The following is a 72089-nucleotide window of genomic DNA, read 5'->3' as shown; positions in this document are numbered from 1 at the left end:
AAAAAGTGTATCCTTTGACCACTCTTACACATCTCTTACACACCCACCATTCTTGCACACATGGCATATACATATTCATCAAAATGTTAATCACCTCCATAAGCTCATGGCAAATAAAGAGGCCCTCCTACACCCCATCCTCTTCCTAATGAGAGCATTCCTTTTGGAGGAATTATAATCTCTTTTAGAAAATAAGGTTAGTTCCAAGTTTAGCACAAAAAGAATTACACTACTTAATTACCTTTGATAAATGGCATTTATCACCATTGAGTAATTCAGGTGAGAGAATAAGAGTAAATTAAAAATTGATCAAAAGAAATTATGGGAGATAAGGGGGTGATTATAGATATTAGTCACCTTTCATCATGCATACTATTTAGATAAGTATGATCTCCAGGCAACTATTGGATAAAGAGAGTGCTTTCTATTCTCTCTATGTCATATAAACTTGGTAATATAAAGAACTTGAAATAACATCATAGTTAGTGGTTAGCAACATTTTTAGTTAAAGATTAAGAACCAACCATAATTCAAAAGAAACAACAAAAATTAATAATTTGTTCTTCTTTTCAAGAAAGCAAGAGAAAAGCTTACTTATAGAAACATGAAAGCTTAAGCATGAATTAACTTAGAATGAAAAAAAACGAATTTCAATATGTGCAATAGCATGAAGATGACAAGAATAAATTACTTTAGTATATATAGTAGAGTCTTCTCCTTGCCTTGAGAATTTTTAAACAAGCTTGGTGTAACATTTAATGGCCTAGTAACTTGTGTGTAGAGGAAAATAGCATGAACATAGTGAGCATTTCATTAGAATAGACTCCTAATGAGATTAACAAGAGTGCTTGGGTGGAAGAGCAACAAAAAGCATAACACCTAGTTAGATAGCATGAACAATACTTTAAAAGAGAGAGAAATTAAGCAATTGACAACAGTTGAGGACCGGATTTGCATGGAGCCGGTCCCCCCTCCAAAAGGCTTTGTATTATGGTTTCTCCCATCAAGAGAGAAATTTTACAATACAATTCTTTGTGTTCCTTCAATACTAGCTAGTGCAATTAAGATGGAATCTTCATGCACTAAGCAAAACACTTATCAAACACAACATCAATTCCCTCACGGTCTCAGACCCAAGACCTCACACACCTTCGAAGATGGTGATAGCTAGCAGGGTATGAGAGTAGATTGAGAGGAAGGAGTATTCTTACGAGAAAGATGTACATCTCCTCACATAATCACTCATATTAGCATAGCTTAGCTTAGTAATTAGCATGGTAGAGGAGATGAGCATGCATTGAAGCTTGGCTCTTGGTTGGATTTGCATCACAAAGCCAAGAGTTGTTGGTGTAGGCCTCCCTTCTCACAAGCTTGGAGTAGGTGGTAAGCTTTCCATTAAATCTTGAGAAGGAGAGAGAGTCTTATTTGCTTCACACATGAGATTGTGAGTGTGTGTGTGTGTGTGTGTGTGATAATGCCTTGCAAAAATCAACCCCCTCTCTCTCTTGGTCAACCTCCCTTGCTAATTACTCATGTTACAACCCCATTGGACCTCCCCAGCCTCAGCCAATGGAAATTAAGCAGCATAAGTTATAGCCTTCTGACATGTGTCCCCCCTTCCCCTTTTGTGAGAGCTTTAGGTAATTAATAAATGCAATTGAACTCTCATTGGACCCCTTTGCCTCTTGGCCAATAGGAATCAGGCAAGCCATTGGGCTGATGAATGCTCATTGGTCCCCTTGGGAGACTGTCCAATAGTCTCTTAGAGAGCTTAATTCTTATTGGTTCTTTTATAAGTGTTTTTAAATTAACTAAACTAGATTATCATAAAGTTTATTCTCTCTTAGAACTTGAAATATTACCTGGAGGTGCTGCTTGTGTTCATCTAATGAATTAGAGTAGATGATGATATCATCAAACAAGACTCTAGTAAAGGTTCGGTGAGACCTGAATAGCTTCTCCATCAAGCGGTTGAATGTGGCTGGTGCATTGGTCAAACCAAAAGGCATGACAATGTATTCGTAAAGACCAAACGTAGTGCGAAATGTGGTCTTTATAATGTCTTGATCAACTATCCTTATTTGATGATAGCCACTTTTTAGATCAATCCTACTAAAGTAGGTGTACCCTTGTAGCTTATCAAATAGGTCTTCTACCCATGGAACGGGAAACCTATTCTTGATAGCGATCCTATTTAGTGCTCTATAGTCGACACACATACGATATGTGCCATCTTTCTTTTGCACTAGTAGCACAGGAGAACAAAATGGAGATGAGCTAGGCCTAGCCATGCCCTTCTCAACTAACTTATGCACTTGCCGCATAATCTCCTCTTGTTGAGCTTGAGAAACTCTATAAGGAGGTTTGTTGGGCGGTGAACTTCTTGGAAGAAGTTCAATTGCATGGTCATCATTGCCTCGTTTAGGAGGTAGCTCACAAGGGATGTCATCAATAAAGACATCTTGAAACCCCTTGAGAAAATTAGATCTCTAATTCCTTTTGATTGTGTGTATTTTCTTTTGTTAAAACATTAGGTTCATTTTGAGAATCTTTAACAAAAATCATGTACACGGAAATAGAGCTCTTTATTGACTTGTTGAAAGCTTGTGTATGTACAATGGGTATAGTGTTACCCATTTTTTAGCATCTATATACATATCTTTTTCCCTGAACTTAAAGGAGATTCTCCTTTCAGGGAATTTAACATTGGCAGCCATGCGATCAAACCATGGTGCCCCTAGGATTACATCCTCATGCTTGAGAGGAGAGATAAAGAAGTCCTCTTTGTCCACATAGATTTGAACATGGAGCCTCAATTTCCCAATTAAGGGAGTGACTGAAGCTTCTTGCCCCTTGAAAGAACCATCTGTGGGTAGGACATCTCCCATCTCATAGGCTTGTATGCCTAGCTCGGTGGTCAGCTCTATAGATATAAAATTGTGAGTAGAACGAGAGTCAAAGAGAATTAAAGCATCATGTTCTCTTACCTTTCCCCAAGCATGGCATACAAGAGATCCCTTGTGGTGACTTTCCTCCTCTTGGATTTCGACCAAGGTAGCTTTAGGAGGTTCATGGCGGGTGTTCTTTTGGGGACAAGTGCGGTACGCCTGCCCTCGCTCGCCGCACTTGAAACATCGGTTATCCTTGAGATAACGCTCAAGCTCTTCAGGAGAGAGTTTATTTTTTCCTTTATAAACTCCCTTCTTTGTAGCTTTGTTGGAGTTGCCCTTAGGAGACTTTTGGACATTGTCCTTTCCCTTAGGCTCATTGGAACCCTTGTTTTCTGTGGGCTTAGAATTTCTTTTAGCCCCCGTTTGGAAATTGATTCGAGAGGCCACCATAGTATGGTGTATAACCGCCGATATGGTGCATGGCTTTTGGGAGTTGACATACTCCGCCATTTCTTCAGTTAAGCCCGCATAAAATTGTTCCTTTTGCTCTCCAAAATCCAACCTTTTCAAGGCAGTGGCTTTGAATTGTAGGCCCCAAAACTTGTCTACATATTTGTGAATGGATTCATAGGGAGAGAGCTTCAAGCTTCGTCATTCGGTGGGTACTTTGTCTTTGGCATCGGTGGACAAAAACTGCTTCAAATGGAAGCTTTTAAATCTTACCATGTTCGTGGAGCTTCAACATTGGCCCGTAGGCTAGACCACCATTGTTTGGCGGACTTTTGAAAGTGAATAGCTACATGGCATAGTTTAGAGGACTCCATGAAGCCCTCATCTCCAAACGCCGCATCGAATTGTTGGATAAAGGCCAAGACTTTGTCCGTAGCACCAAAAGTGCCATCGTAGGTAAGGAAAGAGATGTTCTTCCCTCCCTCTTTGAACTTCTTGAGCTTGGATGACCTTTTCCACGCGGCATAGTATTTCCTATGGTCTCTTCTTTTTGATGGTTCAAAGGTTGCACCATCACTTTCTTCAGAAGATGAAGAATTTCAGGAAGATGGAGAAGAGGGTGACCTCTTTCTCGTCTTTTTCTTTCCTTGATCTTCTTTGTCTTCACCATCACTTTCATAAGAGGACGAGGATGAAGAAGATGGAGAAGAGGGTGTCCTCTTTCTCACCTTTATCCCGCCGTCTTTGTGGAGCCATCTCCGTCGAGGTGGCGGGAGACTCATTTCTTTCTCGTTCCTTCGATGGAGTCTCTTGATTTCTCCTTTGAGAAAGAGATGTGTCATCAAGGAGCAGATTTTGGAGTCCTTCATATGGATTCTCTTCTTCTTCCCGAATTGTAGAGAGACCTCTTTTGGAAGTCTCGCAAGGAGGCTTCCTAGGTGCTCTTTCGTCATGGTGGGGAGCTTGGAGAATCCCATGAGCACAAAGCTGCCGTTGCACTTCACTTTGGAGGGATGGATTGTCCATGGCTTGTTGAAGCCTAGAAACAAGATAGTTAACAAGCATTGGGGCATCATTAGTAGCTTTCTCATTAGCAAAATCAAAGTTATCAACATTAATTTCACTCTCTTTACTATTGTCAGCCATTCTAACACTTTTTAGGTTAGACTTGATAGGTGTACTTTGGCACTTCAAGCCCTAGTTGCCACTCCGCTTTACCCCTTTAGAAAAAGCACTCAAGCTGTTGTTCCCATGGCTCGAATACCATTAATTGCAAGGAATAGAAGAGAGGGTCGTTCAACACCAAAACAGCACCGGCTCCTGTCAAGGTTCTAATAGATCAATAGTAGTTAAGCCGAAGGCAACCCCCATTGGATTCCACTATTAAGAACATAGCTCTCGACGGTGATGCCCCGTTAACTGCACAAAGGCAGGCACACTGCAAGGCTGAAAAATCCCTATTCTAGTTACTCACATGCATTTAATAGTACCAACCATTTATACCTAACTTGAGGACATCCCGTCTTGAGCAAGAAAAGAGAAACCTTGTGCTCTGATACCAATGTAACATCTAATGGCCTAGTAACTTGTGTGTAGCAAAAAATAGTATGAACATAGTGAGCATTTCATTAGAATAGATTCCTAATGAGAATAACAAGAGTGCTTGGGTGGAGAGAGCAACAAAAAGCATAACACCTAGTTAGATAGCATGAACAATACTTCAAAAGAGAGAGAAATTAAGCAATGGACAACAGTTGAGGACCGGATTTGCATGGAGCCGGTCCCCCCTACAAAAGGCTTTGTATTATGGTTTCTCCCATCAAGAGAGAAATTTTACAATACAATTCTTTGTGTTCCTTCAATACTAGCTAGTGCAATGAAGATGGAAACTTCATGCACTAAGCAAAACACTTATTAAACACAACATCAATTCCCTCACGGTCTCACACCCAAGATCTCACACACCTTCGAAGATGGTGAGAGCTAGCAGGGTATGAGAGTAGATTGAGAGGAAGAAGGAGTATTCTTACGAGAAAGATGTACATCTCCTCACATAATCACTCATATTAGCATAGCTTAGCTTAGTAATTAGCATGGTAGAGGAGATGAGCATGCATTGAAGCTTGGCTCTTGGTTGGATTTGCATCACAAAGCCAAGAGTTGTTGGTGTAGGCCTCCCTTCTCACAAGCTTGGAGTAGGTGGTAAGCTTTCCATTAAAGCTTGAGAAGGAGAGAGAGTCTTCTTTGCTTCACACATGAGATTGTGTGAGTGTGTGTGTGATAATGCCTTGCAAAAATCAACCCCCTCTCTCTTTTGGTCGACCTCCCTTGCTAATTACTCATGCTACAACCCTATTGAACCTCCCCAGCCTCAGCCAATGGAAATTAAGCAGCATAAGTGGTAGCCTTCTAACATGTGTCCCCCTTTCCCCTTTTGTGAGAGCTTTAGGTAATTAATAAATGCAACTAAACTCTCATTGGACCCCTTTGCCTCCTGGCCAATAAGAATCAGGCAAGCCATTGGGCTGATGAATGCTCATTGGTCCCCTTGGGAGACTGTCCAAGAGTCTCTTAGAGAGCTTAATTCTTATTGGTTCTTTTATAAGTGTTTTTAAATTAACTAAACTAGATTTAATCTAGCCTAATTCTCATTGGTCCACCTCCATGGCCATCCAATAGGATTTGAGTACACCTTGTGGGCATCTGACCTAGGGAGCTCACATGTGTCCCTCTTTCCCCTTGTGTACAAATGAAGCTTGTGAGTGTGTGTGGTGTTTCTCTCTCATCCCCTAGTTCTTGGGCTTGCCCCCTCCTATGTAGGGCTTGACAAAGACTTTTTGGGACACACTCAAAGCATCCAATTCCCCTAATGTTTGACCTTTGGACACAACCTTTGAATTTTGGAACCTTAGCATTTTGGAAGTCTTAGTGGGCTGAACCTTAGGGTCTTTTGAGCCCATTGTTGCACATAGATCTTTTACAGATGGCCCCCCCTTTGGATCCCTATTTTCCCTCCTTTGGATCCCTACTGTGGCCGGTCTGCTAGCTTAACCAACATTCTAGCTTTTTCTCCCCTGGCACTTCACCATATCAAATGATCAGTTTAACATGAGAAAATCAATTAGGAGAATTAGATATTGATTATTATGACACTTGGTGATGTAGTCAACCCTCTTCTTCTTCATCTTCATTTGAAGACCACAAATTGTGCTACTTGGAATGGAAGAATCATATGAGACAAAGGAGATTCAAGCTATGGAAAGCTTGAGGGATAAGAGAGAGGAGAAGGATAATTTAATGAGAATAAGAGGATCAAGTTATGGCAAGCTTGGTTATGGTTTTGGTCATGGATTCTCTTGGAGAGCAGGTGTGTGTTTGCAAGAGCATTTTCTATGGCTTCCCCAACCTTACTCTCTAGTTTGCATCTTAAAGAAGTAGGAGAGAAATGTAAAATGAGAAGAGAATGTTGGGGTATAAAGCCCAATGTGGTCGCCCACGTAAGTGGACGGGCCGCCAGGTATGTACACATATTCTTTTGTAAAAACCTAATAAGAACTCACTATGCTCTACACATTACAGTAGAGCGAGTTCACCATATCGTCGTGCTCTTCTTCTCGCACTCTCTCTCGCGTCGCACTTCCGCTCGTACTCCTTCAACTGGTATCAGAGCTCAGATCGAGGCTCGGGGCAGCACTGCAGGAGGCTAGAGTCACCAACTCAGATTGGAGTGAAATTCGATAGGCGAAGACACGGCCCCAAATCTCGTGCGAATGCCTGAAGGGCTTGGTGTTGTCAGAATTTCATTCTGAGGTCATCTAGGCCACCGTTCGGCTTCGACAAAGGTCTGCGCAGGCCATTTTTGACTACGTGGTCTCAGCGGGTGCAGATCGGACTCTGTAAATTTGGGGTTTTCGGCCTAGGACTGCAGGTGCTGAGGATATCGACACTCCCAGAGTGCTGATTTGTGGTTGTCTACACATCGAAGGACGGCTCACAGTTCTTGGAGGCGTGTCACATACGACACGGGTGCATCTACACACAGACTGTAGGCGACATCCACTAGTTCATCAAGTAGCTTGTGTTTGCTGCTTGATATTCCAGATTTCATCCTGACATTGCAGGTACTTCCACATGGGATGTATTGTCAGAGATGATGTATGTCTGTTGATGGTTTGCTGGCTGTGAGTCACGCAGCAAACAACCGCCGCAGCGGTTACAGCATATAGTGGGAAATTTGTGGATGTATGACTTTGTGGGAAGTCTATGTACTGTCAGATTTACTGCAGCCTTTGTTGAGGGTCGAGTGAGGTTTTATTGAGCTGGGGGATTCTCGAATGTTGAGATCCTTTCGGTGATACAAGTCTTGGAGCGATCCCTCGAGCACCCTTAGATAGGCAGCTAGGATGTATTGACTGTGAGTTAGACAGTTGGGATTGCATCTTTGCTTTACTGCCGTTGAGGCATTGTCACAGTCTATGCTTATAGGACAGTGACAGGACAGTGAGAGACAGTACAGGTGCAGGACAGGTTTACCCGCAGCTTACAGTGTCAGAGAGATAGTATTTTTTGAGCTGTTTTTTGGTCTGTTTTTAGTACACCAGAGCCATTTTACAAAGGAGACTCTGCCAAAATTTCTACAGAATCTGAAGCTTTCTTGGTTCATTTGACAGGTTGATATTGGTTCAGAGGTCAGTTTACAGGGGAAACTCTGCCGAATTTTTCCCAGAAAAGTAAACTACTGTGAAGCGTAGCTATGGCTGGATCACAGGACACTGCTCTTTACAATATCAAGAAGCTGGATGGAACCAATTTCCCATTGTGGAAGAAGCAGATTTGGCACGTGTTGGTACAAAAGAAGCAGATAAAACCTATAAAGCTCAAGGGGATAAAACCAGAAGATATGGACGAAGATGAATGGAGCGAAATGGATGAATTGGCACTTTCTACCATTATGCTGACTTTGGCAGAAAGCGTTTACTTCAATGTAGCAGACGAGATGTCGGCTTATCAAGCATGGTTAAAGCTGAGTGATCTTTATGAGAAGCAGAGTGCAGCTTCACAGGTATACTGGCTTAAGAAGCTTGTTGACTTGAAGATGAAAGAAGGGACACCTATGTCCAATCATCTGAATGAATTCAACACAATCTACAGTCAGTTGTCAGCTCAAGGTGTCAAGTTTGATGAACCTGTTAGAGCTATGTTCCTGTTGATCACATTGTCGAAAAGTTGGGACACTTTTCGCACAGCTTTGAGTAATTCTGCACCTCCAGATGGTTTGAACATAGCAGGTGTAGAAGGAAGTCTGCTTACTGAAGAAACCAATAGAAAGACAATGGACAAAGGCAAAGGAACAACCTTAGTTGTCAGGGGAAATACCAAAGAAAAGTACAAAGGTGGAAAGAGGAATCAGTCTCGTAGCAAGTCCCGCAGTGCTAAAGGCAAGAGTGACATAGAATGCTACCATTGTGGCAAGAAGGGTCACATGAAAAGAGACTGCAGAGAATGGAAAGCAGAAAAAGGCAAAGAGAAAGCTGAAGACCATGGTGAGAAGAACAAGTCCTCAATGAAGATTCAAGAAATAAATGTGACAAACACTGTTGCAGAGGATGACAGTCTAGTGTCAGGAGACATCTACTTCTTGAAGAATACAATGGACTCAGCTCTTCTTACAGCATCTGATGGAAATGCACTGAGTGACTGGATTATAGACTCAGGGGCATCACTTCATGTGTCTCCAAACAAGGAGTGGTTTACCTCTTATGTGACCACTAAAGATCATGTTCGGCTAGGCAATGGGCAGACATGTGAGATCTTAGGTGTTGGAGATGTTCAACTGAAGTTTCAGAATGGCTCTTCTTTCATGCTGAAGAATGTGAGACATGTTCCCGCAATTACAAAGAGCTTGATCAGCACAGGTTTACTTGATGATGCTGGCTACGTCACCACTTTTGGACAGAACATGTGGAAGATATCCAAGGGTTCTATGACAGTAGCACATGGAGTAAATTCTGGAGGACTTTACATGATATATGTATCAAATGTCTCTAAAAATGTAATCAATGTAACCGAGCAGCCGAACGTTTCTTTGTGGCATAGCCGGTTAGGACATATGTCCAAGAAGGGTATGGAAATCTTGTCTCGTTCTGGTTATTTGCCTGGCTTTTCGTTTAATGATTTTGAATTCTGTGAACATTGTCTGTATGGTAAGCAAACATAGCAGCCACATAAGCATAGAAGCAGTAGAAGAGATACACAGTTGGCACTTGTTCATAGTGATTTGTGTGGACCTATGCCTAACCTATCTCTAGGGGGAGCTTCTTACTTTATGACATTTATAGATGATTACTCCAGGAAAGTATGCGTTTACTTTCTCAAGCACAAGGATGAAGCGTTTAGTGTTTTCAAAACGTTTGTGACACTTGTGGAGAATCAGAGTGGCAAGAAGCTTAAATGCTTACGCACTGACAATGGTGGAGAGTATGTTTCAAAGGCCTTTCATGACTTTTGTGAGTCAAAAGGTATAAAACGTGAACTTACTGCTCCTTACAATCCTCCTCAAAATGGTGTTGCTGAGAGGATGAATAGGACCATACAAGAGAAGTTCAGAAGTATGTTGTCTAATGCACAACTGCCAAATGGGTTTTGGGCTGAAGCTGTATCAACAGCTGTTCATCTTGTAAATAGATCTCCTAGCAAGGTTTTGCAGAAGGATTCAGTGCCAGAGATGGTATGTTCAGGCAAAATGCCCTCATACAAGCATCTCAGAGTCTTTGGCTGTGAGGAATATACTCACGTTCCAAAGGAATTTAGGAACAAACTTGAGCCAAAGAGTAGAAAGTGCATCTTTCTAGGCTATGGTAATTCTGGTGAGATGGGGTACAGACTTTGGGATCCCGAATCCAGAAAGGTTGTCCGCAGCAATGATGTCCACTTTAATGAATCCAAATATCATTCTAAACCAGAGAGGGTTGAGGAGATTAGAAGAGTTGTCTTCCGAGAAGATGGACCTGCACGTGCAAGACAAAATGTCAGGGCTCAAGAGAAGCAAGGACAGGATAGAGTGGAACCACAGGTTGTGGCTGAGCCTGAGCTACCTATTGTGCGTAGATCTGGACGTGTCACGCGACCTCCTGATAGGTTTGTTCCATCTATGAACTATGTCATGTTGACTGATTGCAATGAGCCTTCATGTTACAAGGAAGCAGTGCAAATGAAGGACTCCGGGAATTGGCAATTGTCCATGCAGTCAGAGATGACAGCTCTGCATAAAAACCAGACATGGAATCTAGTTAAATTACCACGGGGCAAAAAGGCTCTACCCTGTAAATGGGTTTACACGTAGAAGATCACCGCTCATGATAGTCAGCCAAAGTACAAAGCAAGGCTTGTTGCCAAGGGCTTTAAGCAAGAACAAGGCATTGACTTTGATGAAGTCTTCTCTCCGGTGGTCAAGATGACTACATTGAGATGCTTTCTTGCATTGGTTGCCATATTAGATTTGGTGTTGCACCAAATGGATGTCAAGACAGCGTTCTTGCATGGTGATTTAGATGTGGAAATTTACATGCAGCAGCCAGAAGGGTTTGTTGAGAAAGGCAAGGAAGATTGGGTATGCCAGTTGTTAAAGAGTCTTTATGGCTTAAAACAATCACCGAGGGCATGGTACCATAAATTCCACAAGTTTATGCTTTCTCAAGGCTACAAACGTAGTGAGTTCGATCACTGTCTATATACAAAGAAGGCTAAGGATGGCAGTTGGCTGATCCTTATTTTGTATGTGGATGACATGTTGATTGCTGGCAAGCACTTGGAAGAAATTTCAGCTTTGAAGTCAAAGATGGCAAAATCGTTTGACATGAAAGACATGGGTGAGGCAAGTCATATACTTGGTATGCGCATTGAGAGAGACATATCAAAGAAGTTGATTTGGTTATCTCAAACAGAGTATATTGACAAGGTTTTGCAACGTTTCAATATGGAGAAGGGAAAGGCATTGAGTGTTCCATTGCCACCATATGTGAAACTTAGCAAACAAGATTGTCTTGTGTCTGAGGAAGAACAGGCTGAAATGGATAAGATTCCATATGCGTCTGCAGTGGGTAGTTTGATGTATGCAATGATTGCTACTCACCCAGACATTGCATTTGCAGTGGGAGTAGTAAGTCGATACATGTCAAACCCAGGCAAAAAACATTGGGAGGCAGTGAAAGGAATATTGAGATACCTGAAAGCTACAAAGAGTATGCGTATATGCTATGGGAGTCAGGAGCTAAGTGTAAAGGGTTTTACACACTCAGATTATGCAGGTGACTTAGACAACCGAAGGTCTACGTCAGGGTATGTCTTTACATTGGCTGGTGGAGCAGTATCATGGCGTTCTAGATTACAAGATTGTGTTACTCAGTCTACTACAGAGACTGAATATGTTGCAGCATCAGAGGCATGCAAAGAATCAATTTGGCTTAATCGACTAGTAACAGATTTGGGAATCAAAGAAGAGATGCCTGTGTTATATTGTGATAGTCAAAGTGCTATACAATTGGCTCGCAATCCAGTTTATCACTCAAAGACAAAGCATGTGGATGTGAAGTATCATTTCATCAGGGAAATGCTCGAGGATAAGCAACTTCAGCTTGTCAAAGTTCACACCACAGAAAATCCTGCTGATCTACTTACAAAAGGACTTCCCTCAGAGAGCTTTGCGCATTTTCGCAAGTAGTTAGGTGTAGGGTAGTACATCACTTCTCTACATCTCTTGTATATTAGCTTGTATAGTAGCTTCTCTCACACTTAAAGTACCACATTGGACTTTAAGTGGGAGGTTGTTGGGGTATAAAGCCCAATGTGGTCGCCCAGGTAAGTGGGCGGGCCGCCAGGTATGTACACATATTCTTTTGTAAAAACCTAATAAGAACTCACTATGCTCTACACATTACAGTACAGTGAGTTCACCATATCGTCGTGCTCTTCTTCTCGCACTCTCTCTCGCGTCGCACTTCCGCTCGTACTCCTTCAGAGAAGCCCTCTTTTTATGCACATTTTAGATAAGTACCTTCACTTGTCTTGATAGCTTATTTTCCTTATGGATAATTTATTTTTTTACTTTTCTTGATAACTTATCTTTTTTATCAATAATTCTTTTTTACTTATCTTGATAAATTATCTTCCTTATTAAAACTTTTTCAACAAGTTACCTATCCCCCTTATCATATCTTTTTACCTTATCTTATCTTTCTTTTTTCTTATCTTATCTTTTAACCTTATCTTATTTTTCTTTTTACTTATCTTATCGTTTTAAACTCATCTTATCTTTTTACCTTTTCATGCTAATTTTCATGAGATCACGAGCTAATTTCACATGCATTGTGTATGCCCATGTTCCCATGGTGTAGACCTAAAGTGTCTTGTGAGTGAGCCTTGGTGCATATTTAGCCCGAATTCAGACTAAGTATCCTTGATTTTATTGTTTTTTAAAGTCGTTGTCTTAGATGCATTGGTCAAGAGTAAGGGCTAGGAGGAACCCTCACAACCTCCTAGAATTTAGCTTGTAGACTCCACTAAACTAATAAATAGTTATAGAAAGAATGAGATGATGTATACATTAAAGCTTAACCTAGTAGAGAAGAAGTTGGAAACACTTGAACCTGTGTAGCTAACAAAATTTGATGATGTGTTTTTTAAAGAATTTTTGTAGTTACCACCTAGACATGAAGTTGATTATGCAATATAGCTGACTCTAAGAGCTCAATCAATTGCTCGTCGTCCATACAAGATGTTTACCTGAGTTGAAAACACTTAAAGAGTAACTTACTCAACTCAACTTCTTGACCAAGGCTTCATTCGACCTAGTGTTTCTCTGTGGAACAATCCTACTATTTTTAAGTATGCAATACCAAGGATTGATGAATTACTTGATCGATTACATGAAGCTTCTATTTTTACCAAAAATTGATCCTAAGTCTAGATACTATTAAAGCCGGATCAAGGAGGAAGATATACCAAAGATAGGATTCACCACTTGATTTGGATTATGAGTTTACAGTTATGCCTTTTGGACTTACAAATGCTCCATCAACTTTCAACCACCTCATGACCGATGTGTTTAAAGAACATCTTGATGATTTTGTTCTTGTTTTCTTTGATGATATTTTGGCTTACTCAGAGAATAAGGAAGAACAAGAACAACATGTGCGGCAAGCACTTGGACATCTACCTCAGAACCAGATTTATGCTAAGTAGAGTAAATGCACCTTCTTCACTGACAAAGTGGAATACTTGGGATTTGTTGTATCCAAGGATGGCATCTCTACTGACCCAAATAAAATTGAAGTTATTGAAGCTTGGCCTATACCTAAATCTGTCAAAGAATTATGCATAACGGGATGATATGGTACTTTTATTGAAGGCTATGCTAAGATAGCTTCTCCATTGACCAATACCCTTAAGAAGACTAAATTGTTTACTTGGAATGATTGGGCTCAAGCTATTTTTAAGCAACTCAAAGAAGCTTTGGTGAATGCTCCAATTTTACGACTTTTGGAATTTACAAAGATGTTCAATGTCCTCACCAATGCAAGCAAACAAGCAATCGGTGGTATATCTCAAGAAGGAAGACCAATAGATTATAAATCTTGTAAGTTATGCATTCATGCTTTAAGTTATCCTACACATGATTTGGAATTTTTAGCCATTGTACATGATCTTAAAGTATGGTGGCATTATCTTCTTAGAAGGTGATTTGAATTACACACAAACCATAAGAGCCTCAAGTGGATTTACACTCAACCTGACCTTAGTATGCAACATTGGAGGTGGATGGATTATTATGCAGTTATGATTTTGGGGTTGAATATATACCAAGAAAGAAAAACTTAGTGGGATGTTTTAATTAGAAGAAGTACAATAGAGGCTATTACAACCTCTACTACCTCTTTGATTGACGTTGTTTGTGAGGAGATCTATTTTACAAGAAGATTAGTATTTATTGATCTTGGATAATCACACAAAGAAACAAGAGAGGAAAATTAAAGGCTTCCATGTTGAAGACAATAATCTCTACTTCAACAATCGTCTTTGTATTGCAAATGATGGTGGGATCAAACTTTAAATACTGTATGAAGCTCACGATACACCTATTGGAGGGCATCCAGGTTACATTAAAACCTATGCTAGTAGGGGGGGGGGGGGGGGGGGGGTTTGCTAGAATTAAAATGTGATGTGCTAAGCTATGTTACAAAATGATTCACATGTCAACGTATTAAAACTGAGTAAATTTGATACCCTGGTAAGCTTCATCCAATTGATGCATTGCAAATGAAATGGGAATGCATATCCATGGATTTCATCACATGACTTGCTTACATCGCAAATGAAATAGAATTGCATATCCATGGATTTCATCACATGACTTCCTACATCTCTAGGATATGATTCTATTTTTGTGGTCACTGATATGCGTACAAAAATGACTCATGTGTTCCCTGTCAAGATAAAATTTATAGGTAAATATACATCTCAAGTTTTCATGAAAGGTTTCTTAATGTATCATGATTTATCTCATAGTATAATTTTGAATTGTGATACAAAGTTCACTTCAAATTTTGGAAAGCTTTATTCTCAGCCACAGGAACCCAAACGACCTTTAGTACTACTTATTAATTGATGGGCAAATGGAGAGTACCAATCAAATCATTGAGGATATGTTACGAGCTTAAATTATGCATGAACATAATAAGTGGACTAGATATATATTTGGTTGAATTTGCATATAGCTTTGTATTCCAAAATACAATTGGGATGTCTCCATTTCAAGAATTGTATGGATAAGAGTATCTTACTCCATCAAAGTGGACAGATCCACTCATAAGAGTTGAAGCATCCAAAGATATGTTATATGAGATGCACAAACGGACCTCATACATTAGGATATAAAGACTACTCAGGATAGAAAAAAGAGGTATGCTAGCCCTACATGATCTACTTGACTCTTTGAAGAAGGGGATATGGTATTTTTGAGAGTGAAATCAATACATAGTTCTTTATCAATGGGTAAGTGCAAGAAGCTTAGTCCAAGGGCTGAAAGCAAGGGATGGTGGTACAAAATGTGGTTGTCCTTGATACCACATAGGCTTGGTCAATTTCCTAAATAGAACAAGATTAAAGTAAAAGAGGGCAATGGAAAATAAAGGAGAAAAATTAAAGTGAAAATTCTCAGAGGTTTAATACTTTAGTCTTTTTTTGAAACGTCACATAACAGGGTGGAGATGTGGATGGGACTTTTAGTGTGCAAGGAAGCAGATTCCATTGTGCTCTCTCTCTCTCTCTCTCTCTCTCTCTCTCTCTCTATGTGTGTGTGTGTGTGTGTGTGTGTGTGTGTGTGTGTGTGTGTGTGTGTGTGTGTGTGTGTGTGTGTGTGTGTGTGTGTGTGTGTGTGTGTGTGTGTGTGTGTGTGTGTGTGTGTGTACATTTATGGCATCTCAAGCCAGCACCGTATCTATAGAGATGATTTTGGAAGCTAGGCATGAACCCTTCACCAATCTTGAGTAAGGGATACCTGCATTTACAGAGGATACTATCATGGAAACCATGAGCATTGACAAACTTGTCAGTGACCAAGAATTTATGTGGGGCTATTGGAGCAAAATAAGTGTGAGGAATGATGCAAGGAGTGCAACTCTGTTAAGATAGTTGAACTTTCAAGAACCAGGTTAAGAAACAATATACGCAAAGCCATGGCTAGATGTCAGCATCAGAAGACCCAAGGACTAACAATACTAGAGCAGCTCATGCATCATCAGCCAGTTTCCAAGTTGAGTTTGGATGTGAAATTGAGTCTTCTTTTTGGCATTCTGTACACATTGACTCATCTCAAAGTACCCCACTTTACAAGTGAGCTTTTTGTGAAGAGAACCTATTTGATGATGATGCTACAACTGTAATCAGAGCACAACATCAGTAAACCAATCCATTTTTTTTCTTTCTTGGGTGTTCATCGATGGAATATTAGGCAGCAAGCAATCAATTGGAAATGAAAGATGAGAATGAAGAGTTTCAATTAGTGCTTGTCACAGACAATTGCCTCTGCATACAAGTATTGCAAGTAAAAGTAGAGATTTGGTGACCGATTTTTGGAAATTCAAGATGAGAGTTTCACCTAACAAAAAGGATATTTGTAATCATAGAATGGAGGTAAAATGTGTCATTAAACATCGCATACATCTTCTAGATGACTCTGAAGTAATATGTTTTTCCTACAATGCAATCCTTGTTGGCCTTGGTTTCTGTTGGAATAGTATAAAATTTGTAGTCTTTGGGTAGCACTCACGTTTGGTTGTACAGTACCAAATTGATAATTTTTTGCCAACAATCACTCTAGGCCATACAATACTAGTTTGGTACTTTTTGGGAAGCAATCATTGTAGGTACCCATTCCTAGATCCATAGTACCATGGTACCAATCTCCAACCCCAGAGTATCATTATAGGTTCCAATTCCTACCTCCATAGTTCCAAATTTGGTGCTTCTCTAAGGTGCATAGTATAGTTTTTTGGTTATAATGCCCAAGAGTATGGATGAACATTCCCAATTTGGTACTTTTGGACACCACTCACACTTGGTAGTGTAATACCTAATCGGGTTTTGGAAGCATCGGTGTATCTTGCAAAGTACCAAACTGGATGCATATTACCAATTTTGGCCCTTTTTTGTATCTAGAAAAGTTCCCAATTTGGCACTATGGATCCAGTTGGTACTATGCTGTATAAAAGAAAGTACTCAATTTGGTACTATGTATCCAATTTGGTACTATGTAGGATACTTTTAGTGTGTCTGTATAGTACCTGACGAGATCCACAATAACAATTTGATATTTTTGGACACTTATTGCACTTGGAAGTATAATACCAAATTGGATTTTGGAAACAGATTTGGTGCTTACAGTGTATCCTGCCAAGTACCAAACTAGATGCATAGTACCAATGTTGAAGCTATTTTGTATACTATAAAGTACCCCATTTTGTACTCTGGATCCAGTTTGGTACTATGCAGTATGCAATAAGTTTCCGGTTTGGTATTGTGGATCTAGTTTGGCACTATGCAGTGTATAGAAAAGTACTTGATTTTGTACTACGGATCTAGCTTGGTTCTATGCATGGTGTTTTTAGTGTGCTTGCGTAGTACCTTAGGGATCCACAGTCCCAATTTGGTCTTTTTGGGCACCACTCACACTTGTCAATGTAATAAAAAATTTGAGTTTTGGAAATAGATTTGGTGCTTTCAATGTATCCTACAAAGTCCTAAACTGGATGCATAGTACGTTTTGGCACTTTTTTGTATCAAAAAAAAAACCTAGTTTGGTACTATGGATCCAGTTTGGTACTATGCCGTTCAAAGAAAAGTGCCCAATTGGGTACTATGGATCAATTTTTGTACTATGTAGGATGATTTAGTGTGCTTGCATAGTACCTTAGGGATCCATAGTACCAATTTTGGTGCTTTTATGCAGCATAGTACCAAAGATCGTATGCATATTTGAGCAATTTAATTCTTTTGGACACTATTCACTCTAGGTAGTATATTACCAAATTGGGTTCTAAATGTAGAGTTTCTACTTTTAGGGTACTTGCATACGTTACATAGAACCAAATTTGGTCCTTTTCTACACTCAATTTGGTACTATAGTTTGATTTCTGGCAATACGGTGCCAAATTTGGTTTTTTAGAATGAATTGGTGATTTACAGTACCAAATTCAGTACTGTAAATTTCTTTGGTGCTTTAATCTTTTTTTGGTAATATTCTAAGCTCTAACGTGGATCACTTTTTGTTTATAGGTGATGCTCTATAGAAGAGTCAAGAGCACGTATCCTGCGGTGAAGTTGTCACTTAGGTCCTTTGCAACACGCAAGCCATTCTTTGTCCAAAAATTAAAAGAGCGCTATACTTGCTACTGTATTTACCATATCTAGATGGTATACTTCAAGGATGCTTTCAATTAAATGTGCTAGAACAAGTTTGAGCATCATGCAAAAGAACATCCATGTACATGCTTCGTTTGTTGTACACATAATGACACATGTCAATGTTCTGCAAACCAGGAAGTTTTTCAACACACATAAGTAGCTTGCTAGATTCCATATTGTGCTCTCACCCTAAGGATCATGAATATCATGCAAAGAGATGCTTGCTTGCAGAGTGCCCTAGATGTGGTGTAAAAAAAAATTCATTTTGCCCAGACGAGATTAAAAAGTTTTTATTTTGCCTAGATGATATTGCAATAGATAGTAGGGAGGTTACTATTAATATATTTAAGGATGTGGGTATTGGACTGGTTAATGTCAAAGGAAAAGAGAAGAAAACAAGAGACTTGATCGTGGAAAGGATGAAAACTGCAACTTTCATTCATCTTTTTGCAAATCATTTGAAAAGATTTGTCAATCATAACTTTGTGTTTAGGTGGCAAGCCCAGCAATTTAAAGACTGCTTACTTAAGTTTCCCAGAGATGTTTTGGTTTTTGTTGTTAATTTTGCAAAGAATTATAGCTTTAAAATGCAGAATGAGATCCAATCTATGCATTGGTGATCAACACAGGTAACAATACTGGTGCATATCTCTTATATCATAAATTTACTAGGAGTTGTTGAGAAACCTCTGCATTTTTACATATCATATGATAAGCTCCATGACACGCTCTTTGTTTAGCATTGTTTTATGCTTCATGGCAATTGGATGAGACAACAAGGATACCGTTTGCACTATTTTATAGATAGGTATTATCCGTTGACATAATTGCATGTGATGTACAAATTCTCCACTTCAAGGCATGGAAAAAGAGAGCATGATGGTGTAGGTGTTGCTATCAAGATAACCTAGATGCATAAGGAGCTAAAACCCAATGGATTGCCCATGAAGTGTGCAGCTGACGTGGTCAATTTTTTGAACGTGAGGTTTCAACCAACAAGGGAAGGTGGGAGTGTCAGCACAAAGAGGGTTTTTTTTTTGGTTTCACTGAATGATGTGTTGTGTTTTCCATTATGGGATTTTAAACCAATTGCAAGCTCTCACTCATTCCATTGCGTTGATGGCTACTCAATGCACAATTCATGTGATGTGCATTTTGGCTGTTGTCATACTTTTGTGATCCATGTGTGAATGGGTGATTGCGAGATGCAATAATAAACAATACCATTGAAGAATGGAAATATGTCTCCATGAGCCATTGACAGAGTCGGTACAAGGAGATAGTGGTGAGGACAAGGATGATGAGGAGAACTACAATTTAAGCATACGTATGTATGAAGGGGCCTAAAGGTGTTGAGCCACTTATTGTCCATTGGGGATAGCTTTGTAGTAAATGCATCTGAGGAGAAAGAGGACTTCTACCTTCTAAAGTGCACAAAAACCATGTACAAGGCACCAAGAGTATTGAAGGACCTTTGGAATAACAAGATCGTAAGAGGTGGACTTCTAGTGGAGGGCTTGTACTATGCCCAGGTTGAGGGAAAAGCTGATACCTATACCCTATCGAGTCAAAAACCATCGGTGATGATCTACTCCTATCTTCTAAGATCCATACGGTCCCCCATGGAGGCTATCCCTAGCCTGTATAACCACTTTAAACTATCCTTAGAGATATATGAAAATATATACGACATTATGCCATATGAAGAAGGTAGTGAACAGGAGGGGATCCATACAGTGTTACACCCGATTACAATTCTAACCACTCGTGGCAACAATGCAATCTTACTTGTGATCAGTATTGTCTAATGCTATTGCTACGTTATCAATCTGGTACTCTATAATACCAAACATTTGTACTCTAGAGTACCAAAGCTATCACTCTACAATACCAAACTTTGGTATTGTCATTTATAGTTTTTAGCTCACTGTTGTGTTGCTGTGGTACCAAATTTTGGTGCATTTTGTTTTTAGCTGACTATTGTAGTACCAAATTTCATACTCTATATTACTAAAATTTGGTACTATCTCCTTCCAAATTTGATATTCTATAGTATTGTAGTACTGAATTTGATACTCTATATATCCAACTTTAGTACCAGCTACTACTTGTACAATCATTAAGAAAGTACCAAAGCACTGAATTGGTACAAAATGTACACTAATGAGAATCAAAATCTTGTCACAAAAAGGTTATAAACAAATTCCAAAATAGTTTAAAATAGCACAAAATGAAGCAAAAGAACACCAAAAGTACCAAAGATAGTACCAACACAGCACCCAAGACATATTAAGCCAACCTTATAAGACCCAAAAACTTGTAACAAAATAGTATCAGTGTGGTACCAAAAGTACCAAAGGTAGTGCCAATATAGAACCCAAGACATACCCAACAATACATATAAGATTAAAAAAAACTTGTAGCTAGAAAGTACCAAAGCAGTTCCAAAATAGGTCAAAATAGTACTAAATGAACAAAGAAGAACCATAAGTACAATGGATCATGCCCACTTGGCACCCAAGTCAAAACCATTAGTACCCTATAAGAGTTAAAATTTAGTAACAGAAAAGCACCAAAATAGTTTAAGAGAGTATCAAATTAAATATAGAAGCACCACAAAGTACCAACGCAACACCTAGTAATTAGAAAAAGTACCAAATAGTTAAATAAAGTACCAAAATAGTTCAAGAAAGTACCAAAGCCCCTAAAGACATTAGGAAATAAACCAATCAAGAAGTGAAACACACCAATCACTAGACAACGTGCAAAACAAACCCTTTCAACTATCAAACACAATGCAATAAGCTAGAAATACAATGTCTCTTACTGTTGAACCTCATCTTGGAGCTTTTGGAAATTTTTGAAAACCCCATGTCATCATAATAAGTGCAAATTTGCTCCCAAATTGGCCTTTACCTCTTTGATTATTGGGGGTGCCATCGTAGCATAGCTCCAATGACCAACAAAATTATCAATCCCGAGAGATGAGTTACCCAACTAGGCCATGGAAACACTCACGCGATTAATGAGCTACTCATGGCAACATGAATGGTGACTCTATGAGATGAGCTTCTCGGCCTATGGAGGAGCTAAGCCACGATGATTGGCAATATCCACATCCACTTCCCTTCACCTCCAATCAACCCAATCACACACACTAATGATTGCAAGACGCACATAACATTAATCCTATCATGCAGCACACTAATCACATGCACACACACATAGATCTATCGATCACCACACTCAAATCAAACCTACATGCACACACAAGAAAAAGAGGGCAATCACACAAGATTAGAGAGAGATTAACCACTAATTAGTTACGATCTAGCTAATCAAAGAACATTAGCAATCACAAAAAGTATGAGAGGCATAGTGAAAGAGAATTAAGCATTGATTAGTGTTAATCAAGTCACATGAGCAAGGAGAAGCTCAAGGACTCCATAGCCACACACCTCAAAAGCTCTCACCAAAGAGTGGTCTCAACAAATGAGCTTGAGAACCCTAATTTCTTTTACACACTGTCTTATATACCTAGGATAAAATATGCAATGTCCTGGTGCCCAAGGCCTTTAGGGCTCCACCATTTACTGAATCTGCAACCTAGGCACACTAGCTGACCTCTTCTTTATAGTTTGGAACTCCCATTGAGCCCGTAACATATTAAACATATTACAATGGCTTGAAATAAATTGGGAATTTACAATACATGACCATTTTGGAAAAATGTGAAAAATGTGTAACTCCAATCTTTACCGCTTCTTCATGTTGACCTTTGATGTGCATCTGTAAGGCTCGGGCCTTTAGTAGCTTTTGTTAATTGACGTCAACTCAGTTAACATTTTCCCCCCTTCCAATTTTAGTGCCCCTCCTCGGGCACTGTTGAAAAGTGTCCATGGAGGCTGTGGAAGGCTTTTGATTGGTTTTTGATGGGCTGATCTTCTTCATTTGTCGTTGAATTTCTTGATGAGGTTCAATTTGCTGGAGCATCTTGATTGGTCCAAATATGTCTGATGTGAGAGATGATGCTGCATTTCTCCATTGTAATAGCATAATGATGAGGCTGTTGTTTAACTATGAAAAGTATATACAAGGGAAGTAGAAAGATGAGGTTCTAAATTAGGGTATAATACGTGGATGGCCAAAGGGAAAAAACCTAGTGGAAAAAAAGTGCCTTGGGATGCGTGCATTATTGGAGTACTTATTATCATGGGAAATATTAATAAAGTACTCAAGGGATTATTTGCTGATAGATATGGAATTAAAAAGGCAACAAATATGAGAGGGTAGCATGATGGAACATTGGTTTTTGCCTGTTGTAGTCCACTCAAGGTGCATACGGGGAAGCAAAAAAGAGTGTCTAATGCATATGTCCGATGGGGGAGATCTTATATGCATACAAAGAAATGCATGGGCAACAATATATGCTGTGCAAGAAAGATTTTGAGGGGTTCTTCAGAAAGATGGTGTAGCTATAAAAGCATATGACATGGCTTTGCAAGCTAGCACCCCTTTAAGAATGGTTTCAATGTCGAGGATATGTGCTCTCATCTTACTGTGCACTGTGCGTGAGTGTTGGACTCTATGACACTCCACCAATTATAAGTTAATAGACTTTGACTCTTATGCTCATCTCATCCAGCATGAGCGACATGACTGAGATATGCTCAACTCTTCTAGTTTGAGCGTAAGCCTAATAACTATGACTCTTAGCACAGAGTTTATTAAGACATAAAGCTTTGGTACTAATGCTTTGCTCATTTCATGGCTCAACAACCCGCCCGACTCTAACTATGCCAAAGAGTGTTTTTTACACCCTGGTGACTTGACTTTTACATTCTTGTGCTTACTGCAAACATTTCTCAGGTAAAAGTAAGCTTGAATCCTCAAAAAGAGGATTAGTGAAGGACCAAGTTGGCATTGAAGGTTTCTTTTGCCATACCTATTTTATCATCTTTGAATCAAAAGATTTGTTGGTTGGGTTGTCCTTCTTTGACTGGTAACACTCCATTGTTCGTGTGATTCTCCAATTGGGCATGTTGCAAGGAGTCTTTGATGTTGTTGTAGGCCTTTGTTGGCTATTTGCATCTGGCTTTTGACTCGAAGCATTGGAAGACTTAGGAATCCAAATCTCTTGATGACCTTTGTATCTCTTTTGTTGACTTTGTTGACCTCTAGGTCTTGTTGAGCTCTTGAGATCTTCATATTGGTTTGGTGTGGTTGAAGTTGGCTTGTGATTAATTGGTAGCCAAATCTTTGTATAGCCTGTATAGAATCCTTGTCCAAGAGGAACATTCTTTGAGATCCGTCTTTGTTCTGTATCCTCTTGTGTGTTGTGGTAAACTTTAGAATCTTTCGATTTTTTCTGTCGTATACCTCCTTCTTAGGTATCCTAGGATATTGTCGAGGTTGATACCTTGTGGGCCTTCTTTCTTGGGAGGGACTTGACGTTACTTCATATGCTCTAACCTACGATTTTGGTACCAATATTTGTCTATTACCTCCATGGTACTCCTGTTATTTTAAGATCCATTGTGATATACCTTTGATTTGTTGGTGGCTCCTTAGAGGTTTCAGTTCGGTCAGCAATTGACTTGAAGTTTTGAAAGCGTGACTTGCTTGAAGAAGCTGATCCATGAGGGTTCTTTGATGTAGAGGCATATGTGGTCACACCTTTTGTGCTAATTGGTGGAAGGTTCACTTTGGCTTTACCTTTGTTTGCAAAAATTTTCTTTGATTCTTGTGACTTTTGCAACTCTGAATCTAGCATTAATGGTATCTGTAATTGTTGCTTGCTACCAGTTGGAAAAGAAAGTATTAGAATTGTATCTTTTTTGTAGGCCTTGTGTTGGTCTAACCACCACTGATGTCCAAGGATGACATCTGCATGTATGTCTTTTGAAGACTTTACTTGAAACTTTACCTTCTCTTCATGATGTTGGATGCTAAGAGTAGCAACCATTTCTTCTTGACTTGTAGCCTTACCCATGATTTCTATGCTACCTGGCTCGTCCTGAGTAATCTCTAGAATGCTTTGGATGTTGTCTGCAACCATATTGCACTTTTCTTCTTTATCCAGTAGAGCATTGCATCTGACACTCGCTCCAATTTTATTACTGAGAACTATAGCTATTCTCATTGTTGGTTCTGTTGAAGGTCTATGTCCTGCTTTTGTTGTGGTTTCATCTTGATCTAGTTGTTTCTTTATGGAAGGTGGCTTGAGACTCTGTTTTCCAATCTGACTTTCATCAGCTGAATTAGCTGGCAATGTCTAGATCTTTAAACTTCATATTGCTTCCTGGGTGTCTGCAATTTTGATCTTCTTTACTTCTTGTCTTGGTGGCATTCTTTGCTCAATAGCTTTCGTGGTTGCTCTTTGCTCTGTTTGATCTGCACTTCTTGATGCCTGATCTGATTTAAGCTCTTCTGAGGTTATGTCTGATAGAGATGAATCATCTTTAATAATCTTTTCTTTGGCATCGGTCTCCATTTTAACTGTGCTTGAGGACTTTGTGTTGTCGTCCATGAGTGACCAGTCTTGGTCTTCATTCTTTGTTGTTTGTGATGACTCCGTCATGTTTGAACTCCGTATCTCTAACATCTTCTGGGCCATTGGCAGTCCCAATATGATGTTATCTGGTACATCTTTTGCTGTTACCTCATGGAATATGTTCTATAAACTTACTTCAATGGTGGTGGAGATGATTCCTCAGCATTCTGCTTGTTTGTTTCCTGATATGCTAACAAATTTAGGAGCATCTCTCAACTGTGGTTGGCCACATCTTTTCCAAGTGCAAAAAGTCATGAGGCTCTTGTCTAATTGAAAATGTAGCTTTAATTCACTTGAGAGTTTTTTATCATTCTCACCAATAATGTTGCACTTGATCTTCTCGAGATTTCTTTCTGTATTGATTGATTTTGTTGTTGCAATGTCCATGGATTGAACTTTTTTTGCATTTTCTTTGTTTTGACCACCTGCTTCAATTGATGTTAACTCCATTGGCTATAATATTGCACTTATTGCTTGCAATTGTAGAGAATTGTCCGCTTGCATTGGGGTAACTTTTGATCTTAGAAGATCCACTGTACTTTTTGGTAGAATCTGTCTCTGTGGAGGAGATTTGATGGTGACCTTTGTATATCCTTATGGACTTTAGCTTTCATTGATTTTGACTTTTTTGTCACCTGTTCTGGCAGCTTGAGGCTTTGCATCATCTTCAGATAATCTTTGACTTCAGTCGGGCAATTTGTATGGGTTTGTACAACGTCATGAACTTGTTGATATTCATTACCATGTGCATCTCAATATGCATATGTGAGCTTGGTAATATGTAACTGTTTGAACATTATTGGATTTGTCGGATTTTGGCTTTGACTTGTGGAGAGCAGCTGAAACTTTTGTCCCTGGTGATGATCTTCATATAAGCATTTGTCTGCAGATTTTGAGGGAACCTGGGTTAACTAGAAACTTCCAACTACCATATGATTTTTCATTGGTTTTTTCTTTGAAGGGGTCTGTTGGCTAGAGACTCTAGGGGTTCTAACTGACATTCTGGTTCCTGATACAAGAGCTGAGCTTGATGGATTTGCAGCTCCCCCCTTCCTAGGGCGATCACTATAACCTTCTCCATTGTGAGATTTCAAAATTGTTTGCCTCTGCTTTAGTCTCACCTTTTGGGGCTGTGAAGGCACACTTTAGGTAGCATTGTTGATGTTTGGCATCTGTAAACTTTTTGCACAGTTTCCTATGTATCTCCGTGAAACATGACAAATTATTCCCCAAGTCAAGCTGTAGATAGCACTTTCCTTGCTCTGATATTGGTCTATCCCATGGGTCTCCTATGATATGAGCTTATGTGGTTTCAAGACCCAATCCATCATAGATCTTAGACTCTCGTCTATATCTACAACTTTTTTGGTCAAAGTATATGCTCGTTTGGTCACAACGTCGAAGCTTGATTTTTTACGGAGGAGAGTTTGGCTTTGAACAGATTTTTGGGTTCACTCGGGTAATATCCTTGATCTATAGAGAGGATGGGCTATAATAGTTTCCATCCTCTGAAATGAACCATCCTTTATGATCTATCACTGGACGCACTTCTATGAGCTGGGATGTGGGTTGTTCAAACACTAGTTGATCCTTTTTGTACAATTGCCCTTTTTGGTCTACATAGTGTGCATATGAATTATGGGTGACATACAATGCTAACAACATTTTGTTTGATGTGTCCCTTAGACTCGTGAATGATTGCACGCTTGTGGAAGTGGATGCAGAATCATTTGCAAACCTAACAGTCTTTTCAACATTCGGTGATATCTGGACACCTTGACCAAATTCACGTAGGAGTTTGTTGTTCAAAGAATCAATTTTTAGCTTTTCAAGTGTCTATGCCTCTTTATGCTAATTTTGAACTTGTAGTGTTTTTACTGGTGCTTCTAACGGTAATGCAGAATTATATGCTTGCATTAAAAGTGATGAGTTAGATGCACTTACATCGAGATTTGCATTTCCAATTTTCTATGTATCATGATTGGCAGTTGATGTGTCTCTGTTGTTAGGATTTCTTGGACAATCTTCAAAAAAATGCCCACCTTTTTGTCCACAATCTGAGCAATACACCATGACTGGTGGTATTTCATCTAGTTCTATCATGTCAAGCTCTAGCTGAGAAGCTTCTTTTTTTGTGCTTGTCAAGTTGTCAGCATCTTCTTTTAAAACACTAAGCATCAAGTTCTAGATTGTTCCATCTTGACCTTTGTACTTTCTTTGACTCAGTTCTCCAATTAGATTTGATTCTATTGGCTTATCTATTGGATCTTCCATTACTAGCTCTTGACTATAGATCTGACCATTGTAATCCATGTACAATGACCCTGATTGCATATGCACTAACTGCATGTTTTGCTGGCTTGTGCAGATTTTTGGATAAACACTTGGGTTGACTTTCTGAACTTCTATCTACACTTCATCTTTGAGCTTGCAATACCTGGCTCCACTGAAATCTACGAACATCTTGGAGTTCTCTGAATCTGACTTTACTCTAATGAATAGGATCGTGGCTCCTATGCTGGTTTTGCTGCTCATAAGATACCTATGGCCTTTTGAATCTGCATATAATACTTTATCTCCATTGTAGCCACATAGTTTTAGAAACTGCTCTTTTGCACTTGTGCCAATGTTGCCACCTCTACTAGCTTGCTCTGTTGTACTTTAATTCTCGGCTCGAGTCCATGTTGTCTCAATCTATAAAAACTGTCTTTTACCAGATCCTGGTGTTGATTAGCAGAATTTCTCCTGCTCGGGTTTGACAAGTCTGCTTTCGCCAAAGTACTTTTGGCAATTGATTTCTCTTAAACTCACAAGAGTTGATTAACTCTAGCTCAACAGTGTTAGAATTGATTGCAGCCTTTGAAATGATGAAAATTTGGGCTCTGCGTAGCCTAATCTGCAATCCACCATGATTTGTGCCCCTGTTCATCCAATTAGAAGCTCAATTTACAACGCAGTTACTTGTACTTGCCCGTTTCTAGTCGGTATGATCAATTCTAGCTCCTTGATTGAATCGCGGCAACTCTTTCAAAAATTGGCTAGAACAATTATATTCTTGACCAAAATAATTCAGTCCCAGTTCCTAAGGATTTTCCCAAAATCTAGCTCAAAATTCTGAGCTTCGATGAGTTTTACAACTCTGATTTCTCGGTTTTTGCTCAAAACAATGTGAAAACTTGCCCGATTTGAAATTTTAACGCATGAAACTACCCTAATGCCATGATTTTACTGAAAATGCGTTTCGAACTGCGCTTTCATGTGCTCGATTCCATTTTGACGGGTTTTTGATCTTCTGGTTTCAAACTTCTAGATTTTTGCTTTTTCGATAAATTTTTGAATTTCAGGACCGGCTCACTGCTCGCTTAGCTCGGTTTTTTGCGTTTTCTGTTGTTTCGGGCTTTTTCGTTGTTTGCTCAGCCCGTGGCTCGTGAGTTTCTTCACGATTTCTTTTTGTCTGGTTTCCTCTTATCATCTAGTTCGATTTTTGACTTCTTGCTTGCAGCATGAATTTTTGGCGGGTTTTTTTTTGCCATTTTCCCTTTTCTCACTCCCCTTATTTCTTTTTTTTTTTTGTGAAGATTTGAATTTTCTAAAAACAATTAGTATTTTTATGAATATTTACAAATTTTTGGTGAATTTTTTCATCTGTTTGAGTGTTTTATGAACTATTTTTTGTGATTTATCTCATCAACTTTTTTTTTTTTACAGATTTTTTGTGAGTTTTTATGAATTTTCTACATTTTTTTAATTATTTGTGTAATATTTTATTTTTTCAAGAGTTCTCTATTAGGTTTTTATTTTCTATAAGTTTTTGGTGAGTTTTTCTTTTTTTGTAATTCTTAAATCCTTTTTTTAAATTGTGTGACTTATTTTATTTTTTATGAATTTTAAGACCCCTTTTTTTAACGGATTTTTTGGCTTTTTTATTGTTTTTTTAAAGGTTTTTGTCCTTTTTTGTGGATTTTTGAAGACTTTTTTTATTTTTATAATTTTTCATGGCCCTTGTTATTTTATTTGGGATTTTAAAGATTTTGGTTACTTTCTTTTTTTTGGTTTTATTAAATAAAAATTAACTAACACCTTACTTGATCAGTGTCGGCAGTGATGACGACGATGGTAGGGCCAGGCAAACTGGGGCAGAATGTGCAGGGCGAAGAGGAAAGAGAGAAAGAAAGTTAGAGAGAAAGTGAGTACGGGCAACGATTGCGACACGCCTCGCAAGGGGGGAGAGAGAGAGAGAGAGAGAGAGAGAGAGAGAGAGAGAGAGAGAGAGTGAGGGCTTTTGAAAGAGTCAATAGCGGGTTCGATGGGCTGTCAGTACGACTCGAGAGCGTGCGAGAGAGAGAGAGAGAGAGAGAGAGAGAGAGAGAGAGTGAACTTTACAATGGACCAAAGATGGGGTGGGTCCATGTGTGGTCGACATGCAAAACAAGCGGGGTATGAGCAATCAACGCAATCAGCTGAATTTAGGTGTGTGGCATTCGTTGATTGGAGACCATGGGGGGTCCAGGTGGGAGCGGCGAGTGTGGGGTAAGAGAAAAAGTGTGTATATGTTGGCCTACAGCACGAGACAGTGAGACAGTGAAGTTGTGGGGGGTGTGTGTGTGTCCACTATCAACCCTGAACTAGCCGTCGGAATCGAATTTCTTGCAAAAGCTCGAAATTTGACCGTTGAATCCACACGACCGTTGAAATTTGCCGAAGCGTATGCCCAAGCTAGAGATCAACCGCTGACGCTCGCGTCGAAGAAAAATTTTCAATTTTAAATTTTTCAAATGCTCGAAAAAGCTAAATTTAATTTAAAAATCACCCAAAATTCCAAAAAATTAGCAAAAATATCCAAAAATTTCTCGAGAAATTCTATAAATCTCAAAAAATAATCAACAATCACAATCAAACACTTTTGATTCGCATAAGCACACCAAAAATAACAGTTTTTGTCAAAAATATCAATTATAATAAAATCAACAACCCGGTCCCTGAATGTAGCGAAACCCTCAAACCTCGACCAAGGAGGGCACAAATGTGCTCAAAATGATGCTATAATTATGCACACAAAACAGCTCGTCAAGATCGCAAGATATCAATTTTTTACAAAATTAAGCAAAAATTAATGCAGAAATTAGCCAAAAATTATAAAAAATATCTTAAAAATACCCAAAGTTTTTTTAAAAATTCTCCACACATAGGGGATTAGTGCAGCCAAATCAAATCACAATAATCACATCAATTCAACTATCAAATAATTTCACCAATAAAAAAAAAAGGGCAATTAAATCAATAAAATTAGGTCAAAAATTGACGCATTTGGAGTGTGTAAATTCATGTATTGAGCTAAAAAATGTAGCAATTAAAATATGCAATCAAACATTGAATTAATCATGCACTTTAAGCACTTTTTAGGCACACACACACACTAATAATTGGCAGTTTTTATCAATTTTTAGGTGCACACATAAAAGGGTTAATCTTGTCGAAATTGCAATTTGAATTCACAAATCTCTAGTTGGGCATGACCACAACACAAATCAATCATCACAATTGAAAAATCATTAAGCACACACTGATTTTAGGTGCACAAACAATGGCAAAATAGTGCACACACACTTAAAATTAGGCATACGCACACTTGATTTTAGTGCGCACACACTTGCAATTGACCATTCAGGCATGCAATTAGATCAATTAGGCACACAATTAGCAATTGAACTTGTCAATTCCATACGCCTCCAAGTTTGGAAAATTTTGGCATTACGACGGCATGAAAATGAACATTTCAAAAAAAATCATAGCATAACACATAGCATCATCATGGCATTGACATGGTGTTAATTAGCGTATCATAGCATAACATAGCATTGACATGGTGTTAATGAACATAGCATATCATAGGATCATCATGGCATCTCTACTCATCCCTAGACATGTTTAGATTCTAGGGAGGTTGAGAATACCACCTTGTTCACCTTTCCAATGAAGATTGCTTGAACAGTTGAAAGCTCCAATCCTTAGTAGAAAATTAGTGTGTAGGTTAGCATAAATTGGTGAAATTAGCAAGGGGTTAGTGTGAAATTAGAGTGTGTAGGCACACAATTGGCAAGATATGGTGACAAATTAGGGAAAATGAACACATTGCTTCATGCACACATATCCAAAATCCACAAAACCATAAACACACAAGTGAAATTAGTGAAGAAATTAGTGAGTATCCCACATCCGATTATCCCATAATTACACTAGCGTAGGCCATCTTCCTCGACAACGACGCCAAATGTTGGGGGTACCATCATAGCATAGCTTCAATGACCAACAAAAGTATCAATCCGGAGAGATGAGCTACCCAGCTAGGGCATGGAAACACTCACACGATTAGTGAGCTAATCATGGCAACATGAATGGTGACTCTATGAGATGAGCTTCTAAGCCTATAGAGGAGCTAAGACACAATGATTGACAATCTCCACATCCACTTCCCTTCACCTCCAATCAACCCAATCACACACACTAACGATTGCAAGATGCACACAACACTAATCCTATCATGCAACACACTATACAAGCACACACACATAGATCTATCGAGCACCACACTCCAATCAAACTTACATGCACACACAAGCAAAAGAGGAAAATCACACAAGATTAGAGAGGTATTAACCATTAATTAGTTATGATCTAGCTAATCAAAGAATCATTAGCAATCACAAGAAGTATGAGAGAGGCATAGTGAAAGAGAAACTGTTCTTAATGACTTGCCAGATTCTTACAAAACTTTTGCTAGTGCTTGGAGCCTTATGACCCAAGGAAACCGTGAAGTTGTGCTTTTTTATGGTCCAAGTCAGTGTGGCTCTTAGATCATTTCTTTAGAAATAGTTGTGCTACCAAAAATTTTGCAGCCATGTTATATGCTAAAGTGGTTTTGCAGGATTAATGTGCATCACCTTGTATGGGTGGAGTGCTCACCCATGTGATGGGATTGGGTTATGATTGATTAATCGTCTTGGATTGAATTATGAAGTGGTTTTGATGGTTTATGGTAGACATGTAAGGGTAGAGACCCTATATAGGACTGCCTAGAAAGGACTGTTTGTACATATCAAGATGCTATTTTGATTGAACTTGTGTTATTTTTCTCATGACAGCGTCGCTACAAGATTAGGATCACCTAAATTTCTTAGCCTTAAATGAAAGGGTCAATGACTCGGGGCTTTACTGGATCAGAGTGTTGCCTAGATCTTCTTCTTTTCTGCTAGGCTCATCTACACAGTTAGTGCATTAGGGGTTGAACGACCTACACAGATAATGCATTGGGGATCCCACCTTGGCTTTGCCTAAATACCCAATGTTAAACATCGAAGAGGCATGGCCCTAAACTGGTATGGTTGGTGTTGATTTCATACCACCATTTGGTATTTATCCTTGCAGGGCACGGGTTCATGGAGGGAGGCGAAGGGGCCTCATCTTATGTTTGGCTCAGGTAAGATGAAGGTGTTCTGGCTCGCTCTCTACGAAGTTAAATTCTCTGTGTTTGTAGTAGGAGTGAAAGTGGATGGGTGGAACAATCAATCCTTACACAGGGTTTGGTGCTTCTACTAGTCATTTTGAGAGACAGCCCTCCCAAGGAGTCTATGCAAAAAATACACAATTTACAATTTTATATAATTTTCAATATGCAATTTCAATATACATCAAAGTTGCAGAAGCGTTTGCATACGAGAGGAGTTCTAAGCACTCGACCTAGCATGGAGTTTAGGCAATGAGCCGGATTGCATCCAAAGGCACTTAGCAATTAGTACTACCTCTGAATGGGCGGTATGAATAAAAGCGTAATAAAAAAAAATAAGATTGTGGAGGGTGAATATATGTGTACACCGCATTGTGGGACGAGAGAGAGTAGTGGAGGGTGAAACAGAGCGCATAGACCCATAAGACAATGACAAAAGAGAATATTTAAATGCCAAATAGGCAACCATGTATTAATTGTAAGGTCCAACCATGCAAAATAAATTTATCAGGCCATTTCGGTCATAAATAGAAAGTTTCTATTTTTAGCAATTTTTCCACTTTCAATGAGCTATTGGTGTATGTACTAACGTAAGCTTTACAAAAATAAAGTTTTAACTTTTTGGTCACTTTTGTCCAAAAATAGTAAGTTTCGAGGTGCTTGCACCTACCTAGATGCAATCGTCTCATCTAAATCTACCACATCCTAAATTTCCATAAAAATATCTATCTGTTCCAAAAATTTCTAAATATAGTAGGTATCTACATCTGATGCTTTAGCTCATCGTCCTCAAGCTCTCTTTAAAAAGAAATTTTCAAAATTGAATTTTGATAAGTTAGGCTCACCCTAGTTAGTTAGTCCTTATTCTAAAGCTAATAGATTTAATTCATGATTCTATGGTATGTGTGTGTATGCATGTGCATGTGCATGTGTATGGATGTCCATGGATGCCCATAGGATGACCCATATCCATGGACCCGTCTATTTTGGAAAGAATGACTCTCAAGGTGTAGCACCCAAAGTTGGCATGGAAGGCTTAGGGAATGGGCATTTTTTACCTTTCTTGACAAGCAAGTGAGTTTAGGACACCTCTACATATAAAAATATCAAGAGGGTGCTCCCTATGAAGCTAGGGACTAGCTTGGGAAGAAATGGGCTAGCTTAAACAGGGCCCAAGCTTGCTAGAATCTATATAAAGACCCCTTCTCTCACATATTGTATACACACTGATGACGAGGAAATGTTGATGTTGTGGCAATTCATTTGTGAAGAAAATCCAAAGCCTTGTGAGATCAATAGCTCCTAGGCACCTTACGATAATGTATTGTGTTGCATCAATTCACTTCTACATCTAGTTTATCTTCTCTTCTCGAGAAACTCCCAAAATACTACTATCATTTCTTATTCTTATTTATCTAAAGCCAATTGGGAACATTAGAAATTCTACTTATACTATGATTCCTCTATATGCATGCAAGATGGCATCAATTCAAAGCAAGAGTTTTACTTGTGCAATCAAGGTTGTGTTGCTCTATATGCACTCCTTTGTGTTGGTATACACACGTGTCTTGTTCATTTTCCATTGAAAATTGAGGAAAGGAATTTAAAACAAAATAATCAACTACTTATATAAAATGATAGTGTAATCAACCTAAACTTCGTGTATGCATCAATCTTGGTGAAGATATGCCATGGTCGTCCATGAATGTGAGGAAATGAGATTAATGTATGAATAAAAATGTATATTTATCATAAGTCTATGGCAAGATTAAGCACACTATATATTTTGATACATGTGTGACATGACCATATAATGTTGGTATTAAAACATTTGCATTCACTCACCTTACTTCCATTGGTTTCTTTACACATTAGCTTACAACTTCTCAAGTTAATTAAAAACTGTAAACATGATGGAGGGATTGACAGATGAGAAAGAACTTGAATTCTTGCAAGAAAATTAGGATTTGATGGCTATTTGTTCATGGATGTCTTGCATGGGTTATTTGGATATGAAAGGTCTTGATCCTAGATATTATCAGCATCACATCAATTTGAAGAAGGATGTGGTTCCTACCAAGCAAGCCAAGTATCGCATGAATCCAAATTATGCAAAGCAGGTTAAAGAGGAATTGGATAGGCTATTGAAGGTTGGATTCATTGTCCTAATTGATAATCCAGAATGGATCTCACCAATTGTGGTGGATTCAAAGAAAAAGAAGAAGATACAAATCTGTGTTAACTATTGGAAGTTGAATGCAGCTACAGTACCGAATCTAAACAAGAAATTACTCTTGTTTGGAGGGATTTCTTTATTATCAATAGAGGCTTTGTGTACCTAAGGACCCATCATTGAAGAAAGAAATCTTATTTGAGGCTCATCATAGCCTAGCATCAAGACACCCTGGGTATGCAAAGACCCTAAATGTTGAAGGTTAGGAGAAGCTACTTTGGCCAAATATGAAGGGGGATGTTCTTCTCTATGTGAAGCAATGTCTCTCATGCCAACGGATTAAAGTTGAGAAAATCAAACTACCCAAACAAATACAACCCCTTGATATACCCTTAATGAAATGGGAATGTATCAGTATGGACTAAGTCATTGGATTACCCACAATTGGAGGCTATGATTCAGTATTTGTGGTTATTGATATGTTCACTGAGGTAGCTCACTTGATTCCCGTAAAAACTACCTTCACTACTTTTGATATCATCATAATCTTCATTAAGTACATCTTTAGCCTTCATGGTCTACCAAAGAGAATTGTCACTTACATGGATGCAAAATTTACCTCAAATTTATGGACCTCTCTCTTTCAAGCTATTGAAACACAACTATGTTTTAGCACAGTATATCTCCTCAGACAGATGGTCAGACAGAAAGGTAAAACAGGTGACCGAGGAGCTTATTGTTCGCAAGAACCAAGAAAGTGGATTCAATATCTCCCTCTGGTAGAATATGCCTACAATTCCTTTGATCATAAAAGCATAGGAATGTCCCCATTCAAAGCTCTATACAATCAAGAATGTTCAACTTCGTTAAATTTCGTAGATCATACTATTAAGGTGGAGGCCTCAAAGCAAATGCTCTAGGATATGGAAGCCTAGACCAAAGCTATTTGTAAGTATATTCAAGCTGCTCAGGACAAACAAAAGCATTATGCGGATAAGAGGAGATCATACCAAAGAAGATAAGGTATTCCTTTGAGTCAGACCCAAGAAAAGCAACCTATCTTTGGGAAAATACAAGAATCTCAACCCAAGATATTGTGGACCCTATGAGATTGTCAAATTAGTAAGTGGTCAAGCTTACAACTTAAGGCTATCCTCCAACCTCAAAATTCATGATGTCTTCCATGTTAGTCTACTAAAACCTTATGTTCCTAACCCTGATCAACTTTTGGGATACCAAGCAAATAGTTGTTACAATCCACGGAATCCTTGAACTTCAACTTGGCTATCCTAGAAACTTGGGAAAGCTTGGGGGAGGGGTTGAGTGGGGGGAATCGAATTGCCACTCTCAAATTCCTCTCCTTTAGAGAGAGTGGCAAGCAAGGCATACTTGGTCACAGATTTATTGTGACCTCTAGCTATTGTTGCTTCTCTAAGAGTGAGAGGGATGGTGGGGGGTGGGATGCCTTAGGGGGTTGGGCAAGGGGGGGAGGGGGTTAAACATGATATTTTGGGGGAGAAACCAAGGGGTTTTTTACATGAGAGTACCTGTCAAAGTGTTGGTTTCTCTTTGGAATTATCAAAAAGGGGATTGGCATTCCTTGGAGCATCTAAAGGTCTATTGTAATCTTTCGCTCCAAGAAGAAGTCCTTATCAGAAGACTACTAGAAAAGATCTCTAACCTCACTCTTCCTCCTTGCTCCACACCGCTTGATTGGAAAGCTTGGAAATGGCATGGAGAAGGAGTGTTCTACTCGCCCAAGACTAAATTAATCTATGAAAGGCTCTACTCTATGGTTCAAACACCTCAACAAGATTTGGTCCATTCATTGGATTGCAAGCAAATGGGGGCAGGTTGTTGGTAACATCTTGAAGGCTATTGTCACCAACTCTTCCTTTGGAGAGTTCTTTTTTGTCTCATTCCCACTGGGGATAAAGCTAAAGCCAGAGTTTTAGCCAAGTCCTTAAGGTTTCACCTAGTAGACAAAAAGAGAAGGGTCAAACAAAATAATGAGGCCCTTATATTTTTGTGTATGGAGTAAACATCTTGTGTTTGCCATTTTTTAGGATCCATATCAACCGTAATTCATTCAACCCACAACTTCTTATGCTAGCTAGCTCTTGCGCATTGCCTATGGACTTTTATGCCTTGATTTTTTTCTTACATTGCAATGGTCTTCTTGCTCTTTCTTCTAAGCATGTTACAATATCTCTTTCTCAATTTATCACTCAACCCTATCTATTTGATTTAGGGACTTTCAGTATTATCCTCATAGTCATCATATTTTGCAAATGATGTGCTTTCCTCCCTTAATATACCTCAGGCAAGACATCAAAAATCACAAGAATGAAGCAAAGGTGACAAATTGTCTAAGAAGTGGTGATTTTGACATCGCCATCATGTTCAAAGCATCCAAAAACCCAAAGAACAACTCTACCTTGCTCTTGTGTGAATTTAGTGCTAGTGTAATTTCCTCTTTGGGTGGAAGGATTGTAAGGACAAGTTTAGCAAATACAGTAGGTCTTATGTGAAGCTTTGGGAACTTACGATAAAAGATATCAAAGATTTAATAGAGTCTTATAGTAAAAAACACATGCTAATTGATGAAAACAAATAACATATAGTAAACATGATCTTGCAACAAAGTCTATAAAGAGTTATACAGAATGATATAAAAGTTTTAGATAAACTTAATCATCAATAAAATTTTCTATAATAATACTAATTTTTTACATAAAAATAGACATCATAAGATATATTAGATAAGATTTCATAAGAGATGGAAAATTAGTCATATTAGCAACAAGAATGGAGCAACTACGAGGAAGAGTAGCTAGCAAGAAAACCACACATTCTCTATTTTCATTTTAAAAAGTATAATTTGTTTAAATCATCATTATTGTGTACACATGAACAATTTAATTATATAATAAATTCACATTTAATTATTACAAGTAATATCTATAATGATAAGTATAATATTGAATACACTAATTATGCAAATATATGAAACATGTAATATCAATGTCACTATCCCTTCTATTCCTCGAAAATATATTTCAGTGGTGGTTAGCTCAACCTTCAACATTCTACAATTGTATACTTTAAAAAAACACCTTTTCCAGTTTTTTATATTACAAACCCACAATTTTTTAAATATGGTATTATATACAAACTAACAAAATTGATCTAACAACAAACATATCCTAAATTTGTTGAATTTTTATATAAGTATGGAAGCCAATAGATTTAGGAAATAAACTAGTATATAAGTCATATTATAAATTAATGAGCAACAATCCAATTGAGTATACTAACAAATACACAACAATATATTGTACTCATTTAGTTGATACACAACGAAGTTATATACCATATAAATTGTTTTTTAATAGTGATATACATAGGCTACATGTTAATTTTACAACAATAAAAGGTAAGTAAATTTAAACATTCAAATTGAAGACCCAAAAATTTGTATAGTAACTGAAAGAGCGATTGATGTAAACTTATTGACTCCTCACAATATTGAGTTTATCATAACAGCCATAAATTATGCAATTGGAATAGTACTTTTAATTAAATTTTATTAATATAGACCACTTTTAAGTATTGAATATATACTCTTACACTTAATAAACAAAACTATATCCATTAAATACTCAAAACAATGAAAAGGACTTTTAATTAAATTCATAAATACATACCAATTTTAAGTACTTCATATATACTCTTACACACAACAAACAAAACTATATCCATTAAAAACTCAAAACAATAAAAAGGACTATTTGATAAAAAGTGATTTTATAAAATCTGATTTCTTTAACATTAGCATATGCTAATGGTCATAAATCTCAAGGAAAAACAATATTAAATAAAACCTTAATTGCAATGAAAAATATTTAGTCTTGGACTTGTTCACGTAATGTTATCCATAACACAACAAGAAATAATTTGACAATTCTTTATACATTCAATAAAATGATTTTGACCCTATTCTTGACCTTCTTGCAAATAATTAGATAAAATGAAACAAACAAACTCCATTTGCTGATATATTCAAATCTGTAAATTTGAATACAATACATTAAAAGAAACCAAACAATTCTACAGCTCGAACAAATTACAAATATTTTTATATGAAAAACAATCTTACCAAAAACTATGGAAATTTGATGTATTTGTTAATCTCAATCAATCAATCTATTCAGTTATAGCTTTCCGCATGAATTTTATTTTACTCTTTAGTAATTTTCTTGTATTAAACATGGATACATATATTCGTATACATACATAAGCACAAAAGCACATATCGAACACACACACACACACACACACACACACACACACACCAATTTTTTCTTTATGTATTTGAGAATATGGAAGGAAACCCTTTTTTTACCTTTCATTTACAAGGATTTTTGGAAAATCTATAGGGGTACAATATGACATGGGAAACTATCATACAATTAGAAAAGGGTGGTAATATGAATGTATTGCCTTACACGAGTCCACTATCCCACTATCTTGACTCAAGGTGCGGGAGCTATCAAAAAAATCCACTTGCAGGCCCGCTACCTCTCCCACCTTCCCAACTCCCTCACCACCCCACTTTGAGTACTAACTGCCATAATCTTGCCTACACTCTCTCTCATGGAGCACCTTCAAATTTTTATGAAGGTGGTGGTCTTTGATCCAAAGACCTTCAACTTACAAGACTCCCTCAATGGGCCATATTGCACTAACCACTTTTACATGGGCCCTTCCACTGAGGTTATGGGCAATAGGAGTGTCTTTTCTTTTATCTGAGCATATAGTGGACACCGATAACAAGTGCTGCACTTATAAGACACCTACAGTCTATGAGTCAAGTACTAACTTTTCCTTGTCTCATAATGGATGGAGGTAGCATTTGTGGAGATTTCTATATTCTACACACAAATTCTCTTAGAAGTACTCTGCTGTAATTATTGCCATCCTTAATGGAAGTATCTTTTGTTTGGAAAATTCATTTAATGTACTTTGTAATTATTGGATGTGCATGTTCTTGTTACCATATACATGTGGTAGTGATGTGTGTGAACACACACTTAGGACCACCGGGGCATTTTTTCCCTCACTAGGAGGTTTTTTTCCCCGTGCATTGTATATACACCCATCATTCTAGGGCTATTTATCTTTCCATTGCACACTGATTAATACACTCTCTGCTGTGTGCCTTGAGCTTCCTTCATCTTCTCCAAACTGTGTGTGTTTTCTTGCAACCTTGATTCCAACAACTAGTATCAGAGCAGGTTGCGTCCTCCCGGGCTTAGTCGTCGGCAGCTCTAGCACACGCTTGCTCGCTTTCTTCGATTTCTATGAGCTTTGGCAAGCGTTCATAGATCAATAAAAAATTTGGGTGAACTCGTAGAGCTCAGTTTGCTTAGATTTCTAATTCACGCTTATTTTAGCCTCCGTTTCCACTACATGTAGTACTGCACAGGCTATTTCGTCATTTTGTGCAAAATTTTTGTCAGTGCCGTTTTTTGCATAATAGGTCCCTTACAGTTTTGTACGGTTTGTGCTATATAGCACATGTTGTTTTCGCTTCATTTATCCTCTTTTTGGACAGTTTTCACATATGTGCAGCATTTACCATGGCTGACAACAGCACAGATGTGTTCAAGATGTTTACTGTTGAGGACAGATTAGATGTGGGACAATTACCCTATGTGGGCTTACATGATGCAACATGTTCTTGTGTCAAAAGGCATCTGGAATATTGTGTAGGGCATTGATGTGCATCCTCGTTCTGAGGATGTAGGCGATGTTGAGGATGTTGCAGGATTTGCTGGCAAGGATTGCTGCTGCTAGAATTGCTTTGCCTACAACAGAACAAGCTCATTGGGATGTAAAGGATGCGCAGGCTCTGCACTAATTGCGTTGTCTATGAAGTGCACCATTACTCCTCACATTCATTCAATGAAATTTGCAAAATAGGCTTGGGATATTCTAGCAGGTCTTTATGCAAGCCGCAATGAGGCTAAAATTGCTTTGTTGCGTAAAGAGCTGGAATCGAAGATTATGTATGAGGAAGATGATATGGACACTTTCCTTGCTGGTGTCAAGGATATCAATCAGAAACTTATTTTTGCAGGTGAAGTCATTTCAGACAGTTCCCTTCTGTAGAATGTTCTTGATTCCTTGCCAGACTCTTACCAGACTTTTGCTAGTACTTGGAGACTCATGATTCAAGGAAATCTTGAAGTTGACAAGTTTGATGCATTGTGCACATTGTTGTTACAAGAGTCACTTTCCAGAAAGAACAGGACTAGATAGCATCCAATTGAACAGGCTTTTATTGCTGCTCAAAGAAAGGGTGGTGACAACAATGCAGCCACTTCTTATGGTTCTTGTGCGAGTGGAAAATCACATGTTCCTAATGCTTCTTCTGGCAGCAATCCGTCTAAAAATTTTGGTGATAAGGGCAAAAAGAAGATGTGTTGCCATTCTTGTAAAGCTAACGATCACTTGATCAACCAGTGTTCTAACTTGAAGGCCAAAGAGGCTAAGAAGAAAGAGGGTGGTTCCCGTGCAAATGCAGCTATTGTTGAGTCTTCTGTGCAAGGAGACTATGATGTTGATGTTGATGCAGAATGGGCTTTTAGTGCAAAGTGTACCTATAATCCTATTATCCATGATGCATGCATGTCAGTTGCTGCAGATTCACATGTGTGGTACTTTGACAATGGTGCTACAAAGCACATTACCTCACATCGTGATTTGTTCACCTCTCTTGAGTTTGTACCTCATGGGAATTGAGTTACTTGTGCCAACAATGCCTCTTATCCGGTTCAAGGAGTTGGAAAGATTGTGCTTACTGCTGCAAATGGCAGTTCCTTCACACTTGTTGATGCACTTTATGTACCTGGGATCAAGAAGAATCTTTTTTCTGTACGTGCACTTGCTAGACTTGGTCTCGTAGTCAAATTTGTGGATGACGAATATACAGAACATGATCTCAGTTTTGGTGATGAAATTGTTGCATCTGGCATTTTATGCCGTGGGTTGTATAAACTCACTTTGTATGACAAGTGTGGGTAGAATTTTGCAAATGCAGTTTTGGATTCAAAGGCTATTTCATATGCAAAAATTTGGCATGCATGTTTTGGTGATCTAAATTTTGCTAGTTTGTTGCGTTTGCAAAAATCTGGTATGGTTACTTCTTTGCCGCCTCTTGAAGCACATGTCAAACATGTTTGTGAAGGTTGTATATTGGGTAAGATGCAACGTTCTCAGTTTCCAAAGGATGGTTCAATTAGGGCCACATGCAGGTTGTAGCTTGTGCATAGTGATGTTTGTGGGCCCATGCAAACTCCATCCTTGGGAAATTAACTTTACTTTGTGACTTTCATTGATAATTACTCCTGGCATCCATGGGTATTTTCGCTTAAAGCGAAGTCCAAGTTTTTATGTGCTTCAAACAATTTCTGGCTATGGCTGAAAATGTCTTGAAATGTACTATGGGCACCCTCTATTCCGATCGGGGGGGGAGTATATGTCTCACGAATTTAATGCATTTCTGGCTAGTCGTGGGATAAAACACCGATGTATAGTGCCTTAAACGCCTCAGCAAAATGGTGTTGCTGAGAGTAAAAAAGGTCACTTATGAAAATGGCACGATGTATGGTCAAAAGTCAAGCTTTGACGCATTCTTTTTGTCTTGAGGCCATCATGTGTGCCACTTATGTACTAAACAGGTGTCCCACAAAAGCTTTGCAGTCTATTACTCCGTATGAAGCATGGCATGATAGAAAGCCTTCTATTGAGCACATGCGTGTTTTTGTTGTTTTTGGCATATGCTTTGGTGCCACAAACATAGCACAGAAAATTGGATGATAAGGCTGTCAAATGTATTTTTGTTGGTTATAGTGCTGAAAGCAAAGATTACAGGTTGTATCATCCACAAACAAAGCGTATCTTGGTCTCATGGGATGTTGTGTTTGTGGAAGATTCTGTTTAGCCCTTGTTGTCATGTACTAGACACAGTTTTGTCAGCTCACAGGACATTTATAACACTTTCTTGCCTCTTTTCAATGGTGGAAGTTTGAATGTAAATTCCAATGAGGCAAATGTACAGCCTATGGGGATTTTTGAAAATGTTACATATCATCCTATTACTAATGTAGATGTACATGATGTACTTGATGAGGAAAGGACGTAAAATGAGCAGGCTAGAGGTATGCCAAAATCTCTAGTGAATACATTGTGTGACAATAAATTGGATGCACCTTTGTCTAGTCGTACTCGTTCAAGCTCTCACCATGCATCTTATGCATCAGATTGTTATGCTTTGGCTGTGTCTAGCTTACATGATGTTGAGGAACCTCTGTCTTTTGATGAAGCTCACAATTCACAAAATTGGATGGATGACATGCAATTAGAATATGGTGCACTTACAGAAAATGAAACCTGGACTTTATGTGATTTGCTTCATGGCAAAAACTCCATTGGTACGAAGTGGGTTTACAAGTTGAAATGTAAGCCGAATGGTGAGATTCATCACCATAAGGCTCGACTTGTTGCAAAGGGTTATGCACATCAAAAAGGCATAGATTATGGAGAGACTTTTGCTCCCACTTGTCATATGACTACTATGCGTTTTCTATGTGCATTGGCAGCTCATTTTGGTTGGGATGTACATCAATAGACATTGTTACTGCTTTCTTGAATGGTGACATATTTGAGGAAGTTTATGTAACGTCGCCTCGCGGTTTTGTCAAGAAAGGACAAGAGGATAAGGTGTGCAAATGTAACAAAGCTTTGTATGGGTTGAAGCAATCTCCTCATGCTTGGTATGAGAAGGCTGACACTCATTTGGTCAAACGAGGCTTTTGTAATCGTCCAACAGAAAAAACATTGTATGTAAAGCGTGAGGGTGATGTACTTCTCATTGTGGTTCTTTATGTAGATGATTTGCTGATCACTGGACCAAATGAGAGACATATTGCTGAATTTAAGGCTGATTTGAATGCTACTTTCAAGATGAAATATTTGGGGTTGTTGCATCATTACTTGGGTATACAATTTAAGCAGTGTGATGGTGGTATTGCCTTGTGTTAGAAAAGTTACATAGAGAAATTGCTATGTAAAATTGGACTTGAGGATTGCAAACTTATTGCCACTCCCATGGAAACAGTTTTGAAATTGAGTCATCATGATGGTGGTGATCTTTTTGATGTCACTCTTTACCGAACTGCTGTTGGCTGCCTCATTTATGTATGCAACACCAGGCTGGATATTCAGTTTGCAGTCTCACAAATCAGTAGATTTATGCAAAGCCCGGGTTCTAAGCATTGGTAGACAATCAAGAGGATTTTTCGCTACTTGAGTGACACTTTACATCTTGGCTTGTTTTATCCCAAGGGGGGATGATTGCCGCTAGACTTACATGCTTTTTTGGACTCAGATTGGGCAGGTTGTTTTGACACGTGGGTGTCCACAAGTGGTTTTTCTTTCATGCTTGGCAATTCATGTATATCATGGTTGAGCAAGAAGCAACCTACTGTGGCCACTTCTAGTTGTGAGGCTGAGTATAAGGCACTCGTCACAGCTACGGTTGAGTGTGTATGGCTCAGATGCCTTATGGCTAATTTGGGTGTTGAACAGGACACTGCCAACACTATCTACACCGATAGTCAAAGCGCATTGGCAGTTGCGAGGAACTTAGTTTTTCATGCTCGCACAAAGCACATTGAGGTGCATTACCACTATGTCAGGAAGAGGCTCTCAGTAGGAGAGATCAGCTTGTCTTATGTGCCAACACAGGACAACCTTGCAAATCTTTTCACAAAGGCATTGTCTCGTGAGAAGTTTGAAGCTTTCTACAAAGCTTGGGCTTACTCCCCTTTGTGGACTAATTGTGTCCTCAGGGCATGGCACTTCTCTTTACTCATGTGTGAGCTCTTGTTCACCGCATCACTTCATGGGTATTTGTTACCATATACATGTGGTAGTGATGTGTGTGAACACACTTATGACCATTGGGGCATTTTTTCCCTCACTAGGAGGTTTTTTTTCCCCTTTCATATTGCTCACATTGCTGGCAAGCACAATCAAGTAGTTGATGCACTATCATGATGGCCAAGAGCCAATGCGGTGTCCTAGCAACTCACAATGATCTATCTTCTATGATAGATGAGTATGCTACTGACCTCAATTTTAAAGATGTAATTTCAGCCCTTGCCTTAGGGAAGAAAGAAGAACCATTCACCTGGCAGGATGGTTATCTTCTCTATGGCAATAGGCTATGTGTTGCTCACTCTCTTTGTGAGAAAGTGATGTATGAATCCCATGCTCCTCCCTATGCGGGGCATCGAGGGATTCAACCTATCCTTTGCGGAGTAGAGACGTATTTCTATTGGCCTATCATGAAGACGGGCATACAAGACTATGTGTCAAAATGTGTGGTATGCCAAAAGGAAAAGTATGATAGGGAGAAGCAATCTGGATTTCTCGAGCCTTTGCCAATTCCTAATTCACCATGGGAGAGCATATCCATGGATTTTATCTTTGCATTGCCCAAGTCCATCCATGGGAATATGGGAATATGGACAATAGTAGACACATTTAGTAAACAAGCACATTTTATACCTGTCAAAAAGATAACCCTCTTCATATCCCAAATTTTTAAACACCATGGCTTGCCAACATCAATAGTGTTAGATAGAGATCCTCGAATGACTACTAATTTCTAGAAGGATCTCTTTAAGAATCTAGGTACTAGGCTTCATTTCTCTTTGGCCTATCACCCACAAACGGATGGCCAAAGTGAAATATCCAACCTTACGATTCTAGATCTACTTAAGACCTATGTTGCCAAAGTAGATCAACATTCCCAATGGGAAAAGTACCTACCTCTTGTAGAGTATGCGTACAATGACATTGTCCATACTACCAGGTGAAAGCACCTTTTGAAATCATTGAAGGAAGACCTAAAAGTCCCTTGCTACTTAAGGTACATGGGAAGATCTTTGCTAACGATGAGTATAGTTGAGACCTACAAGAATCTTTCCAAAAGATTAAGGAGGATATATCCAGTTCGCAACAAAGGCAAAAGGTTGCTTCTAACAAGCACAGAAGGGCCTTAGCTTTCAAGGAAAATGATTGGGTCCTACTCAAATTTCCCAAAGACTCGATTGAGGCAAACTACGGACAAAAATCCTACAGGCCACCAAAAGTATTATGCTAAACTAGCAAAAAGATACTATGGTCCTTTTAAAATCCTAAAATCAATCAATGAGATGGCCTATCAACTCAAGTTGCCCAACCATTGGCTCATTCACAATGCTTTTCATGTGAGCCTACTTAAGCCTTACAAAGGAGAGACACCACAATAGCCAATCATTGAGGACCCACCCGAGATTGAAGATCAAGAAGAGGTGCTTCAGCCCAAATCGATTCTTCGACATGAAGACAAGGTATTAAGAATTGGTAAGATTATCCGACAATAGCTTATTAAATTCAAAAATTATCCTTTTGAAGACGCTAGATGGATGCAAGGAACACAACTTAAGGATACTATGAACCTTGTCAATGCTTACAATGATACAATAGAGTAAGCAAATGTAAATACTTTCTTAAATAAAAAATGTTTTTGTCTTATAAGACTAGTTCTTTTTCTTTTAATTGTGCACAAATTTAAGTAGTATGCATGCTTAGAATCATGTTTGTGATGACGACGTCTCTCAAACACCAAGTAGAATTTGTCACTCTACTTTGGGAGAATAAAATGGACTCAAGAGAAGACATGCTTGTGGCAACTAGGGTAAAACCCCCAACTTAAGGACATCTAAAAAACAAGGTCTAGTAGAGGGAAATTCAAATTGGGGTGATTCAATCTTCCACTTCAAGTGATGATTTTGAGTGAAACTTATCTTTAAAAAAATCACTTGTCAAAATCTCCTCATAGCCCATATTAACCCCATCATGTTGCTTGACTATTAAAAAAATAGAGTAGAGCCAAACAAAAGGTGTCCTTGTATTGGGTATATCCTTTGATTGGGGGTGTTACCCTAAGTCTCCCAAGAACCAAATGGATTAGTCATCCATTCTGGAATGATGTCGTAGGGTAAAAAGGGTTCCTCCACCCACCAAGAAACATAGATTGATGACTAAGGCTTTATCTCCTCTACCTCATGGTCGAGGACGACTACGATTTCAAGAGAGAGGTAATGTCATAAAATCTAATATCTAACTAACCCAAATGATTTTCTCATATTAAATTGATCATTTAATGTGGGAGAATAAACGGGAACAAGAGTTAGAATATAGACATGTGCTTATGGATCTATCTCAGCACGAGACCAAAGTCAATGGGTCCAAATGAGAGATGGTCTGTCAAAGAGCAATGCTAGCTAATGGAGCTTGAAAGACCTTATGGTTAGCTTCATTAAAGGCCTCAAAAGGATATTGTTAAAAGTCCTTTGACCTAAGACCTTAGGCAAGCTAGGGCTAAGCTTGAGGTGGGAACCTGGCCCACGCTTGAGGTGCTTGTCGTGCTTGCTGAGTATGGTGCTTAAGGTGCTTGTCATGATTGATGATTAATGTGTTTGAGGTGCTTGTCATGTTTTATGACTAAGGTGCTTGAGGGGCTTCATGACTAAGGTTCTCAAGGGGTGAGATGTTCCCAAAGTCAACATGCATCCCTACACAAGGGGGGGTGAGCCCTACAAGTAGGGGCATGAGAGAGAACACACACACACACACACACACACTCAAGGCAAGCCAAGTCCAAAGAGACAACAAGGACACATGTCAAGCTCCTCCCTATGTTGCCCTCATAATGTGCCTAAAGCCTATTGGTTGACCTCTAAAGGGGTCCAATGAGAATTTAGTTTATTTAAATAATTATCTAGGCATTATCAAGCCCTCTCTCTCAAAGGGGTAAGGAGGGCACTTGTCCAAATGCTACCCTTGTTGCTTGATAGGCACTAAGCATGTGATTGGCTAGTCTTGCAGGGGTCCAATCAAATTCAAGGATGAGCTACAAGGAGGGGTCAACCAAAGCAAGCCAGGGGTGTGCTTGGGGGTATACTCTCTGTCACACACACTCACATGCTCTCATTCTCACTTTGTGAGAGTCCTTCTCCAAGCTTGAGAAGTTGAGAACCTACACCAACAACTCTTGGCTATGGAATGAAAATGCAACCAAGAGCCATGCCTCAATGCTATGCTAGCCATCTTCTTCATCTCCATTACTATGCTACTATGCTATGCTAATCTCTATGAGTAATGGTATGAGAGGACACTATTTCTTTCTCGTAATAATACTTGTTCCTCTTCCCTACTCCATTCCGTGCTAGCTCTCTCCACCTTTGAAGATGTTTGAGGTCTTGGGACTGAGGCCGGGGACAAGTTAATGCTTTCATTTAGCTAAGTTATGGGCATAATTGTGGTGCATGAAGCTCTCTATCTTCATTGCACCATCAAGGTCTCAAGGAACACAAAGCTTGTATTGTACCAAGTCTCTCTTTATGGGAGACACTATAATACAAAATCCTTTTAGAGGGGGGATCGGCTCCACATAAATCTGATCCTCAAATGTTGTCAAGTTCTCTAATTCTCTCTCTTGCAAAGTATTGTTATGCCAAGTTAATTAAGTATAATGGTTATGTTGCTACCCCTAATCAAGTTCACCCTCTATTTTCTCAAAGTATTCTCATAAAAATGCTCACTACATTTTTCTTAATTCCACTATTCTCAAAGTTCATAGTCCATTTCCATTACAATTTCCTACCTTGTGATAATTCTCCTCCCACCACTCTACATGAGATTCACTCTTTCTTAATTAAATATCAAGCACCAAACTCTCTCCCTCTCCCTTATCACATGGCTATATACAAAGCTCACAATAAATCCTTCAAGTGTGGATCACTTGTGGGTTTAGTTGTTGTTTTATTGAAGCATCACTCTTATTAGCATTCATACTAAACACTTGTATGTCTTGTGTAAAGCATATAGCTCATCTACTAAGTCAAAAAGCTTTCCTATGTTTCAATCAATATAAAGCTACGATCCTTGTGGGTGGTTGATTCCCTATATGAGGTTATCCTCAACCTACTTGAACAAGTCACCTCAGTCTTCTCAGTTAATGTAAAGAAATGCTATGAAAATATCCCACACCATGGAGACATAGGCCAACCACAACTATCAATGTTTTACTTAGCTATGTCTTTGACCAGCAAGGACCTTTCATATCCTTTAAAGATTCCCCTAGAAGATGTATTTTTGGGACCTGATCTCAGCAGTTGTAAAAGAACCAACTCTCATTTAACAAACCTCAAGTGATGGAGCTAAACTCTTAGTTGATAGATCATGTATACATTCAATTCAATGGAAGGACATGTCGGTGAGTCAATGCAATTCCTATGGAAGTAGCTTGTGCTCCAATTTGGTTTAATCTTTATCTTCATGTATTAGAATATCACTACATTAACTCATGTCTAAAAGATCTCCAGCTCTAACTTTAGCCACAATAACTTAGGTTCCCCTTTCGGTACTTTGATGACATCCTTTGGGTCAACAACGAAACACCAAAGCATTTTACCATCCCTCATCCAATTTACACCTCCTGCCTCTTTGTAGATGACAGTGCCACCACCGTTGAAGGTGCAAATGGTGTAAGCATATCATTCTTGAGTATGAAGCCGGTGGTTCATAATACCCAGCTACAAAGAACAAGGATAAATAAGGAATTGATGGTGCTAGTAAAGGTGCTCAAATTTATTCACAGAAGTAGCAACAAACCTTTAGGATGGGCTCATAAAGTCATCCTCTCCCAAATCAAACCCCTCATATTCAGCAAACAACAGAGAAAGCAAGCAAATACATCAAGGACCTTGTATAAGATTTTTGCAGGAACGATTTTAAACAAATCAGACTCTAGCGTATCAAATATAAGTACTTGGGCTCTTCCGCAGATCTACAATCTTGTGAGGAGTTCAAAAAAGTCAACTCATGCCTCAAAAGGTGGGCACTAAGTTCCTAATGGGGGCCTAGTGCCCCCAATAGTGGACTCTCCAGTCAAAATTATTATCTTGACCTAGTGTTGGTTTGGAAGGAGGGTTACACACACCAACTTTTGCTTCGTGTATTTGAGAATATGGAAGGAAACACCTTTTTTACCTTTCATTTACAAGGATTTTTGGCAAATCTATAGGGGTACTATATGACGACGTGGGAAACTATCATACAATTAAAGAAGGGTGGTAATATCAATGTACCGCGTTACACGAGTCTACTATCCCACTATCTTCACTCAAGCCTTGCATGGCGGGAGCTATAAAAAAAAACCTCTTGCGGGCCCGCCACCTTCCCCACCTTCCCACTCCCTCACCACCCCACTCTGAGTACTAACTGCCATAATCCCGTACTAGTGCTACAGAGACCTTCCCTCTCAAGTTATGGCCAATAGGAGTTTGTTTTTTAAATATGTGTATGACATATAGTGGACATCGATAACAAGTGCCCCACTTATAAGACACCTGCAGTCTATGAGTTAAGTACTAACTTGTCCTTGTCTCATAATGGTTGCAGGTATCACTTGTGGAGCTTTATATATTCTACACACAAATTCTATTAGAAGTACTCTTTTGTAATTGCCAACCTTAATGGAGGTATCTTTTGTTTGGAGAATGCATTTACTGTACTTTATAATGACGTGATGATGCCTGCTTTCTATATTGAAAGTCACACACACACACACACACACACACACACACACACACACACACACACACACACAAATAGGACAATACTCACCTATGATAAAAATGATACTAAACATATTTATACACGTTTCAATACAAAAATATAACGGAGCAGACATTTCCAAATCTTCAAATAATAAAAAAACGCAATAGTCACTTCAATTAAATATTAATACATTACAAAATAATTTTCTTTAAATATAACACATACTTTAATAATATACCTATACAAAATAGGAACACAAAATGAGTGAAAAAAGCTACATTGAGACAAAAATTTCAATAAAGAATTTAATATCGTGTATCCTTGATTGTTTATTTCCTATAAAAAGACTGTTAACTTGGTGGTCTTTTGGATTTGTTTATCTATTGCAAAAATAAGCATAAATTCTTGGTGTTTAAAATCCTTAATTTACCATGCTTCTTGTCTCTCTCTCTCTCTCTCTCTCTCTCTCTCTCTCTCTCTAAGAAAGTGAAACGTGCACACACACTTACGTTTGTCCTAGATAAAGAAGTTTTTAAAGGGGATCTCTCTCTCTCTCTCTCTCTCTCTCTCTCTCTCTCTCTCTCTCTCTCTCTCTCTCTCTCTAAGAAAGTGAAACGTGCACACACACTTACGTTTGTCCTAGATAAAGAAGTTTTTAAAGGGGATCTCTCTCTCTCTCTCTCTCTCTCTCTCTCTCTCTCTCTCTCTCTCTCTCTCTCTCTCTCTCTCTCAATCCATGTTTTATGTGACAAGCATCTGAGAATATACAAGACTTGAGCTTTGAAATCTCTCTCTCTCTCTCTCTCTCTCTCTCTCTCTCTCTCTCTCTCTCTCTCTCTCTCTCTCTCTCTCTCTCTCTCTCTCTCTCTCTCTCTCTCTCTATGCGAGTCTCATAGAACTTCCCTATTGAGAAAGCAGTCTTTACTTCGTTAGCGTAGCAGCCAAAATCTCAATGCTGCTCTCTCATAAACCCACGTGGCTGAAAATCTCTAAAAAAGACTACGCCGTCCAAAGCTACCAACTATCGAGTTAATAAAATAAAAAAAGCATTCTCTCAGCAGCAATTCGATCTTCTCCACAAGCAGGTTTGTCTCTGGCCATTGTTTGAGAGAGAGAGAGAGAGAGAGAGAGAGAGAGAGAGAGAGAGAGAGAGAGAGAGAGAGAGAGAGAGAGAGAGAGAGAGAGAGAGAAGGCTATGAAGCTAGTAGCATCTTTTGCTCTCAACAGCAATTTGATCTTCTCCACAAGCAGTTTGCAGGTTCCCTGAAGCGCAGGCAGCTCTCTCGCTAGGTCGAAGTCCGCCAGCTTAGCCGTCTCCAGCCTCCCTCTCCTCTGCAACAGAATGTTATTTGGCTTCACATCCAAATGCAACACTCCGTTCTCCTCGTGGCAGAACCTTAGAGCGATGACCATGGCCTTCACCACCAGCGCCCCCTCATGGCACGTCATGGAAAGCCCCTGCCTCCTCCTCCCATTCATCATGTCAAGTGGCGTTTCACCTTCGCACAAATCCATCGCTACGCAGGGCCAGCTCTCATCGCCATCTGTCAAATGCACCCTACGCAACCTCACTATTGGCATTACTGCTGCGACAGCGTGAGTGGATAGGCGCCGCATGATGCGGATCTCTACCCCAGCCAGCCGAAGCTGGTGCTTGCGGTGCGTTTCATGAGCAGAAAGCTCTTTGATCAAGATCTTGCAGGCCATGATATGCTCTGCCCCGCAAGGTCGCAACTCTAACTCGCCACCCCCTGTTGTTACTTTGATGATTCCTTCTGACTTTGAATACTTGCCCATAGCCTCCCTCGCTAAGAGATCCTATTATCTCCAGATTGGATATGGCCATGGACAACCTCGTACTGTCAATACTGTTGCATGCTGTCTCCAAGGGCAGCCATTCCTGCGCTTCTTTGGTTACAACCAAGGGAGTCCTGATCTGCATGGCCGCCAGCTCGTACTGTTGCTGAGCATTATAACCCATCATGATCTCTCTCTCGAATTTAGGTTTAGGTGTAGCAATAAGATCGTCGCGATGAATACCAGCTACTTTAGCTGGCAGAGGCCCAGCAGATGCTCTTGCTACTGCTGCTTGACGCACGATATGCAGCAAGAGAGGATGGTGTCCGCCAGCTTGCATCGGAGTAGTACATTAAGCATTTGGTAGACGCACTGCCTTTGTGGTATTATAAATGCTGCCTTTTTCATTGTTGTGCTGCATAATATGCTCCTTCGACGACATGCAGATACCGATGCCTCCCTTGTTGGATGCCTCCCCTATTGTTGGGCTTTGCATGCCTCTGCCGTGCATGCGCGGCCGCTGCTTGTTCTGATGTTGTAGTACTGTTTTGCAGAGCCGGGAATACTCCACGTGCAGGAGTTGTTGCAGCTATCTGACCAACAGTCTTGGCTTTGATTTGGTCGTGGACACACGAACTACGGTTGTTGACTGCAACAGGTGGTATATTGGCAACGGTCGAAGCAGTATTGGACGGCTACTTGTCAGAGCCATGCTTATTCACCTTCCGATTTCGGCGGGTCATTATAGCTGGGCCTTGATCAGTAGTGATTAAATTACTTACTGGAGCTGATAGTGTAGAGACGTATCTGATGATGATGGCAAGCTTATCTGATGTATCTGATACAGGTGCTACTCGTCGCTGCTAGCGACATTGACAATGATGCACGCTAATTAGCAGCAGCCACATGATCATCTCGCCCAGCGCAGTACTAAGCTGGCCGACAAGCTAGCTGGGAAAGGAGGCTGTCGAGATCAGGACGTTAGGGCTATATGAGCAGTTAAATAACCAGAGGGCCTGACCGGAGATACCTCAACTACATCTAGTAGTCCCTCGATCCATCATCCCTTTAGTTTTCATACCTTTGCCTACAACTTGCCGATGTGCTAATTGTTGCTACAACCAGCTATGATTTTGTAATGTCCTATCAACCTTGCCGATATTGCTAAGAGCATCATTGACAGTACTCACGACCAAGTTATTGCAACATTATGTCCTCATGAAATAACATAAGATGCCACAAATGTTAAATCAAAATTTTCAAAGCTTAACATTAAATCAAACAGAGCACCCAAACAACCTAATATTGTGAGACCTCTTAGGAAATCACCAAAGCATGAGACTTCTAAAGTATATTGCAGGTGGTTGAGCTTTTTCATGCTTTTTCTTTTTCTGTTCAGAATGAGTAGGCCAATTCCAACTGACCTGATTGAGCAGCAGATAGAATTTGAGACTACAATGTATAAGTTGCAATTCTGCCTTTACCCAAATTTTCAAGAGCAAGTGCTCAGACACTACATGCATAAATGGAGTGAGTTCATTCCATGGCCAGTTCAACCACCTACCCCATGGCATCCACATGACATCACTTGGAATACACTCGGTCGACAAATCACCACATCGACATCGCCGTACTGGCTAGTTGCTCCACAAAACACCATTGTATGTTGTTCGTACAGATTGCGGACGTGCTCGCCTACTCGAGACTATAGAAATAAATTACTCTAATGTGGTCCCCAACCACCTTCAATCAGCTAAACAATTCATTTCACGCTACTTTCCTGACAACCAGCTAACCACACGTGCAACTTTGAAGAGCATCTTACTGATATAGCCCTCTGTTCCTACATCAAAAACTCCCATTGATATGTGTAGTTACCTTGTCCTCCTCCTCTTCTCCACAAGAGTTTTGTCCATTGCGTAGCAAAGCAGTCATTGCCTGCTACATTTCAAGGTCTTCCCAACTCTCTCTTGCTTAGTTCCATTCTTAATTCATCAACATTTTTTTTTCATACTCTCTACATCAAATCGTTTCAGTGACTTATACTCACTTAGGGTAACAAGATTTGTGCAGAACAAATAATAAGCTCTCTCTCTCTCTCTCTCTCTCTCTCTCTCACTCACACACACACACACACACACACACACACACACATTTCTACGTTCTTCTTTATAGATGTATACTCTTGTTCAGTGCTTCCATGAGAACAAAATAGTAAATACAATCTTGTATGTATCAGTGACTTCTACTCACTTAGGGTAAAAATATTCTGGAAAACAAATAATAAGCGCACGCACGTGCTCTCTCTCTCTCTCTCTCTCTCTCTCTCTCTCTCTCTATGCCCTTTCACTTCTATGTTCTTGTTTACTGATGTATACTCTTGTTCACTGCTTCGATGAGAAGAATATAGTAATTACAATAGTGCCCTTGCAGTCATGCAGGCTAACGAAGCACTCTAGTTTTTAAATTTTTATTTTGGAGAGAAACAAAAGCGATAAGATTATAGTGGTGTCAAGTTCAAAACTCGATCACACAACAATTGTCGGACGGCCCAGATTGGGGCAGATCCGACGGTCGGGGAAGGAGGTGAAGGCTACCCTTAAGAGACCAGCACACTCCTAGCTCCTACGCGCGCGCTCCTCCCTATCTCTCCCTCCTCTAGTTTCTGCGATCTGTTTCCAACAGCAATGGTATGGCTCTTTTTATTCCGAAGTTTTAATGTCTGTTGAGCGATCGATTATCTTGCTCTCAGAGAGAGAGAGAGAGAGAGAGAGCTCCGTTTTTCGGTAGAGTTGAGGCTTTAGCTCTCAGATTTGAGCTCTTGCATGGACTTGTGTTTCTGCCGCATATCCTTCGTCTCTGTTACTGTCAATTGGCGACTTGCTCTTCCTATTCTCTGCCATCGTTATCTGCAATGTTGATGATTTGAAAACTCTATGGGGTTTGAATCTGTTGGTTGGCCTTTCGACAGTTTTATAGATTCAAGTGTAGTCTTGTTGATTTAATTTTTTTTTTAAAGGTTAATACCTTTGTTACATCGTGCCCTTGCCTGTTGTATCTAGCAGAGTTTGACTTTCCTTAATATCTACCTCTGGCCAGAGTACAGGAATTAGAAATCTGTGTGCTCGTTGAATGTGTAGGGATCCGAGTCTTTGTTTGGAAGGCTGGTTAAGTTATCATAGCAAGTGACTGATTTGTGGGTGCAGTTTTCTGGGAAGGGCTCTGTCCTTTTTGTTAAAACAAAAACTGCTACTTTTATTCTAATTAAGGATAGGCATGCCAGGTACTCTCAAATGACATTGACCTCTTGCATCCTCCCCCAGAGGTGGAGAAAAAGAAACACAAGTTGAAGCGCCTCGTACAATCGCCCAACTCCTATTTTATGGTGAGTTTCTTAGTTGCTGTGCTTAATAAACAGAAATGGAGAGGCTGTTATATTATATGTTCTAAGCCACAACATGTTTTGCTTTTTTCTCTTGTTGCAGGATGTCAAGTGTCAGGGTTGCTTTAGCATGTAAGTGGTTGTACATAGCTTGATGCCAATTCACGATACTCAGCAAAGAGATTTGCACTGATGCTTGTATGTCTCTCTGTATTTCAGCACCACTGTTTTCAGCCACTCTCAAACTGTTGTCCTTTGTGGCAACTGCTCAGCCGTCCTTTGCCAGCCAACCGGAGGCCGAGCCCGCCTCACTGAGGGAAGCTCTTTCAGAAAAAAGGGTGATTGATTGAAATGCAATGGGTCAACCATGTGGTATTTCAGGCTCTTGGTTTACCACATTTTGATTTCTTCAGATGGGCACAAGTGAAGTGCCTGTGTTCCCCCTGGAACTTTTTGTTCTCTGCCTTACAACCTTTTTATGCTGTCAACCGAGTCTGTGGAGTTTTGGAAGTCACATTTTCCAGTGTTTTGACTTCCAGCTGAGGCTTTAACTTGTAATATGTCACTGAGTAGTGTTATTTCAGTCTTGTTAGTGGAAGCTTGGAATTTTACCTTGTTTTTGAAGTGCATTGGACGATGTATGTTCTGCAGCAAAGACATGAGAGTGCTGTGATTCACACTTTTGTTTCCATGCCGCCCAAGTCTACAAGTCCATTTGATACTAGTGGAAGTATGTATTAAAGAATTTCTATTTTTAGGCATTAAGAAGAATTTCCTTCAATTTGCCAAGATTTCTTGGTAGTGTGTGTAGTAGATTTCAATGCTATGGATTGTTGTCTATATTAATTCATGAAATAACTCATCCACTTGCATGTTGGCCCCCCCCCCCCTCCTCCCCTTCCCTTCATCTCAAGTGAACTGCCTAGTGTGAACCCAATCTGTTTTTGGCTTTAGGTATTTATTTTACTTATTTGTAAAACTCTGGGTAGGGCAATTTGCCAAGGTGACACCGGTTTTTCCTTAATATATAACCCCTCACAAAATGTGAGATTTGTTGAAAAGTGTGTGTGCGCGCGTGAGAGAGAGACAGAGAGAGAGTAAGGAGCGCACAAACACACACACAGGACTGAAGCTCCTCCACTCCCCCTTCATGGTCCCTCATCACTGCCTCCTGCGTGGTAGTCCTTTCCCTCCACTTGACGCTTGACCCTCTTGGCGCTTAAGAAGGTTAGGGTGAGGTTCACACGGACCGTGCCGCTAGGTCCCAATATTGTGCATGCGTGCCTTAACTATAGGGTACACCTAGCCCCCATTGTATAATAATCAATTCATTGCCAAGGTTGGTTGGTTCAGTAGTATCTCTCTCTCTCTCTCATTCTCCCTATTGCTCTACGCTTTTGCATTGTCCGACTTGGACATGGTATTAGAGTAGTTTGCTTAGTGATCGTAAGGGAGGAGAAGTCGCACCTGTCCTAGAGGAAGAGCACGTGGAGAAGGATAGCACCGGTGAATCGTCTTCCAATATGTTGTCGACACTTTTGGTTGCATTTCAATAGGGAATGTTTCTTCTGTTGCTGAGCTGTTGCAGAAGTGATGTTTCAGGCGTCATTGTAAAGGGCCAGCGGTTTTAAACGCCAGGTGGAAAGTTGAGACTTGCTTCTAATCAGCAACATTCTAAAACGTTGTGAAAAGGGGGGACCAGCATCGCAAGGCAAGTTGGTTTAGTTGCCAATATTGTGGCACCCTTCCCTAGGGCGTTCTGAAAAAGTATGTAAGGAAGGTTGGGCTTGAAAAGCTTGAAAACCCTAGTGTTCTAGAACACCATGATAGAGGACATGGGACATTACTTTTAACCTCCTCCTTGAGGACCTTTCATAAAGCTTTGGCCACCAACAACCTCAAATGACCAACACCAACCATTGGCTATAGATAGTATGTGGGCTAGCATCCAGTTAGCAAGCAGCTTATGTGCGATCAAAGTTTTAAAGGAAACCACCAATTTGTTTGGCATGTGAATGTGAAGCCAAATGCAAATGCATGAGTTTGTAAAGAGGACAAAGTGGCAAGCTTAAAAAGGATGGCAAGGCTAGTACCTACTTGTTGTTCATTCAAGGAAGTTGTCAAATTTGTTTGGCTAGGGATTATGAAGCCAACACCAGCTCCTTAAATGACAGAGGCAAAGGCAAGGATGGCAATACTAGCACTCAGCTAGCTACCTCACTACTTAGGAGGTTTGACAACCATTGTTAAAAATGCGAGAAGACGCATTGTTTTGCTCTGGAATGGAAAGCCAACGGCAAACGCAAGAATGTATAGAAGGATAAAGGCAAAGGTAAGTTGGAAAGAGAGCGATGATAAATGATTGATAGAGGAGATTGGCTTGGTACACGTGGCGAATGGTCACGACGTCAGATTTCTAGTCAATTGGTAGTTGCCGCAACTAGCTTTAGCGAGAGAGAGGCTTGTGAGGGGTAGAGAGGGGCAAATGAAGCTCCCTATAAATAATTTGTACCCTTGTGTTGGAGTTCAAGTTATTGTTGTTTGAACCCGTGGGTCGGAGTTCGAGGCACATGCATTTGGCAAGGATTTAGTCTGATGTATTTAAAACACTATGCTTCGATTTATTGTTGTCGATAGACATGATGTATGTCAAAGCTCATTGTTTAAGGTTTGGACATGATGTCTTTACAATTCACAATTGGGGATTCTTGGACGTAGTGTGGTCTACAATTAAATTTTCTAAAAGGCACTCGATGTTCAAGTCGATGCTCAAGATGGCATTCTTATAAGGTAAAAAGTTGGAGGTTGCATAATTGAGGTGTCTCCAGTAGTCGACCTCTTCTGAGGTATCCATGGGTGCTTCTTCATCGACTTGGTCTTACTATTTATGTCCACTATAAGTTGCAGAGAGGGTGTTAAAGTTATGGCATCTCAAGTGAGTTGCCCATTGTGATCCCAATATGTATTTTGGCTTTAGGTATTTATTTTACTTATTTGTCAAACTTTGGGTAGGGCAATTTGCTAAGGTGACTATATGATGCACCTAGCCCCATTGTATAGTAATCAATTCATTGCCAAGGTTGGTTGGTTCAACAATCTCTCTCTCTTGGCGTGCGCACATGCAGTGCGCTCGGCGTCTCAAGCGGTGAAAAAAGGGTTATGGCCCACTGCCAGCGCTGCACGCATTTGCCTGTTTGAATCGCAGAAGCCATCGGCGGCTCACCCTCGCCATCGGAACTGAGAGGAGCTCGTCCTAAAGGTTACTATCGATCAAGCACCGGTTGCTTGGCGGGAAGATCCTCCATTGGGTTGCAGCGTTCTCCACTTTGTCAGAAGGCACTTTTAGCTCTCTCTCTCTCTCTCTCTCTCTCTCTCTCTCTTGCTTTCTCTCACTATGACCCCTCAAAGCTGCTTGCATGTGCTCGATATGCGCCGATAGCCGTCGGCAATGCAGGCAACCGTTTTGACACCGGTTAAGTAGTGCATGTGCGTAGACTCTCTCTCTCTCATTGCTCTACGCTCCCCCCCTCGCCCCCCCCCCCCCCCCCAACCCCTTTCTCGAAGTCAAAAAATGAGTAGGGTTTTTGGCAGATTGAGAGCCCTTTTGCAATCTTGGATGAAAGGAAGGGTTTTCCTACAAAAGTTCAGTGGCCCATGCCCCATGCCAATATAACCAATGAAAAATCAAGTTTAAGATTGCACTTTCTGTAAACGAGCTACACATTCACATCACCGATACCTTAGTATTAAATCTCATGAAATTAACTGGTCTCAATAGGACTCTGTTCTAAGTTATACACCATCATATAGCTTTCCCGTGGAATATGTTATCTAAACCAGATTTTTTTTGTAAGTTGTATGCTTGACTGTTCCCCGCTTGGCTTGTTCATTTGATGTTGTCATGAGAAAATTAGTAGAGAGAGAGAGAGAGAGAGAGAGAGAGAGAGTGTGAGTGAGTGGTGTGGCGATTCTACTCCTGCGTCGTCACTGCATGTACGCGTATCTGCTCCTGTGCGCGAGTCTGTAGCACCGTGGCAAGACTGTTGTGCGCGCTTTCTGTTCTTGCGCCGTGCGACTTGCACGAACTGCTGAGGGAGCGAGTGTGTGTGTGAGAGAGAGAGAGAGAGAGAGAGTGTGAGGGTACAACAGAGTTGTGAATTACTGTACAACGAGTGTTTGTTATTACATAAAGGAAGTAGAAGAAGCACTGGAAGTTTGTACAGGGTGGGTACTCAAATGTCAGTAAGTTTCAGTGCGCTTTATGTTCATTACGGATAATCCCTGTCACATGCGATCGGAACGTCTGGAGCTTAAGCAGAATAGTGATTTGACTACAGCAGCGTCCTCCTTTGTAGATAAGGGAAAAGGAAGACAGGTACGACACCTCGTTTCAAAGTTTTGATAGAAAAAGAAAAAGGAAAAGAGATAGGAAAGGGTAAAGACAAAGACAGAACGAGTGACTGCTGATGCTTGGATGGCTTCCAAAAAGACAGTTATTGTTGAAAATTGCTTCTCCTCCTCGGAAGCTTCCCTATAATGATAATAAGTCTCTAGCAGAGGTATGGGATAAGGTTGTGTCGTATAAGGAAGCGGTGATGTGAATGTTCAATAATTGTCATCTTCGTGCAAATGTTGGATATATATATGGTCTAGTACGTTGGTACTTAAAGTCAATGTCTGTTGAACCAATCTTTGTCATGTGTTTGTTTTGCACACATAATCGAGGGTGATTACAATTCTATCAAGATGGGAGGGGGGGGGGGGCGGGGGGGGGGGGGGGGGGGGGGGGTATGTGGGTATGTCACAAAGTGATGATGTGGCATGGCCAACAGGACCGCGGCCGGACAAGAAGGGGCAAAGAGGCAAAAGAAATTTTACCAACTTATAGAAGCTGTCCGAGTGGCCCATAAGGTACTAACTTTTAAGTTCTACCAACTTATGGTACTCTGGCCATCACATGCGAATGGGTAAGAAAGACTCTTAAAGCCTCACAATAGGAACTTCAAGAATACACATGATCAGATTCCATCTTGGACGACATAATTAGCTTGGACACTCCAAGTGTGAAATCTACAACACGTGAGAAAACTACAAACAACTGAACAGAAATTGAATAGATAAATAAAAATAAATGTTATATTAACGTCTTCTAGAGGCCATACTGACCTATGAGACCAGAGAGTTACATCATGGAGAACCAACTTCCTTGCTGGGTGCCCTTCAATTCTACCTCTTGTTTTGATGCATTTGCAGTTGCTTCTCCAACAAATGTGGATGTGCCGATGGGCACCAAAACTTAATTTTCTTGCTTATTTGTCCTCTGTACTTACCACATGGTATGCATTTTTTTCAAATGCATTTCATATAACATGCGTGGGTTATGCAATCATGACAAATAGAGGCTAACGTGGCACTATGTACATACATGTAAGGCAGATGTGGTAGTTCTTCAAGAGCATAATCAGCATCATGTCGCTGGTCAAACATCTTATTTTGTAGGATATTGGATAGCTTATGTAGGCAATGCCAATTACTCGGGAGTGCTTATGCTTGTTCAACATGAGTTACAACCAACTATTGCTTACAATGATCCGAATGGAAGATGAATGGTGGTGCAATGTATTGTAAATGGGGAAGTCTTTGAATCTGGAGGGGTATATGCTTTCATAACTTCTATTGATCGCGTAAGATTATGAGAGGACATCTCTTTGTAATGATGGCGCTCTGACGTATTTCTTTGTGGCTATTTTAACAATGTACCAAACCCTACAGACAATACTATTGCCAATCACTCATGCTGCGTATAGAGTGTTAGACATGGGATCATATGATGCGTTCAGGTGATGCATTGGACTTGTGGCCGTTTTTACATGATGCAGTGCAGGATTCACTTTCCAGCACAATGTTCGATCCTCTTACCGAGGATTCATAGGCATCAGTATGATACCTTTGTATGTGATATGAGGATTGACTATACTTTATGCCTTTCGGATCATGCTCTAGTATGTTTGACTCTACATTTTGGTCCGTCTATAGATGCAGGAAATGGCCTTTGCATGTTTGTAATGCATATCTGATGCATGAAGTTTTTCGTAACATGATTATGGATATAATCTTGCTTTTATATGCATAGCGATACAGATGGTGCATGGTTCCTCTTTGTTATATGTGTCCAATGTGTGGTTAGTGATTATGGCAAGCACTACGTCTCAGTTGTGGGGCAATCTTCAATAGGAAAGAGATACATGTCAATGATAAATACATAGGGCTAATTCTTTCTCGCTGAACCTATTGGATTGCTTTCAGTCCGTACTTGTTAGGAAATAAAACGTAGCTAAATAGATATTTGAGTAGATTACTTAACGGAGAGAGATAGATTTCACATACAAGAGATTATAGAGTAGAGAGAGAAAGAGAGTACACATGATATACGTGGTTCACCCAATATGGGCTATGTCCACTGGAAAGCAGCCACTTCAAAACAAAAAGTAGTTTACAAAGAGATTATACCCTTAATAGAGCTCCCGCCTTGCTCACTCTCACCATCTCACACTCACCTTGTTGCATCAACTTCACACTATGAAATGTGTGTAGAAATGGCTTCCTTTTATAGTCCAAAAGGGATGCCCTCTCTCATGAGAGGCAGCCATGTGTAGCCGCCCTTATGTAGATATGTCCAAATCGGACCCTCCAATCCGCCCATGTGTGGTGACTTCCGACCACCGGCCATCGGCCAACCGACCGATCATTTTCCAACCACTTTCCGGCCGCCATCCGGCCATAGTATTCCGACGAAAAGGAATATTCCAACGAAGGAAAAAAAAAGTCTCGGGGCTTCCGTCCCCGAGGCCCCTAAAGTTGCCCTTGAATTTTTACCCCGTGAAAATTTTGGTTTCCGGCGAGTACGCACGATGGCTTCTCCTCATAATGGGGGCCTTACAAATGTGCGTTCTTACCACAAAAAATTACAAGGGGTAAATCAAGCTCCATACTTAACAGTACTACTACACGACACAATGATAATAGAAAAGTGGATAAATGGCAAATTCATGCAAGGCAACATGCTTTTGTTGATAAAGGTTGGGCCTCCAAATAGTTCTTCAAGCATTTGCATCATTCTCGTCAATCTTAGGACATCAAAGAGTCAAACTTCCCTTTGGGGAATGGACATCTTCCCCTCAAAGGCTATGGTTGCTCACTTTGGGAAGGTCTTCGAAGCCCCACTCCCTCTTACCCAAGAAGCTAGACATGCATGCAATCTTTTTTTGTTGCATTTTGCTCCTACATTTCTGTACAACAAGCACAAATTTTGGAAGTTGCATTCTTTGAGGTAAAGTTGCATGCAAGTTTGTGGGACTTGGGTAGATGGAAATCTCTTGGTTGGGACTATTGATTTCTTCCTGTCCTTTTGGGACTTTCTTAAGCAACCATTATTGGTAATGATGAATATGGCTTGGAAGAAGTAGGATATCCCCCTTTCTTGGAAGGAAGGGTTGCTCAAGCTATCGCCAAAACATGCTTTCTGAGGACTGGTTTTCTCACTAGCGGTCCATCACTCTTATGCCGGTGGTTTATAAATTGATGGCCAAAATGATCGTCAATTGTATTTTAGAATACTTGCATCAAGGCCTTCATCAATCCCAATATGGTTTCATACCTCGTCAGCAAATTACTAACAATTTGGCGAATGTCATTATTGGCATGGAATATGCAAATACACGCAACAAGATGTATTGGTCATGCAAGTTGACATTGAAAAGGCCTTTGATACTATGTTCTAGGATTGTATTGCATAAACAAGGTAGAAGCTAGGTTTTGGGCCAAAAATCTCACAGGTGGTCTTTCTCCTATAGGCTTAGGATAGGCTCAGAGCACTTTTGCGGGTTTGCTAGGTGGTTCTCTCACAAGTGCTTGGGCTCTAGGGCGTTCAATCAGACAAGGGTTTCCTCTTAGTGCTTTGGTTTATGCCATTGCTTTGCACCCCTTGCTGTTGTGACTTGAGGCCCTCACTTCCTCTAGCCGTTTGCATGGTCTAGCTCTATCTTCAGGGAAGCAATTCATAGCACAAGCCTATATTAATGACTCTCTTTTCATGTCCAAAAACGATAAGGAGGATGTGCAACAAATTATGTATGGAGAAGATACTTGCCAAGGTTTTTCTAGTGTCCCCCATTACTTGGGGAATCTCCGCTTTTCGATTGGCATCTCTTACCATATACATGTGGTAGTGACGTGTGTGAACACACTAGGACCGCCGGGGCATTTTTTCCCTCTTTAGGAGTTTTTTCCCCCCATGCATTGTATATACGCCCATCACTCTAGGGCTATCTATCTTTCCATTGCACACTAAGTAACACACTCTCATTTGTGTGCCTTGAGCTTCCTTCGTCTTCTCCAAGCTGTGTGCGTTTCTCTGCAACCCTAATTCCAACAATTGGTATCAGAGCAGGTGCAGTCCTCCCGGGCTTAATTGCCAGCAGCTCCAGCACACGCCTGCACACTTTCTCCAATTTATGTGAGCTTTGGCCTCATTCGGACTCATTTTTGGCCTTCGTTTCCACTACAGGCAGGCCTGCACATGCAATTTTGTCATTTTGTGCAGAATTTCTGTCACTGCCGTTTTCTGCATAACAGGTCCTATATAGTCTATTGCGGATTGTGCTATATAGCATGTGCTAGTCTCACTCAATTTCTCCTCATTTCGGGCAGTTTTCACATCAGGTGCAGACATTTTCCTTGGTTGACAACAACACAGATGTGTTCAAGATGTTTGCTGCTGAGGACAGGTTGGATGGGGACAATAACCCTACGTGGGCTTACATGATGCAACATGTTCTTGTGTTAAAGGGTGTCTAGAATATTGTGCAGGGCATTGATGCACGTCCTAGTTCTAAGGATGTAGGCGATGTTGAGGATGTTGTAGGTCTTGCTACAAGAATTGCTGCTATTAGAGTTGTTTTGCCTACGACAAAACAAGCTCATTGGGATGTAAAGGATGCGCACGCTCATGAATTGATTGCGTTGTCTGTGAAGCACACCATTACTCCACACATTTGTTTAGTGAAATTTGCAAAATAGGTTTGGGATATTCTAGCAGGTCTTTATGCAAGCCGCAATGAGGCTAAAATTGCTTTGCTCCGTAAAGAGCTGGAATCGAAGATTATGCATGAGGAAGATGATATGGAAATTTTCCTTGCTGGTGTCAAGGATATCAATGAGCAACTTATTTCTGTAGGTGAAGTCATTTCAAACAGTTCCCTTGTGCAGACTGTTCTTGATGCTTTACCAAATTCTTACCAGACTTTTGCTAGTACTTGGAGACTTATGACCCAAGGAAATCCTAAAGTTGTCAAGTTTGATGCATTATGCACATTGCTATTGCAAGAGTCATTTTCCCAAAAAAACAGGACTAGGCAGCGTGCAATTGAACAGGATTTTATGCTTCTCAAAGAAAGTGTGGTAACAGCAATGCAGCCACTTCTTATGGTTCTGTTGTGAGTGGTGAAAATTTTGTTCCTAATGCTTCCGTTGGCAACAATTCTTCTGGAAATTCTCGTGATAAGGGCAAAAAGAAGATGTGTTGCCATTATTGTAAAGCTAATGATCACTTAATCAAGCAGTGTCAATTGAAGGCCAAAGAGGCTAAGAAGAAAGAGGGTGGTTCCACTGCAAATACTGGTTCCACTACAAATGCAGCCATTGTTGAGTCTTCTGTGAAAGGAGATTGTGATGCTGATGTTGATGTAGAATGGGCTTTTAGTGCAGAGTGCACTTAAAATCCTGTTGTCCATGATGCATGCATGTCGGTTGATGCAGATTCACATGGGTGGTATTTCGATAGTGGTGCTACAAATGACATTACCCCACATCGTGAATTGTTCACCTCTCTCGAGTCTGTCCCTCATGGGAATTCAGTCACTTGTGCCAACAATGCCTCTTATCCTGTTCAAGGAGTTGGAAAGATTGTGCTTACTGTTGCAAATGATAGTTCTTTTACACTTGTTGATGCACTTTATGTACCTGGGATCAAGAAGAATCTTTTGTATGTATGAACACTTGCTAGACTTGGTCTTGTAGTCAAATTTGTGGATGACAGATGTACACTTCATGATCTCAATTTTGGTGATAAAATTGTTGCTTTTGGCCTTTTGCGTCGTGGGCTGTATCAGCTCACTTTGTATGACAAGTGTGGACAAAATTTTACAAATGCAGTTGCAGATTGAAGGGTTGTTTCAAATGCAAAACTGTGGCATGCACGTTTTGGGCATTTTAATTTTGCCAGTTTCCTGCATTTGCAGAAATCTGATATGGTTTCTTCTTTGCCGTCTCTTGAAGCACCTGTCAAACATGTTTGTGAAGGTTGTATTTTGGGTAAAATGCAGCGTTCTAAGTTTCCAAAGAATGGTTCAGTTAGGGCCACATGCAGGTTGCAGCTTGTGCATAGTGATGTTTGTGGGCCCATGCAAACTCCGTCCTTGGGCAATTACCTGTACTTCGTGACTTTTGTTGATGATTACTCCAGGCATGCATGGGTATTTATGCTTAAAGTGAAATCCGAAGTTTTTATGTGCTTCAAACAATTTCTGGCTATGGCTGAAAATGTCTCGAAATGTACTACCCTCCGTTCCAATCGAGGGGGGCGAGTATATGTCTCATGAATCTAATGCATTTCTGGCTAGTCGTGGGATAAAACACCAATGTACAAAGCGGTGTAGCAGAGAGGAAAAACAAATCACTTACAAAAATGGCACGATGTATGGTCAAAAGTCAAGCTTTGCCGCATTCTTTTTGGCTTGAGACCATCATGTGTGCCACTTATGTACTTAACAGGTGTCCTACAAAAGCTTTGCAGTCTATTACTTCATATGAAGCATGGCCTGATAGAAAGCCTTCTATTGAGCACATGTGTGTTTTTGGTTGTTTGGCATATGCTTTGGGGCCACAAACACAGCGCAAAAAATTGGATGGTAAGGTTGTCAAATGTATTTTTGTTGGTTATACTGCTGAAAGCAAGGTTATAGGTCGTATCATCCGCAAACAAAGCGTATTCTGGTTTCACGAGATGTAGTGTTTGTGGAAGATTTTGTTCAGTCCTTCCTGTCATGTACTAGAGACCGTAATGTAAGCTCACAGAACATTTATGACACTTTGTTGTCTCTTTTTAGTGGTGGAGGTTCAAATGTAAATTCCAATGAGGCAAATGTACAACCTATGGGGGTTTCCAAAAATGTTACAGATCAGCCTATTACTGATGCAGATGTACAAGATGTACTTGATGAGGAAAGGGCTGAAAATGAACAGGCTAGAGGTATGCCAAAATGGATGGTGCATACATTGCGTGACAGTAAATTGGATGCACCTTTGTCTCGTCGTACTCGTTCAGGCTCTGTCCATGCATCTTATGCATCAGATTGTTATGCTTTGGTTGTGTCTAGCTTACATGATGTTGAGGAACCTCTGTCTTTTGATGAAGCACAGAATTCAGAAAGTTATATGGTTGCCATGCAATCTAGATATGATACACTTATAGAAAATGACACATGTACTTTATGTGATTTGCCTCCTAGCAAAAAGGCCATTGGCACGAAGTGGGTTTACAAGTTGAAATGCAAGCCGGATGGTGAGATCGATCGCCATAAGACTCGACTTGTTGCAAAGGGTTATGCACAACAAAAAGACATAAATTATGAAGAGACTTTTGCTCCCACTTGTTGTATGACTACTGTGCATTTTCTATGTGCATTGGCAGCTCATTTTGGTTGGGATGTACATCAATCAGACATTGTTACTGCTTTCTTGAATGGTGACATATTTGAGGAAGTTTATGTAACGTAGCCTTGAAGGAGTACGAGCGGAAGTGCGACGCGAGAGAGAGTGCGAGAAGAAGAGCATGACGATATGGTGAACTCGCTCTACTGTAATGTGTAGAGCATAGTGAGTTCTTATTAGGTTTTAACAAAAGAATATGTGTACATACCTGGCGGCCCGCCCACTTACCTGGGCGACCACATTGGGCTTTATACCCCAACAACCTCCCACTTAAAGTCCAATGTGGTACTTTAAGTGTGAGAGAAGCTACTATACAAGCTAATATACAAGAGATGTAGAGAAGTGATGTACTACCCTACACCTAACTGCTTGCGAAAATGCGCAAAGCTCTCTAAGGGAAGTCCTCTTGTAAGTAGATCAGCAGGATTTTCTGTGGTGTGAACTTTGACAAGCTGAAGTTGCTTATCCTCGAGCATTTCCCTGATGAAATGATACTTCACATCCACATGCTTTGTCTTTGAGTGATAAACTGGATTGCGAGCCAATTGTATAACACTTTGACTATCACAATATAACACAGGCATCTCTTCTTTGATTCCCAAATCTGTTACTAGTCGATTAAGCCAAATTGATTCTTTGCATGCCTCTGATGCTGCAACATATTCAGCCTCTGTAGTAGACTGAGTAACACAATCTTGTAATCTAGAACGCCATGATACTGCTCCACCAGCCAATGTAAAGACATACCCTGACGTAGACCTTTGCTTGTCTAAATCACCTGCATAATCTGAGTCTGTAAAAACACTTAGCTCCTGACTCCCATAGCATATACGCATACTCTTTGTAGCTTTCAGGTATCTCAATATTCCTTTCACTGCCTCCCAATGTTTCTTGCCTGGGTTTGACATGTATCGACTTACTACTCCCACTGCAAATGCAATGTCTGGGCGAGTAGCAATCATTGCATACATCAAACTACCCACTGCAGACGCATATGGAATCTTATCCATTTCAGCCTATTCTTCCTCAGACACAGGACAATCTTGTTTGCTAAGTTTCACATATGGTGGCAATGGAACACTCAGTGCCTTTCCCTTCTCCATATTGAAACGTTGCAAAACCTTGTCAATATACTCTGTTTGAGATAACCAAATCAACTTCTTTGATCTCTCTCTCTCAATGCGCATACCAAGTATATGACTTGCCTCACCCATGTCTTTCATGTCAAACGATTTTGCCATCTTTGACTTCAAAGCTGAAATTTCTTCCAAGTGCTTGCCAGCAATCAACATGTCATCCACATACAAAATAAGGATCAGCCAACTACCATCCTTAGCCTTCTTTGTATATAGACAGTGATCGAACTCACTACGTTTGTAGCCTTGAGAAAGCATAAACTTGTGGAATTTATGGTACCATGCCCTCGGTGATTGTTTTAAGCCATAAAGACTCTTGAACAACTGGCATACCCAATCTTCCTTGCCTTTCTCAAAAAACCCTTCTGGCTGCTGCATGTAAATTTCCACATCTAAATCACCATGCAAGAACGCTGTCTTGACATCCATTTGGTGCAACACCAAATCTAATATGGCAACCAATGCAAGAAAGCATCTCAATGTAGTCATCTTGACCACCGGAGAGAAGACTTCATCAAAGTCAATGCCTTGTTCTTGCTTAAAGCCCTTGGAAACAAGCCTTGCTTTGTACTTTGGCTGACTATCATGAGCGGTGATCTTATACCTGTAAACCCATTTACAGGGTAGAGCCTTTTTGCCCCGTGGTAATTTAACTAGATTCCATGTCTGGTTTTTATGCAGAGCTGTCATCTCTGACTGCATGGCCAATTGCCAATTCCCGGAGTCCTTCATTTGCACTGCTTCCTTGTAACATGAAGGCTCATTGCAATCAGTCAACATGACATAATTCATAGATGGAACAAACCTATCAGGAGGTCACGTGACACGTCCAGATCTACGCACAATAGGTGGCTCAGGCTCAGCCACAACCTGTGGTTCCACTCTATCCTGTCCTTGCTCCTCTTGAGCCCTAACATTTTGTCTTGCACGTGCAGGTCCATCTTCTTGGAAGACAACTCTTCTAATCTCCTCAACCCTCTCTGGTTTAGAATGATATTTGGATTCATTAAAGTGAACATCATTGCTGCGGACAACCTTTCTGGATTCGGGATCCCAAAGTCTGTACCCCATCTCACCAGAATTACCATAGCCTAGAAAGATGCACTTTCTACTCTTTGGCTCAAGTTTGTTCCTAAATTCCTTTGGAACGTGAGTATATGCCTCACAGCCAAAGACTCTGAGATGCTTGTATGAGGGCATTTTGCCTGACCATACCATCTCTGGCACTAAATCCTTCTGCAAAACCTTGCTAGGAGATCTATTTACAAGATGAACAGTTGTTGATACAGCTTCAGCCCAAAACCCATTTGGCAGTTGTGCATTAGACAACATACTTCTGACCTTCTCTTGTATGGTCCTATTCATCCTCTCAGCAACACCATTTTGAGGAGGATTGTACGGAGCAGTAATTTCACGTTTTATACCTTTTGACTCACAAAAGTCCTGAAAGGCCTTTGAAACATACTCTCCACCATTGTCAGTGCGTAAGCATTTAAGCTTCTTGCCACTCTGATTCTCCACAAGTGTCACAAACGTTTTGAAAACACTAAACGCTTCATCCTTGTGCTTGAGAAAGTAAACCCATACTTTCCTCGAGTAATCATCTATAAATGTCATAAAGTAAGAAGCTCCCCCTAGAGATAGGTTAGGCATAGGTCCACACAAATCACTATGAACAAGTGCCAACTGTGTATCTCTTCTAGTGCTTCTATGCTTATGTGGCTGCTGTGTTTGCTTACCATACAGACAATGTTCACAGAATTCAAAATCATTAAATGAAAAGCCAGGCAAATAACCAGAACGAGACAAGATTTCCATTCCCTTCTTGGACATATGTCCTAACCGGCTATGCCACAAAGAAACGTTCGGCTGCTCGGTTACATTGATTACATTTTTAGAGACATTTGATACATAAATCATGTAAAGTCCTCCAGAATTTACTCCATGTGCTACTGTCATAGAACCCTTGGATATCTTCCACATGTTCTGTCCAAAAGTGGTGACGTAGCCAGCATCATCAAGTAAACCTGTGCTGATCAAGCTCTTTGTAATTGCGGGAACATGTCTCACATTCTTTAGCATGAAAGAAGAGCCATTCTGAAACTTCAATTGAACATCTCCAACACCTAAGATCTCACATGTCTGCCCATTGCCTAGCCGAACATGATCTTTAGTGGTCACATAAGAGGTAAACCACTCCTTGTTTGGAGACACATGAAGTGATGCCCCTGAGTCTATAATCCAGTCACTCAGTGCATTTCCATCAGATGCTGTAAGAAGAGCTGAGTCCATTGTATTCTTCAAGAAGTAGATGTCTCCTGACACTAGACTGTCATCCTCTGCAACAGTGTTTGTCACATTTATTTCTTGAATCTTCATTGAGGACTTGTTATTCTCATCATGGTCTTCAGCTTTCTCTTTGCATTTTTCTGCTTTCCATTCTCTGCAGTCTCTTTTCATGTGATTTTCTTGCCACAATGGTAGCATTCTATGTCACTCTTGCCTTTAGCACTGCGGGACTTGCTACGAGACTGATTCCTCTTTCCACCTTTGTACTTTTCTTTGGTATTTCCCCTGACAACTAAGGTTGTTCCTTTGCCTTTGTCCATTGTCTTTCTATTGGTTTCTTCAGTAAGCAGACTTCCTTCTACACCTGCTATGTTCAAACCATCTAGAGGTGCAGAATTACTCAAAGCTGTGCGAAAAGTGTCCCAACTTTCCGGCAATGTGATCAACAGGAACATAGCTCTAACAGGTTCATCAAACTTGACACCTTGAGCTGACAACTGACTGTAGATTGTGTTGAATTCATTCAGATGATTGGACATAGGTGTCCCTTCTTTCATCTTCAAGTCAACAAGCTTCTTAAGCCAGTATACCTGTGAAGCTGCACTCTGCTTCTCATAAAGATCACTCAGCTTTAACCATGCTTGATAAGCCGACATCTCGTCTGCTACATTGAAGCAAACGCTTTTTGCCAAAGTCAGCATAATGGTAGAAAGTGCCAATTCATCCATTTCGCTCCATTCATCTTCGTCCATATCTTCTGGTTTTATCCCCTTGAGCTTTATAGGTTTTATCTGCTTCTTTTGTACCAACACGTGCCAAATCTGCTTCTTCCACAATGGGAAATTGGTTCCATCCAGCTTCTTGATATTGTAAAGAGCAGTGTCCTGTGATCCAGCCATAGCTACACTTCACAATGGTTTACTTTCCTGGGAAAAATTCGGCAGAGTTTCCCCTATAAACTAACCTCTGAACCAATATCAACCTGTCAAATGAACCAAGAAAGCTTCAGATTCTGCATAAATTTTGGCAGAGTCTCCTTTGTAAAATGGCTTTGGTGTACTCAAAAAACAGACCAAAAAACAGCTCAAAAAAAAAAACACTGTCTCTCTAACACTGTAAGCTGTGGGTAAACCTGTCCTGCACCTGTACTGTCTCTGACTGTCCTGTCACTGTCCTGTAAGCATAGACTGCGACAATGCCTCAATGGCAGTAAAGCAAAGATGCATCCCAACTGTCTAACTCACAGTCAATACATCCTAGCTGCCTATCTAAGGGTGCTCGAGGGATCGCTCCAAGACCTGTATCACCGAAAGGATCTCAACATTCGAGAATCCCCCAGCTCAATAAAACCTCACTCGACCCTCAACAAAGGCTGCAGTAAATCTGACAGTACATAGACTTCCCACAAAGTCATACATCCACAAATTTCCCACTATATGCTGTAAC

At 40.0% G+C, this 72089-nt stretch overlaps 1 protein-coding gene across 1 annotated transcript; it reads left to right on the top strand.

Annotated features, from left to right (window-relative positions):
- The first annotated feature begins 54622 nt into the window (after positions 1-54622).
- Positions 54623-56144, top strand: LOC147466039 (small ribosomal subunit protein eS27w). Its single transcript, XM_086513290.1, has 4 exons — positions 54623-54757; positions 55351-55452; positions 55553-55581; positions 55669-56144. Exons 1-4 carry the CDS (start codon positions 54755-54757, stop codon positions 55793-55795), a joined length of 261 nt encoding a protein of 86 aa, XP_086369416.1. The 5' UTR covers positions 54623-54754; the 3' UTR covers positions 55796-56144.
- Positions 56145-72089: the final 15945 nt, after the last annotated feature.

Source organism: Adiantum capillus-veneris, chromosome 1, assembly GCF_014529385.1.
Source record: "Adiantum capillus-veneris isolate H3 chromosome 1, ASM1452938v2, whole genome shotgun sequence".
In the NCBI taxonomy this organism is placed as follows: Eukaryota; Viridiplantae; Streptophyta; class Polypodiopsida; order Polypodiales; family Pteridaceae; genus Adiantum; species Adiantum capillus-veneris.
The sequence above is the reverse complement of the archived record's forward strand: the minus strand, read 5'-3'. Positions and strand labels throughout refer to the sequence as shown.

What these genes read in the sequence shown, in the direction of transcription:
- LOC147466039 (XM_086513290.1), top strand. An exon ending in CGCCCAACTCCTATTTTATG is followed by an intron (nt 55,453 to 55,552) that starts GTGAGTTTCTTA and finishes CTCTTGTTGCAG; the next exon opens with GATGTCAAGTGTCAGGGTTG. An exon ending in TGTCAGGGTTGCTTTAGCAT is followed by an intron (nt 55,582 to 55,668) that starts GTAAGTGGTTGT and finishes TCTGTATTTCAG; the next exon opens with CACCACTGTTTTCAGCCACT.